Below are 70,529 nucleotides of genomic sequence, written 5' to 3'. Positions count from 1 at the left end.
GGAGGAGGGGGAGAAGGATGAGGAGGAGAAGGAGGAAACGGAGGAGGACAAGGTGAAGAAGAAGGAGGAAGAGAAGAAGGAAGAGAAGCTGGAGAATGAAAAGGAGGCGAAAGAGAAGGAGAAGGAGGACAAAGAGGACAAGAAGGAGGAAAAGGAGAAGGAGAACACAGAGGAGGAAAAGGAGGAGGAGTAGGAGGAGGAAAAGAAGGAGAAGAAGCTGGAGAAGGAGGAGGAGAAGAAGAAGAGGAAGGAAAGATAAGTCAATATTAGAAGGACAGGAGGGGCTGGAGAGCTGCCCTAAGGCTCAGAGCTCTTGCACAAGGATTCACATTCCCTTCCCAACACCCCTGCTTCAACCAAAACTCCCCTGAACCCCAGTTCCAGAGGACCCAACGCCCTCTGCCATCTCCACGGTCCCCAGGTGAGCACAGGGCGCGCACACACAGGAGCCTAGGAAGTTCACATCCATTAAAACCAAACGTCTGAGAAAGGAGAAGGAAAAAGGGACCAGAGCAGCTCCTTGGGCTGGAGCACGCCATAAATCCCAGCCCCCAGGGAGGAGGGAGAGGTGGGGGGACAGAAGGACAGAGGTCTCTCTCCTGGGGCTGTGAGGTCTCTGCGGGAAATCCCATTTGCAGGAAGCTCTGTTTGGAGTTTATTCGTGGGGGCAGTTTCCACGGGTCCGCGTGCAGTTCCCACGGAGGCCAGCAAGGGGCAGCAGAGGCTTAGGCCAGTTTCACAGATCTGCGTGCAGTTCCCAGCGGCGGCCAGCAGAGGGCAGCAGAGCCTATGGCGATTTCCATGGATCTGTGTTGCAGTTCCCGGCGACAGCCAGCAGGGGGAGCAGAGCCTTGGGAATGGCGCTGTGGATGCTCAGCTCCAGGCTGCTTCCTGCATCTGAACCTGTGTCCTTTGCAAGGACACCCAGGGGCTCCTAAGGGCTGTTCTGTCCTCCTGGCCCTTCTCCTGCTTTAACCAAAACCCACTCCATCCTCATCCCCCTTTCCTATCCCTTCTCCATCCCTCCCCAATCCTCCCCTGCCGATATTTTGCCTCATGTGCAAAGGTAGGAATCGAACCAGATGAGCTCCTTTCTCTTGGTTCTTTGTGTGATCAGGGAGCTGATCCCCCTCCCCGAGGCTGATTCCCCTCCTCCCCCCAGGGAGAGCCCCCTTCAGCCATGACCACCAGGAGCCTGACCCTGACCTGAGCTGAGCTGCCTCGCCCGGGAGAGACCTCAGAGAACACAGACTTTGCTTCATGCTCGCTGCTGCCTTCGCTCTGGAGTTCTGGCACTGCAGGGCGGACTGTGGGCTCCGGCCTGGGCCACTCCCCGCCCATGCCACCGAGCCTCCTCTCCTTGGGTGGCTTTGGAATCCCTGCTGCCTCCTCCTTGTCCTCCTCGTCCTCCTCGTCCTCCTCCTCCTTCTCCTCTTCCTCCTCCTCCTCCTCCTCCCCAGCACCTCCAAGGCAGGTATGTGTCCCCATAGCTGGCTGAGGTGGCTTTGGCAACATTTACTGATGTAATAGGATGATGGGGGGGGGAATGGGACAAGGAAGGAGAAGAGGGAGGGAGGACTGAGATCAGGAGGGACTTGGGACAGGGGAGGAGAAGAGGGAGGGAAGGAGGGCTGGATGGGGAGGGACCTGGGACAAGGGAGGAGAAGAGGAAGGGAGGGCTGGATGGGGAGGGACCTGGGACAAGGGAGGAGAAGAGGAAGGGAGGGCTGGATGGGGAGGGACATGGCACAAGGGAGGAGAAGAGGGAGGGAGGGGGGATCAGGAAGGACATGGGACAAGGGAGGAGAAGAGGGAGGGAGGGCTGGATCAGGAGGGAATTGGGACAAGGGAGGAGAAGAGGGAGGGAGGGCTGGATGTTGAGGGACATGGCACAAGGGAGGAGAAGAGGGAGGGAGGGCTAGATGGGGAGGGACATGGCACAAGGGAGGAGAAGAGGGAGGGAGGGCTGGATGGGGAGGGACATGGCACAAGGGAGGAGAAGAGAGAGGGAGGGCTGGATGGGGAGGGACATGGCACAAGGGAGGAGAAGAGGGAGGGAGGGCTGAATCAGGAGGGACATGGGCCAAGGGAGGAGAAGAGGGAGGGAGGGCTGAATGGAGAGGGACATGGCACAAGGGAGGAGAAGAGGGAGGGAGGGCTGGATGGGGAGGGACCTGGGACAGGTAGGAGAAGAGGGAGGGAGGGCTGTATGGGGAGGGACATCGGCCAAGGGAGGAGAAGAGGGAGGGAGGGCTGGATCAGGAGGGACATGGGACAGGGGAGGAGAAGAGGGAGGGAGGGCTGGATGGGGAGGGACATGGGAGAAGGAAGGAGAAGAGGGAGGGAGGGCTGGATGGGGAGGGACATGGGACAGGGGAGGGATGATGTGGGGGGACCCCAGTTCTCCTAGAAAGGCCATAGCAGTGAATCATAGCTGTGGGGACAATTCTGGAATTCTAATTTCTTTAAACACACACACACACACACACACACAAATAGTAGGGCCCAGGGGCACATGCCTGTGACCCCTGCACTCTGGGAGGAAGATGCAGAGGCAGGAGGATCTCTGTGAGTTCGAGGCCAGCCTGGTACAACTCGAGTCCAGGACAGCCGAAGCCACACGGAGACACCCTGTCTCAAAAACAGAAAACGAAACCACAAAAACGTGACGATGTTTTCTGTTTTAACCCCAGGTGTGAGGTGGAGGCCTGTCCACAACAGCTGACTGTGATTTGCCTCCTGCTCCAGAAGGGGCGTGGTGCGGCCAGCTGCACAGAGCTTCTGCCATCCTGGGATTGGGGATTCTGGGAACTTCTCGGGGGCGTGTGAATGCATGGACTGAGGTTGCTGCTCCTTCAGGGGTTGGTTGGTGGCAGTTTGTAGTCAAAGAAGGAAGAAATTAAATTTAGAGATCTCTCCCTCTCTCTCCCTCCTTTTCTATCTCCACCTCTCTCTTCCTCTCTCCACCCTCACTATCTCCCTCTCTCCTTCTCTCTCCCTGTCTCTCTCTTTCTCTCTCTCTCTTCCTCTCTCTCTCTTCCTCTCTGACTCTCTCTTCCTCTCTCCCTCTCTCTTCCTCCTCTCTCTTCTTCTCTCCCTCTCTCTTTCTCTCTCCCTCTCTCTTTCTCTCTCCCTGTCTCTCTCTTCCTCTCTCTCTTTCCTCTCTTCCTCTCTCTTCCTCTCTCTCTTCCTCTCTGACTCTCTTCCTCTCTGACTCTCTCTTCCTCCTCTCTCTTCCTCTCTCCCTCTCTCTTTCTCTCTCCCTCTCTCTTTCTCTCTCCCTGTCTCTCTCTTCCTCTCTCTCTTTCCTCTCTTCCTCTCTCCCTCTCTCTTCCTCCTCTCTCTACCTATCTTCCTCGCTCCGTCTCTTTTCCTCTCTCCCTCCTTCTTCCTCTCTCCCTCTTTCTTCCTCTCTCTCTTTCCCTCTGTCTCCCTCTCCCTCCCTCTCCCTCTGTGTGTGTGTGTGTGTGTGTGTGTGTGTGTGTGTGTGTGTGTGTGTGTATGTTTAGGAGTACATGTCTGTGTGGCTGAACCATCTTCCCTGGCAGGTCTGATGCTGCTCTGTGGGTCGTTGCTTTCAAGGTAACAGCTGTTTCTTGGGGCCAACGGTGAGGATGTGTGACCCGTCCTCCCCTTCTGTTTGACCCTGGTCTTTATTTTATGTTTAACCCCGTAAACATACTAAACGTTCTTCCTTCCTCACACACACTCAGGGAATGTGGACAAGAGCAGCTACAGATGACCCCTGCCCTGTGTCCACACAGGCAGGAGGCAGCTGCCTCTTCCCCAATCGGTTCAGACTGGACGGACAAACCAACCCAGAGATGTCCGTCCTCGGCCTAGGAAACCATGAACCTGGACATTGACCCTGGGGCCTACAGTGGGGATGGGCTGTGCAGAGACATTTTCTCTGAGACTCAGCGGGTCTCAGGTCGATTCCCACGAAGGAGAAGGCCCAGCGTTCACGTGCCCCCCGCTTCTAGGGTCTTTCTCTGTCCCTGCTGAACTGGGGGCTGCTTGTGGGTTCCCACACAGGCCACCATGATGGACCCAGAAGACGTTATGGGGTCAGGGGAGACACTGTCCAGGACCAGATTTCGTTCGTGAGAAAATGAGCAGGTGATTCTCAAAAGGAGAGAAAGGCAAGTTTGAATTTATTAATGGCAACTGGAAGGATGGTTTGGTGAGTTGGAAGAGTCTCTGTTCCTGCGGAGAGCAAAGGTTCGGTTCCCAGGACCTATGCTGAAGCTCACAAGTGTCTGACTTTAGTTCTGGGGGATATGGCCTCTCCTTCTCCTTCTCCTCCTCCTCCTCCTCCTCCTCCTCCTCCTCCTCCTCCTCCTCCTCCTCTCCTCCTTCTCTCCTCCTCGTCTCCTCCTCTTGAACTCTTCCTACTCCTTCTTCTCCTCCTCCTCTCCTCCTCCTCTTCCTTCTCCTCTTCCCCTCCTCCTCCTTCTCCTCCTCCTCCTCTGTCTCCTCCTCCTCTTCCGCCTCCTCTTCCTCCTCCTCTCCTCCTCCTCCTTCTCCTCCTTCCCCTCCTCTCCTCCTCCTCCACATTTTCCTCCTCCTCTCCTCCTCCTCCTCCTTCTCCTCCTCCACCCCTCCTCCTTTTCTAATTCTTCTCCTCCTCGTCCTCCTCCTGCTTAACCTCCTTCTCCTCCTTCTCCTCCTCTTCCTCCGTCATTTTAGATTTCTTTTATTTATCATGTATACAATGTCCTGACTGCACATGCGCCTGCACACCAGAAGAGGGCGCCAGATCTCACTATAGATGGTTGTGAGCCGCCATGTGGTTGCTGGGAACTGAACTCAGCATCTTTAGAAAGCACAGCCAGTGCTCTGAACCTCTGAGCCACCTCTCCAGCCAGGCCCCCTTCTTCTGACACGCACACATGCAGGACCTCACACACGTGACATAAGCAGCTGGGTGGTGGAGGCACAAGCCTTTCATCCCAGCACTCAGAAGACAGAGGCAGGCGGACCTCTGAGTGTGACGCCAGCCTGGTCTCCATAGTGAGTTCCAACACAGCCAGGGCCACACAGAGAAACCCTGTCTTGAAACACCAACCAACCATAACAAACAAATAAATTAAATAAGTATTTAGAAACCATGAAAAAATACTCAGCCTCGCCAGCTCTCAGAGCAGTGAAAATGAACCATGTTGAGATTATATCTCACTTCATCGATCACTGAGGAAAGAGATGAGGAGAGCTGGAGAGGTTGCTCAGAGGGTACAGAATCTGAGTTCTGATGCCCCAAACTCACACGAAAGCCAAGGGCAATAGAGTGTGTGTGAGATCCTGCTGCTCCAGTGTAGTTTGCGGTGGACACAGAAGAATGCCCAGGAGCTCTCGGGCCAACTAGCCTGGTGTGGGCCACAGCAGACAACAGAGAGAACCGTGAACAAAAGGCAGAAGGCAGAGAGCAGCAGCCGAGGCTCTCCTCTCCCTCCTTCAAATGCATCTACACACATACACGTGAAAGCATGGGTCTACACATCATACACAGGAAAAGGAGGAGTAGAAGGAGGAGGAGCAGGAGAAGAAGGAGGAGAAGGAGAAGGAAGAGGAGGAAAAGGATGAGGAGAAGGACGAAGAGACAGAGGAGGACAAGGTGAAGGAGGAGGAGGAAGAGAAGAAGGAGAAGAAGCAGGAGTAGGAAAAGAAGGAGAAAGAGGAAGACAGGGAGGACAAGCAGGAGGAAGAGGAGGAGAAGGAGGAAGTAGAAGGAGAACACAAAGGAGGAAAAGAAGGAGGAAGAGGAAAAGAAGGAAAAAAGATGGAGAAAAAAAGAGGAGAAGGAAAGGAGATGGTGAAGGAGAAGGAAAAGGAGGAAAAAGACAAGGAGGAGAAGGAGGAAAAGGAGAAGGAGAACACAGGAGGAAAAGGAGGAGGAGGAGAAGGAAGAAAAGGAGAAGAAGCAGGAGAAGTAGGAGGAGGAGAAGAAAGGAGAGAAGAAGGAGGAGGAAGGAAAGATAAGGATGATATTAGGAGAGGAGGGGCTGGAGAGCCGCCCTGAGGCTCAGAGCTCTTGCACAAAGATTCACATTCCCTTCCCAACACCCCTGCTTCAACCAAAACTCCCCTGAACCCCAGTTCCAGAGGACCCAGGGCCCTCTGCCCTCCCCAGGGTCCCCGGGTGAGCACAGGGCGCGCACACACAGGAGCCTAGGAAGCTCACGTCCATTAAAACCAAACGTCTGAGAAAGGAGAAGGAAATAGATACCAGAGCAGCTCCTTGGGCTGGAGCACGCCATAAATCCCAGCCCCCAGGGAGGAGGGAGAGGTGGGGGGACAGAAGGACAGAGGTCTCTCCTGGGGCTGTGAGGTCTCTGCGGGAAATCCCATTTGCAGGAAGCTCTGTTTGGAGTTTATTCGTGGGGGCAGTTTCCACGGGTCCGCGTGCAGTTCCTACGGGGGCCAGCAAGGGGCAGCAGAGGCTTAGGCCGGTTTCACAGATCTGCGTGCAATTCCCAGGGCGGCCAGCAGAGGGCAGCAAAGCTATGGCGGTTTCCATGGATCTGTGTTGCAGTTCCCCGCGGCAGCCAGCAGGGGGAGCAGAGCCTTGGGAATGACGCTGTGGATGCTCAGCTCCAGGCTGCTTCCTGCATCTGAACCTGTGTCCTTTGCAAGGACACCCAGGGGCTCCTAAGGGCTGTTCTGTCCTCCTGGCCCTTCTCCTGCTTTAACCAAAACCCACTCCATCCTCCTCCCCCTTTCCTATCCCTTCTCCATCCCTCCCCAATCCTCCCCTGCCGATATTTTGCCTCATGTGCAAAGGCAGGAATCGAACCAGCTGAGCTCCTTTCTCTTGGTTCTTTGTGTGATCAGGGAGCTGATCCCCCGCCCCGAGGCTGATTCCCCTTCTCCCCCAGGGAGAGCCCCCTTCAGCCATGACCACCAGGAGCCTGACCCTGACCTGAGCTGAGCTGCCTCGCCCAGGAGAGACCTCAGAGAACACAGACTTTGCTTCCTGCTCGCTGCTGCCTTCGCTCTGGTGTTCTGGGACTGCAGGGTGGACTGTGAGCGCGGGCCTAGGCCACTCCCCGCCCATCCCACCCAGCCTCCTCTCCTTGGGGGCTTTGGAATCCCTGCTCCCTCCTCCTTGTCCTCCTCGTCCTCCTCCTCCTTCTCCTCTTCCTCCTCCTCCTCCCCAGCACCCCCAAGGCAGGCCTGTGTCCCCATCACTGGCCGATGTGGCTTTGGCAAAATTTTGTGATGTAATAGGATGATGGGGGGGACATGGGACAAGGGAGGAGAATAGGGAGGGAGGGCTGGATGGGGAGGGACCTGGGACAAGGGAGGAGAAGAGGGAGGGAGGGCTGATGGGGAGGGACATGGGCCAAGGGAGGAGAAGAGGGAGGGAGGGCTGGATGGGGAGGGACATGGGCCAAGGGAGGAGAAGAGGGAGGGAGGGCTGGATGGGGAGGGACATGGGACAGGGGAGAAGAAGAGGGAGGGAGGGCTGGATGGGGAGGGACCTGGGACAAGGAGGAGAAGAGGGAGGGAGGGCTGGATGCGGAGGGACATGGGACAGGGAGGAGAAGAGGGAGGGAGGGCTGGATGGGGAGGGACATGGGACAAGGGAGGAGAAGAGGGAGGGAGGGCTGGATGGGGAGGGACATGGGACAGGGGAGGATTAGAGGGAGGGAGGGCAGGATCGGGAGGGGCTGAGGGAGGGAGCTACAGCCGGGAGACAAAGCGAATAAATAGTAATAGATTGAAAAAACTCTAAAAGAAAACAGAGAAAAGAAATAGATGATGGACACAGAGGTAGATGCACAGATGTAGCTAAGACTGTATGTGTAGATGCATAGATTCGCGATTAAAACTAAGGTTAGAAAAGAAGCTTGTGGGAGAGCGAGCAGAGCTCAGGCAGGGTTCCCAGGGGAGAGGAGAGAAATCTAGAAGGTGGGCGTCCTCCGTGGACCCCATCCCTGGCCCTAATTGCAAAGCTTTTGTCCCAGATCTGTCCTCCAAGGGACCTTGAGGCCACGTTTGTGAGCTCAGGAGCCCTGGACGTGGGCGCTCTGAAACCCTCCAGAAGAGAAGCCAGCGAGTGGGGAGCCTGGAGGAAGGGGGAGGGAACTGTCCCCATGGGGCAGGGGGGAGGTGGGGACCTGTCTGTCCAGGCCTCCCCAGAGCAGGGTTTGACTCTGGAGATGGTCAAAGCCTGTTCCGGCAGCTCTGGTCCCGGATGAAGGCCCCAGCTGCCCGGGGCGGACAGGGATGTGACTTCTGAAATGTCACAGGCGAGAGAGGGGACTGGGTTGGTTTGGGGAGGGAGGGAATCTCAGCCCAGGAAGATCAGGACCGGAAGTTACAGGGAAGCCAAACTCCTGTGCTTACTCTAGATCAATTCACTAGACAGCAATCAGGGGGAGACCCTGAGGGAGGTTTCTTCATTATAGCTTTTGACATGGGAGGACTTTTCTGTAACCTGATTTTTTTGGTTTTGGTTTGATTTGTTTTGTTTTGTTTGACACAGGGTTGCCCTGGGTAGCCCTGGCTGTCCCGGGCTCGCTCTGTAGACCAGGCTGGCCTTGAACTCACGGAGATCCACCTGCCTCCGCCTCCCGAGGGCTGGGATGGCAGCCTGGGCCCGCACCCCCCAGCTGACCTGGCCTTTGAGGGGCCCAGAGCCATCTCTAAGCTCAGGCTCCTCCTGATGCATCCTGATGGCGGCCTGGGCCCATCAGGGACACTGGAGATGGGGTCGCTCCTGCTCTCTCTCTCTGTCTGTCCTCCCTGTGGCCATCGAGGCTCTTCATTGGTCGGTTTTAATTGCTCCTGACCTCCGGCCTCCTGCCCTGAGCGGCTGCTGGCTTCTTCAGCTTCCCCTTTGCGGACAGACGGGCCTGGCTGGACAGGCTGGACCAGGGCCTGCTGGGCCCTTCTCACACATCCTCCTCCTGCATCCCCAGAGGGAGCCAGGCCACCCGCTCTGCCCATCTCTTCCCCTTTAGGGATGGGCCTGGCTGGACAGGCTGGACCAGGGCCTGCTGGGCCCTTCTCACACATCCTCCTCCTGCATCCCCAGAGGGAGCCAGGCCACCCGCTCTGCCCATGTGCAGATCCCTCCCTAGCACAGCTCTGTCTTGGCTTTTCTGTTTCTCTGTTTTCTGGCTCCCAGCAATGCCCCGGAAGGATGTGTGTGTGTCCTCCCTCCCCTGCTCTTCTCCCAGGGTCACCTTGTTCCCAAGCAGGTGAAAAGCAGCTGCAATTTACAAGACTCCAGCGTGAAGTCCCAGGAGGGAGAGAAAAAAGATGGAAAATCTCGTTTTGTTTCCTAATGTCTCTCTTTCACTGTTCCTGTTCTTGGCATCCTTCCTCCAGGGGGACAGATTTGTTCCCTCCAGTGCGAGCTGAATAAGGGACTGTGGGAGCTCTCCACCTTGATTCCAGGAGGAGGAGGAGGAGGAGGAGGAGGAGGAGGAGAAGAGGAGGAGGAGGACAGGAGGAGCCTCCTGAGTGCTGGCACTCGGTAGATTTGTTACTTTTCTTCCTCGCTGCTTTTCCATTCAGTCCAGGACTCCAGCTGGGTCTTGACAGTTCCCTTAAGGGAATCTAGAGGCTCTGGAATCTAGGGCTGCAGATAGGACCCAGGGCCTCACTGGAGCCGCCATTCTAGCACCAGGATACGGGGACATATGTGCTCAGGATGACATGGTGTCCTGTGAGCTCAGGAATGTACAGGATGGGAGACCGCTGTCCTACTGCCTCACCTCGTCCCAGGGGAGTCATTGGGGGCTGATGTCCTGTGTGGTTCCTGTTCTCTGCTCTGGTTCCGGGTGGGGACACAGCCCAGCCGGGGTCACTGTTTTACCAATCTTTGCCTTCGGGGAGTGATGGGGGACCCCAGGTCCCCTAGAAAGGCCAGAGCAGTGAATCCTAGCTGTGGGGACAATTCTGGAATTCTAATTTGTTAAAACACACACACACACACACGCACACACAAATAGTAGGGCCCAGTGGCGCACGCCTGTGATCCCACACTCTGGGAGGCAGACACAGAGGCAGGAAGATCTCCGTGAGTTCGAGGCCAGCCTGTTCTGCAACAGGAGTCCAGGACAGCCAGGGCCACATGGAGAAACCCTGTATCAAAAACAAAACCAAAACCACAAAACTGTGAGGGTGTTTTCTGTTTTAACCCCAGGTGTGAGGTGGAGGCCTGTCCACAACAGCTGATTGTGATTTGCCTCCTGCTCCAGAAGGGGCGTGGTGCGGCCAGCTGCACAGAGTTTCTGCCATCCTGGGATTGGGGATTCTGGGCGCTTCTCAGGAGGCGGGTGAATGCATGGACTGAGGTTGCTGCTCCTTCAGGGGTTGGTTGGTGGCAGTTTGTAGTCAAAGAAGGAAAAAGAAAGAAGAAATTAGATTTAGAGATCTCTCCCTCTCTCTCCCTCCTTTTTTGTCTCCATCTCTCTCTTCCTCTCTCCACCCTCACTATCTCCCTCTCTCCTTCTCTCTCCCTGTCTCTCTCTCTCTCTTCCTCTCTCCCTCTCTCATCCTCTCTTCCTCTCTCTTCCTCTCTCTCTTCCTCTCTCCCTCTCTCTTCCTCTCTCCCTCTCTCTTCCTCCTCTCTCTTCCTCTCTCCCTCTCTCTTCCTCTCTCCCTCTCTCTTTCTCTCTCCCTGTCTCTCTCTTCCTCTCTCTTTCCTCTCTTCCTCTCTCCCTCTCTCTTCCTCCTCTCTCTTCCTCTCTTCCTCTCTCCATCTCTTTTCCTCTCTCCCTCCTTCTTCCTCTCTCCCTCTTTCTTCCTCTCTCTCTTTCCCTCTGTCTCCCTCTCCCTCCCTCTCCCTCTGTGTGTGTGTGTGTGTGTGTGTGTGTGTGTGTGTGTGTGTTTAGGAGTACATGTCTGTGTGGCTGAACCATCTTCCCTGGCAGGTCTGATGCTGCTCTGTGGGTCGTTGCTTTCAAGGTAACAGCTGTTTCTTGGGGCCAACGGTGAGGATGTGTGACCCGTCCTCCCCTTCTGTTTGACCCTGGTCTTTATTTTATTTTTAACCCCGTAAACATACTAAACGTTCTTCCTTCCTCACACACACTCAGGGAACGTGGACAAGAACAGCTACAGATGACCCCTGCCCTGTGTCCACACAGGCGGGAGGCGACTGCCTCTTCCCCAATCGGTTCAGACTGGACGGACAAACTGACCCAGAGATGTCCGTCCACAGCCTAGGAAACCATGACCCTGGACATCGACCCTGCGGCCTACAGGGGGGATGGGCTGTGCAGAAACATCTCTTCTGAGACTCAGCGAGTCTCAGGACGATTCCCACGAAGGAGAAGACCCAGCATTCACATCCCCCTGCTTCTAGGGTCTTTCTCTGTCCCTGCTGAACTCGGGGCTGCTTGTGGGTTTCCACACAGGTCACCATGATGGACCCAGAAGACGTTATGGGGTCAGGGGAGACACTATCCAGGACCAGATTTCGTTCGTGAGAAAATGAGCAGGTGATTCTCAAAAGGAGAGAAAGGCAAGTTTGAATTTATTAATGGCAACTGGAAGGATGCTTTGGTGAGTTGGAAGAGTCTCTGTTCCTGCGGAGGGCAAAGGTTCGGTTCCCAGGACCCACACTGAAGGTCACAAGAGTCTGACTTTAGTTCTGGGAGATCTGGCCTCTCCTCCTCCTCCTCCTCCTCCTCCTCCTCCTCCTCCTCCTTTTCCTACCCTCCTCCTCCTTCTCTCCTCCTCCTGCTCTCCTCCTCCTTCTTCTCCTCCTTCTCCTCCTCCTCCTCCTCTCCTCTTTCTCATCCTCCTCCTATCTCTTTCCTCCTCCTCCTCCTCTCATCCTCCTCCTCTCCTTCTTCTCCTTCACCTCCTCTCATCCTCCTCCTCTCCTTCTCCTCTTTCTCCTCCTCTTCCTCCTCCTTCTCCTTCTCCTCCTCTTCCTTTCCTCCTCCTCTTTCTCCTTCTCCTCCTCCTCTCCTCCTCCTCATCCTCCTCCTCTCTTTCTCCTCCTCCTCTTTCTGGTCCTCCTCTTCCTCTCCTTGTTCTCCTCCTCCCCTCCACTTCCTTCTCCTCCTCCTCCTCCTCTCCTTCTCCTTCTCCTATCCTTCTCCTCTCCTCCTCCTCTGCTCTTCCTCCTTCTTCTTCTCCTTTTCCTCCTCTTTCTCCTCTTCTCCTCTTCCTCCTCCTCCTCCTCCTATCCTTCTCCTTCTCCTTCTCCTCCTCCTCCTCCTTCTTTTTAGATTTCTTTTATTACTATGTATACAACGTTCTGACTGCATGTGCACCTGCACACCAGAAGAGGGTGCCAGATCTCACTATAGAAGGTTGTGAGCCACCATGTGGTTGCTGGGAACTGAACTCAGGACCTTTAGAAAGCACAGCCAGTGCTCTGAGCCTCTGAGCCACCTCTCCATCCCGGCCCCCTTCTTCTGATGTGCACACACACAGGACCTCACACATGTGACATAAGCAGCTGGGTGGTGGAGGCACATGCCTCCCTCAAATGCATCAACACACATACATGTGAAAGCATGTGTCCACACATCATACACATGAAAAGGAGGAGGAGGAAAAAGAAGAGAGAAAAAAATAATGAAGATGGTGGTCGTGATGATAATGAAGAGGAGAAGTAGAGGAGAAGAGCAGGAGAAAGAGGAGGTGGAAAAAAAGGAGAAAGAAGGAGGAGAAGGAGAAGGAAGGGAAGGAGGAGAAAAGGAGGAGAAGGAGAAGGAAGACAAGGAGGAGAAGGAGGAAGAGAAAAAAGGAGAGAGAAAAACCAATAATGATGATGGTGGTGGTGGTGGTGGTGGTGATAAGGAGGACAAAGAGAAGAGGAGGAGAAGGAGAAGGAAAAAAGGAGTAGAAAGAGGATGAGGAGGATAATGAGGACAAAGAAGAGAGAAAATGATAATAATGGTGATGATGATGATAAAGAGGAGGAGAAGGATAAGAAAGAAGGAGGAGAATGGGGCAACAGAAAGAAGGAGAAGGAGGAGGTGGAGAAGGAGAAGGAGGAGGAGGAGAAGGAGAAGGAGGAAGAAGAGGAGGAGGAGAAGGAAAAGGAGGAAGAGGAGAAGGAGAAAGAAGAGAAGTAGAAGGAGTAGGAGAAGGAGGAGGAGGAGGAAAAGGAGGAGGTGGTGGAGAAAGAAAAGGAGGAGAAGGAATAGGAGGAAGAGGAGAAGGAGGAGGAGAAGCAGAAGGAGAAGGAGAACAAGAACGAGGAGAAGTAGGTAAAGAAAAAGGAGGAGGAAGAGGATAATTAGAAGGATTGGGGGGCTGGAGCAGCCTTGAGGCTCAGAGCTCTTGCACAAAGATTCACATTCCCTTCCCAAAACCCCTGCATCAACAAAAAAACCCTGAACCCCAGTTCCAGTGGACCCAGCGCCCTCTGCCCTCTCCACGGTCCCCGGGTGAGCACAGGGCGCACACACACAGGAGCCTAGGAAGCTCACATCCATTAAAACCAAACGTCTGAGAAAGGAGAAGGAAATAGATACCAGAGCAGCTCCTTGGGCTGGAGCACACGATAAATCCCAGCCCCCAGGGAGGAGGGAGAGGTGGGGGGACAGAAGGACAGAGGTCTCTCCTGGGGCTGTGAGGTCTCTGCGGGAAATCCCATTTGCAGGAAGCTCTGTTTGGAGTTTATTCTTGGGGGCAGTTTCCACGGGTCCGCGTGCAGTTCCCACGGAGGCCAGCAAAGGGGCAGCAGAGGCTAAGGCCGGTTTCACAGATCTGCGTGCAGTTCCCAGCGGCGGCCAGCAGAGGGCAGCAGAGCCTATGGCGGTTTCCATGGATCTGCCTTGCAGTTCCCCGTGGTGGACAGCAGGGGGTAGCAGAGCCTTAGGAATGGTGCTGTGGATGCTCAGCTCCAGGCTGCTTCCTGCATCTGAACCTGTGTCCTTTGCAAGGACACCCAGGGGCTCCTAAGGGCTGTTCTGTCCTCCTGGCCCTTCTCCTGCTTTAACCAAAACCCGCTCCATCCTCCTCCCCCTTTCCTATCCCTTCTCCATCCCTCCCCAATTCTCCCCTGCCGATATTTTGCCTCATGTGCAAAGGCAGGAATCGAACCAGCTGAGCTCCTTTCTCTTGGTTCTTTGTGTGATCAGGGAGCTGATCCCCCGCCCCCAGGCTGATTCCCCTCCTCCCCCCAGGGAGAGCCCCCTTCAGCCATGACCACCAGGAGCCTGACCCTGACATGAGCTGAGCTGCCTTGCCCGGGAGAGACCTCAGAGAACACAGACTTTGCTTCCTGCTAGCTGCTGCCTTCACTCTGGAGTTCTGGGGCTGCAGGGCGGACTGTGGGCGCAGGCCTGGGCCACTCCCCGCCCATCCCACCCAGCCTCCTATCCTTGGGGGCTTTGGAATCCCTGCTCCCTCCTCCTTGTCCTCCTCGTCCTCCTCCTCCTTCTCCTCTTCCTCCTCCTCCTCCCCAGCACCCCCAAGGCAGGCCTGTGTCCCCATCACTGGCCGAGGTGGCTTTGGCAAAATTTTGTGATGTAATAGGATGATGGGGGGGACATGGGACAAGGGAGGAGAAGAGAGAGGGAGGGCTGGATGGGGAGGGACCTGGGACAAGGGAGGAGAAGAGGGAGGGAGGGAGGGCTGGATGGGGAGGGACATGGGACAGGGGAGGAGAAGAGGGAGGGAGGGCTGGATGGGGAGGGACCTGGGACAAGGGAGGAGAAGAGGGAGGGAGGGCTGAATGGGGAGGGACATGGGACAAGGGAGGAGAAGAGGGAGGGAGGGATGGATTGGGAGGGGCTGAGGGACAGAGCTACAGCTGGGATACAGTGAATAAATAATAAATTTTAAAAACTCTAAAAGAAAACAGAGAAATAAATAGATGATGGACACAGAGGTAGATGCACAGATGTAGCTAAGACTGTATGTATAGATGCATAGATTCGCGATTAAAACTAAGGTTAGAAAAGAAGCTTGTGGGAGAGCGAGCAGAGCTCAGGCAGGGTTCCCAGGGGAGAGGAGAGAAATCTAGAAGGTGGGCGACCTCCGTGGACCCCAACCCTGGCCCTAATTGCAAAGCTTTTGTCCCAGATCTGTCCTCCAAGGGACCTTGAGGCCACGTCTGGGAGCTCAGGAGCCCTGGACGTGGGCGCTCTGAAACCCTCCAGAAGAGAAGCCAGTGAGTGGGGAGCCTGGAGGAAGGGGAGGGGACTGTCCCCATGGGGCAGGGGGAGGTGGAGACCTGTCTGTCCAGGCCTCCCCAGAGCAGGGTTTGACTCTGGAGATGGTCAAAGCCTGTTCCGGCAGCTCTGGTCCCGGATGAAGGCCCCAGCTGCCCAGGGCGGACAGGGATGTGACTTCTGAGATGTCACAGGCGAGAAAGGGGACTGGGTTGGTTTGGGGAGGGAGGGAATCTCAGCCCAGGAAGATCAGGACCGGAAGTTACAGGGAAGCCAAACTCCTGTGCTGACTCTAGATCAATTCACTAGACAGCAATCAGGGGGACACCCTGAGGGAGGTTTCTTCATTATGGCTTTTGACATGGGAGGACTTTTCTGTAACCTGATTTTTTTGGCTTAGTTTTGATTTGTTTTGTTTTGTTTGACACAGGGTTGCCCTGGGTAGCCCTGGCTGTCCCGGGCTCGCTCTGTAGACCAGGCTGGCCTTGAACTCACGGAGATCCGCCTGCCTCCGCCTCCCGAGGGCTGGGATGGCATCCTGGGCCCCCACCCCCCAGCTGACCTGGCCTTTGAGGGGCCCAGAGCCATCTCTAAGCTCAGGCTCCTCCTGATGCGTCCTGATGGCAGCCTGGGCCCATCAGGGACACTGGAGATGAGGTCGCTCCTGCTCTCTCTCTGTCTGTCCTCCCTGTGGTCATCGAGGCTCTTCCTTGGTCGGTTTTAATTGCTCCTGACCTCCGTCCTCCTGGCCTGAGCGGCTGTTGGCTTCTTCAGCTTCCCCTTTTCGGACAGACGGGCCTGGCTGGACAGGCTGGACCAGGGCCTGCTGGGCCCTTCTCACACATCCTCCTCCTGCATCCCCAGAGGGAGCCAGGCCACCCGCTCTGCCCATCTCTTCCCCTCTGTGGACGGGCCTGGCTGGACAGGCTGGACCAGGGCCTGCTGGGCCCTTCTCACACATCCTCCTCCTGCATCCCCAGAGGGAGCCAGGCCACCCGCTCTGCCCATCTCTTCCCCTTTAGGGATGGGCCTGGCTGGACAGGCTGGACCGGGGCCTGCTGGGCCCTTCTCACACATCCTCCTCCTGCATCCCCAGAGGGAGCCAGGCCACCCGCTCTGCCCATGTGGAGATCCCTCCCTAGCACAGCTCTGTCTTGGGTTTTCTGTTTCTCTGTTTTCTGGCTCCCAGCAATGCCCCGGAAGGATGTGTGTGTGTCCTCCCTCCCCTGCTCTTCTCCCAGGGTCGCCTCCTTCCTAAGCAGGTGAAAAGCAGCTGCGGTTTACAAGACTCCAGCGGGAAGTCACAGGAGGGAGAGAAAAAGATGGAAAATCTCGTTTTGTTTCCTAATGTCTCTCTTTCACTGTTCCTGTTCTTGGCATCCTTCCTCCCGGGGGACAGATTTGTTCCCTCCAGTGCGAGCTGAATAAAGGGCTATGGGAGCTCTCCACCTTGATTCCATGAGGAGGAGGAGAAGGAGGAGGAAGAGGAGGAGGAGGAGGACAGGAGGAGCCTCCTGAGTGCTGGCGCTCAGTATATTTGTTACTTTTCTTCCTCGCTGCTTTTCCATTCAGTCCAGGACTCCAGCTGGGTCCTGACAGTTCCCTTAAGGGAATCTAGAGGCTTCGGAATCTAGAGCTGCAGATAGAACCCAGGGCCTCACGGGAGCCCCAGTCCAGCACCAGGATACGGGGACATATGTGCTCAGGACTACATGGCGTCCTGTGAGCTCACAGATGTACATGAAGTGAGGCCGCTGTCCTACTGCCTCACCTCGCCCCAGGGGAGTCATTGGGGGCTGATGTCCTGTGTGGTTCCTGTTCTCTGCTCTGGTCCCGGGTGGGAACACAGCCCAGCTGGGGTCACTGTTTTACCAATCTTTGCCTTCGGGGAGGGATGGGGGGACCCCAGGTCCCCTAGAAAGGCCAAAGCAGTGAATCCTAGCTGTGGGGACAATTCTGGAATTCTAATTTCTTTAAACACAAATAGTAGAGCACAGTGGCCCACGCCTGTGATCCCAGCACTCTGGGAGGCAGACGCAGAGGCAGGAGGATCTCTGTGAGTTCGAGGCCAGCCTGGTCTACAATGCAAGTCCAGGACAGCCGGAGCCACATGGAGAAACCCTGTCTCAAAAACAAAAGCAAAACCACAAAACTGTGAGGGTGTTTTCTGTTTTAACCCCAGGTGTGAGGTGGTGTCTGTCCACAACAGCTGACTGTGATTTGCCTCCTGCTCCAGAAGGGGTGTGGTGCGGCCAGCTGCACAGAGTTGCTGCCATCCTGGGATTGAGGATTCTGGGAGCTTCTCAGGGGGCGTGTGAATGCGTGGACTGAGGTTCCTGCTCCTCCAGGGGGTAGTTGGTGGCAGTTTATAGTCAAAGAAGGAAGAAATTAGATTTAGAGATCTCTCCCTCTCTCTCCCTCCTTTTCTGTCTCCATCTCTCTCTTCCTCTCTCCACCCTCACTATCTCCCTCTCTCCTTCTCTCTCCCTGTCTCTCTCTTTCTCTCTCTCTCTTCCTCTCTCCCTCTCTCTTCCTCTCTCTCTCTTCCTCTCTGACTCTCTCTTCCTCTCTCCCTCTCTCTTCCTCCTCTCTCTTCCTCTCTCCCTGTCTCTTCCTCCTCTCTCTTCCTCTCTTCCTCTCTCCATCTCTTTTCCTCTCTCCCTCCTTCTTCCTCTCTCCTTCTTTCTTCCTCTCTCTCTTTCCCTCTGTCTCCCTCTCCTTCCCTCTTCCTCTGTGTGTGTGTGTATGTTTAGGAGTACATGTCTGTGTGGCTGAACCATCTTCCCTGGCAGGTCTGATGCTGCTCTGTGGGTCGTTGCTTTCAAGGTAACAGCTGTTTCTTGGGGCCAACGGTGAGGATGGGTGACCCGTCCTCCCCTTCTGTTTGACCCTGGTCTTTATTTTATTTTTAACCCCATAAACATACTAAACGTTCTTCCTTCCTCACACACACTCAGGGAACGTGGACAAGAGCAGCTACAGATGACCCCTGCCCTGTGTCCACACAGGCAGGAGGCGGCTGCCTCTTCCCCAATCGGTTCAGACTGGACGGACAAACCGACCCAGAGATGTCTGTCCACGGCCTAGGAAACCATGACCCTGGACATTGACCCTGGGGCCTACAGGGGGGATGGGCTGTGCAGAGACATTTTCTCTGAGACTCAGCGAGTCTCAGGACGATTCCCACAAAGGAGAAGGCCCAGTGTTCACGTCCCCCCCCGCTTCTAGGGTCTTTCTCTGTCCCTGCTGAACTGGGGGCTGCTTGTGGGTTCCCACACAGGCCACCATGATGGACCCAGAAGACGTTATGGGGTCAGGGGAGACACTGTCCAGGACCAGATTTCGTTCGTGAGAAAATGAGCAGGTGATTCTCAAAAGGAGAGAAAGGCAAGTTTGAATTTATTAATGGCAACTGGAAGGATGCTTTGGTGAGTTGGAAGAGTCTCTGTTCCTGCGGAGGGCAAAGGTTCGGTTCCCAGGACCCACACTGAAGGTCACAAGAGTCTGACTTTAGTTCTGGGAGATCTGGCCTCTCCTCCCCTCCTCTTTCTCCTCCTCCTCCCCTCCTCTTCTTCCTCCTCCCCTCCTTTTCCTCCTCCTCCTCTTTCTCCTCCTCCTCCTTTTCCTCCTCCTCTCCTCCTCTTTCTCCTCCACCTCCTCTCCTCCTCCTCCATTTTTTCCTCTTCCTCCTCTCCTCCTCTTTCTTCTCTTCCTCCTCCTCCTCTTCTCCTTCTCCTCCTCTTCCTCCTCCTGCTTCTCCTAATTCTTCTCCTTCTCTTCTCCTCCTCTGCCTCCTTCTCCTCCTTCTTTTTAGATTTATTTACTATGTATACAAGGTTTTGACTGCACATGCGACTACACGCCACAAGAGGGCGCCAGATCTCACTATAGATGGTTGTGAGCCGCCATGTGGTTGCTGGGAACTGAACTCAGCATCTTTAGAAAGCACAGCCAGTGCTCTGAACCTCTGAGCCACCTCTCCAGCCAGGCCCCCTTCTTCTGACACACACACACGCAGGACCTCACACTCGTGACATAAGCAGCTGGGTGGTGGAGGCACACGCCTTTCATCCCGGCACTCAAAAGAGAGAGCCAGGCGGACCTCTGAGTGTAGGCCAGCCTGGTCTCCAGAGTGAGTTCCAGCACAGCCAGGGCCACACAGAGAAACCCTGTCTTGAAACACCAACCAACCATAACAAACAAATAAATAAAATAAGTATTTAGAAACCATGAAAAAATACCCAGCCTCGCCAGCTCGCAGAGCAGTGAAAATGAACCATGTTGAGATTATATCTCACTTTATCGGTCCCTGAGGAAAGAGATGAGGAGGGCTGGAGAGGTCGCTCAGAGGGTAAAGAATCTGAGTTCCAATGCCCCAAACTCATGGGAAAGCCAAGGGCGATAGAGTGTGTGTGATCCCGGGGCTTCCATGGAGATTGCGCTGGAGACAAAAGAATGCCCAGGAGCTCCCGGGCCTGCTAGCCTGGTGTGGGCCACAGCAGACACCAGAGAGAGCCGTGTCCCAAGAGGCAGAAGGGAGGGAAGAGCAGGCGAGGAGGTCCCCTCCCTCCCTCAAATGCATCAGCATGCATACATGTGAAAGCATGGGGCCACACATCATACACACGAAAGGAGGAGGAGAAGGAGGAGGAGAAGAAGGAAGAGAAGGAGAAGGAAGAGGAGGAAAACGATGAGAAGGAGAAGGAATGGAGGAAAAGGATGAGAAGGAGAAGCACGAGGAGAAGGAGGAGACAGAGGAGGACAAGGTGAAGGAGAAGGAGGAAGAGAAGAAGGAGAAGAAGCAGGAGAAGGGAAAGAAGGAGAAAGAGGAGGACAGGGAGGAAAAGGAGGAGGAAGAGGAAAAGAAGGAAAAAGATGGAGAAGTAAAAGAGGAGAAGAACGAGGAGAATGGGAGGGGAAGGAAAAGAAGGAGGAGAAGGAGGAGAAAAAGGAAAAGGAGGAGGAGGAGAAGGATGAGGAGGAGGAGGAAACGGAGGAGGACAAGGTGAAGAAGAAGGAGGAAGAGAAGAAGGAAAAGAAGCTGGAGAATGAAAAGGAGGAGAAAGAGAAGGAGAAGGAGGACAAAGAGGAGAAGAAGGAGGAAAAGGAGAAGGAGAACACAGAGGAGGAAAAGGAGGAGGAGTAGGAGGAGGAAAAGAAGGAGAAGAAGCTGGAGAAGGAGGAGGAGAAGAAGAAGAGGAAGGAAAGATAAGTCAATATTAGAAGGACAGGAGGGGCTGGAGAGCCGCCCTAAGGCTCAGAGCTCTTGCACAAGGATTCACATTCCCTTCCCAACACCCCTGCATCAACCAAAACTCCCCTGAACCCCAGTTCCAGAGGACCCAGCGCCCTCTGCCCTCTCCACGGTCCCCGGGTGAGCACAGGGTGCACACACACAGGAGCCTAGGAAGCTCACGTCCATTAAAACCAAACGTCTGAGAAAGGAGAAGGAAAAAGGGACCAGAGCAGCTCCTTGGGCTGGAGCACGCCATAAATCCCAGCCCCCAGGGAGGAGGGAGAGGTGGGGGGACAGAAGGACAGAGGTCTCTCTCCTGGGGCTGTGAGGTCTCTGCGGGAAATCCCATTTGCAGGAAGCTCTGTTTGGAGTTTATTGGTGGGGGCAGTTTCCACGGGTCCGCGTGCAGTTCCCAGGGCGGCCAGCAGGGGGCAGCAGAGGCTTAGGCCGGTTTCACAGATCTGCGTGCAGTTCCCAGGAGGGCCAGCAGGGGGCAAAAGAGGCTTAGGCTGTTTTCACAGATCTGTGTGCAGTTCCCATAGGCGGCCAGCAGGGGGAGCAGAGCCTTGGGAATGGCGCTGGGGATGCTCAGCTCCAGGCTGCTTCCTGCATTCGAACCTGTGTCCTTTGCAAGGACACCCAGGGGCTCCTAAGGGCTGTTCTGTCCTCCTGGCCCTTCTCCTGCTTTAACCAAAACCCGCTCCATCCTCCTCCCCCTTTTCTATCCCTTCTCCATCCCTCCCCAATTCTCCTCATGTGCAAAGGTAGGAATCGAACCAGCTGAGCTCCTTTCTCTTGGTTCTTTGTGTGATCAGGGAGCTGGTCCCCGCCCCCAGGCTGATTCCCCTCCTCCCCCCAGGGAGAGCCCCCTTCAGTGATGACCACCAGGAGCCTGACCCTGGCCTGAGCTGAGCTGCCTCGCCCGGGAGAGACCTCAGAGAACACAGACTTTGCTTCCTGCTCGCTGCTGCCTTCGCTCTGGTGTTCTGGGGCTGCAGGGAGGACTGTGGGCGGGGGCCTGGGCCACTCCCCGCCCATCCCACCCAGCCTCCTCTCCTTGGGTGGCTTTGGAATCCCTGCTCCCTCCTCCTCCTCCTTCTCCTCCTCCTCTTGCTCCTTCTTCCTTCTCCTCCTCCTCCTTCTCCTCCTCCTCCTCCTCCTCCTCCTCCTCCTCTTCGTACTCAGTACCCCGATGGCAGGCCTGTGTCCCCATCGCTGGCCAAGGTGGCTTTGGCTCCTTGTAGTGATACGATGATGGGGGAGGAGGGACATGGGACAAGGGAGGAGGTGAGAGAGGGAGGGCTGGATGGGGAGGGACATGGGCCAAAGGAGGAGAAGAGGAAGGGAGGCCTGGATGGGGAGGGACCTGGGACAAAAGAGGAGAAGAGGGAGGGAGGGCTGGATGGGGAGGGTCCTGGGACAAGGGAAGAGAAGAGGGAGGGAGGGAGGGCTGGATGGGGAGGGACATGGGACAGGGGAGGAGAAGAGGGAGGGAGGGCTGGAAGGGGAGGGACATGGGAGAAGGAAGGAGAAGAGGGAGGGAGGGCTGGATGGGGAGGGACATGGGACAGGGGAGGAGAAGAGGGAGGAAGGGCTGGATCGGGAGGGACCTGTGACAAGGGAGGAGAAGAGGGAGTCAGGGCTGGATGGGGAGGGACATGGGACAGGGGAGGAGAAGAGGGAGGAAGGGCTGGATGGGGAGGGACATGGGACAGGGGAGGAGAAGAGGGAGGGAGGGCTGGATCGGGAGGGGCTGAGGGAGGGAGCTACAGCCGGGAGACAACGCGAATAAATAGTAATAGATTGAAAAAACTCTAAAAGAAAACAGAGAAAGAAATAGATGATGGACACAGAGGTAGATGCACAGATGTAGCTAAGACTGTATGTGTAGATGCATAGATTCGCGATTAAAACTAAGGTTAGAAAAGAAGCTTGTGGGAGAGCGAGCAGAGCTCAGGCAGGGTTCCCAGGGGAGAGGAGAGAAATCTAGAAGGTGGGCGTCCTCCGTGGACCCCATCCCTGGCCCTAATTGCAAAGCTTTTGTCCCAGATCTGTCCTCCAAGGGACCTTGAGGCCACGTTTGTGAGCTCAGGAGCCCTGGACGTGGGCGCTCTGAAACCCTCCAGAAGAGAAGCCAGCGAGTGGGGAGCCTGGAGGAAGGGGGAGGGAACTGTCCCCATGGGGCAGGGGGGAGGTGGGGACCTGTCTGTCCAGGCCTCCCCAGAGCAGGGTTTGACTCTGGAGATGGTCAAAGCCTGTTCCGGCAGCTCTGGTCCAGGATGAAGGCCCCAGCTGCCCGGGGCGGACAGGGATGTGACTTCTGAGATGTCACAGGCGAGAGAGGGGACTGGGTTGCTTTGGGGAGGGAGGGAATCTCAGCCCAGGAAGATCAGGACCGGAAGTTACAGGGAAGCCAAACTCCTGTGCTGACTCTAGATCAATTCACTAGACAGCAATCAGGGGGAGACCCTGAGGGAGGTTTCTTCATTATGGCTTTTGACATGGGAGGACTTTTCTGTAACCTGATTTTTTTGGCTTAGGTTTGATTTGTTTTGTTTTGTTTGACACAGGGTTGACCTGGGTAGCCCTGGCTGTCCCGGGCTCGCCCTGTAGACGAGGCTGGCCTTGAACTCACAGAGATCCGCCTGCCTCCGTCTCCCGAGGGCTGGGATGGCAGCCTGGGCCCCCACCCCCCCAGCTGACCTGGCCTTTGAGGGGCCCAGAGCCATCTCTAAGCTCAGGCTCCTCCTGATGCGTCCTGATGGCGGCCTGGGCCCATCAGGGACACTGGAGATGGGGTCGCTCCTGCTCTCTCTCTGTCTGTCCTCCCTGTGGCCATCGAGGCTCTTCATTGGCCCGTTTTAATTGCTCCTGACCTCCGTCCTCCTGCCCTGAGCGGCTGTTGGCTTCTTCAGCTTCCCCTTTGCAGACAGACGGGCCTGGCTGGACAGGCTGGACCAGGGCCTGCTGGGCCCTTCTCACACATCCTCCTTCTGCATCCCCAGAGGGAGCCAGGCCACCCGCTCTGCCCATCTCTTCCCCTTTAGGGATGGGCCTGGCTGGACAGGCTGGACCGGGGCCTGCTGGGCCCTTCTCACACATCCTCCTCCTGCATCCCCAGAGGGAGCCAGGCCACCCGCTCTGCCCATCTCTTCCCCTTTAGGGATGGGCCTGGCTGGACAGGCTGGACCAGGGCCTGCTGGGCCCTTCTCACACATCCTCCTCCTGCATCCCCAGAGGGAGCCAGGCCACCCGCTCTGCCCATGTGGAGATCCCTCCCTAGCACAGCTCTGTCTTGGGTTTTCTGTTTCTCTGTTTTCTGGCTCCCAGCAATGCCCCGGAAGGATGTGTGTTTGTCCTCCCTCCCCTGCGCTTCTCCCAGGGTCGCCTCCTTCCTAAGCAGGTGAAAAGCAGCTGCGGTTTACAAGACTCCAGCGTGAAGCCCCAGGAGGGAGAGAAAAAAGGAAAATCTCGTTTTGTTTCCTAATGTCTCTCTTTTACTGTTCCTGTTCTTGGCATCCTTCCTCCCGGGGGACAGATTTGTTCCCTCCAGTGCGAGCTGAATTAGGGGCTGTGGGAGAAAGAGGAGGAGGAGGGGGAGGAGGAGGAGGAGGAGGAGGAGGAGGAGGAGGAGGAAAAGGAGGAGAAGGAGGAGGAGGAAAAGGAGGAGAAGGAGGAGGAGGGAGGAGGGGGAGTGGGGAGGAGGAGAAGGAGGAGGAGAAGAAGGGGAGGAGAAGGAGGAGAAGGAGGAGGAGAAGGAGGAGGAGGAGGAGGGGGAGGGGGAGGGGAGGAGGGGGATGGGGAGGGGAGGGGAGGAGGGGGATGGGGAGGGGATTGGGGAGGGGGAGGGGAGGAGGGGGAGGAGCAGCCTCCCGAGTGCTGGCAGACAGCAGGATCAGCTCCTGGAGCACTCGCCCAGGCCCGGTGATCCACAAATGCCTGCCGATCTGCAAATGCAAATCCCGGAAAGCCAGCCTGGCCCGGGGACCGCCAGGACCGTCCCCTCGGGGACAGGCCGCCACCCGCCCTCCTGTCGCTCAGCGCTCGCTGGCCAATCAGGACGTCGGGGCGCCCTGCAGCCAGCGCGGGAGGAGGAGGGATCTTCCGGGCTCCGGGGTCCTGTCGGGGTGCCGTGCCCTGAGCTCCGCCGCTGGCTCCCGGGAGCGGAGTCCGGCCGGGCGACATGGTGAGTGTGGCAGGGGCTGGGCCTCCCCGGGCCGGGTGGGGACTGGAGGGGGGATGTCGCCCCTCAGGGCGTCCCCTGCTGGCCCAGCCCGTCCCTGGCTGGGACTTCACTGTGCATTTGCACGGAGCTGCCAGGGGAGCTCTCATCCCCCTGCCTCAGCGGGTGTCGTCTGGGAGGCTCCTGCGGGCCCAGGCCCCCGCCCTGGAGGCTTCCCCCTCCTGCCCTCCGCCCCGAGAGCGACTTCTCCATCCGCTCGCCCCTTCCTGTCCTTCCTGAGCCCTGGCTGGCCCGGCTCCCCCTCCATCCCGCTCCTCTCTCTGCCTCAGACCGACCCCAGCCATCAGCTCCCATCTCCTGGCTCCTCCTCAGCCTCTGCCTCAGTTGGTCTTCACCCACAATCTCTCTCTCTCTCTCTCTCTCTCTCTCTCTCTCTCTCTGTGTGTGTGTGTGTGTGTGTGTGTGTCTACTCTCTCTCTCTCTCTCTCTCTGCAACCCTGATCTCTCTTTCTCTCTCTCTCTGCAACACAGATCTGTGTGTGTGTCTACTCTCTCTCTCTCTCTCTCTCTCTGCAACCTTGATCTCTTTCTCTTTCTCTCTCTGCAACACAGATCTGTGTGTGTGTCTACTCTCTCTCTCTCTCTCTCTCTCTGCAACCTTGATCTCTTTCTCTTTCTCTCTCTGCAACACAGATCTCTGTGTGTGTGTGTGTGTGTGTCTACTCTCTCTCTCTCTGCAACCCTGATCTCTCTTTCTCTCTTTCTCTGCAACACAGATATCTCTGTGTGTGTGTGTACTCTCTCTCTTTCTCTCTCTCTCTCTGCAACCCTGATCTCTCTTTCTCTCTCTCTGTGTGTGTGTCTACTCTCTCTCTCTCTCTGCAACCCTGATCTCTCTTTCTCTCTCTCTCTCTGCAACACAGATCTCTCTCTCTCTCTCTGTGTATGTCTACTCTCTCTCTGCAACCCTGATCTCTCTTTCTCTCTCTCTCTGCAACACAGATATCTCTGTGTGTGTCAACTCTCTCTCTCTCTGCAACCCTGATCTCTCTTTCTCTCTCTCTCTGCAACACAGATCTCTCTCTCTCTCTTTCTCTGTGTGTGTGTGTGTCTACTCTCTCTCTCTCTCTGCAACCCTGATCTCTCTCTCTCTCTCTCTCCTTTCTCTTCCTCTTCCTCTCTCCACGTTGCCCCTTAGGGGCCTTCCCTTTCCCCTCTCTTCTCTTGAGAGCTGGGCGCATCCTGTGCTGTCACCTCCTCTCCTCCTCCTGTCACCTCCTCTCTCGCTCGCTTTCACACGTGGCTGCTTCCTCCCAGGAACCAGCTCGGCCTCCACTGTCCGGAGGCAAAGCCGGGCACCTCCGCGCCTGGACCTCGGCCTTCCTCTCCCTGACGCTTGCTCTACCCCAGGCTGGCCTTGAACTCGGATCTGCCTGTCTCCCGGGTTGAAGGATGTCCGTGTCCTGGAGAGGTCTTTGGGAGTGCTCCCTTGCCAGGGCGGCCGTGCTGGGCGGCCTGGGCTGGGGCCTCCTGTGAGTTCTGGCCTGGGCGGGTCCCATGGAGGGGTGAGACCCGTTCGGGGGTCATTTTGTGGGGGCGGGAAACGGCACCCCCAAACCAAGCCGTGAGGTAAAAGGGGGAGCGGAGGCTGGGAAGGATTTGCCCACGTTCAGGAGCTGGAAGGTCAGACCCGGGAGCATTTGGCTAAGGGAGGACCGGGCCTCTGAGATGCTGCAGTCGGAGGAGGAGGAGGAGGGGAGGAGGAAGAGAAGGAGGAGGAGGGAGAGAAAGAAAGGAAGAGAAGAAGGAGGAGGAGGAGGGGGAGGAGGAAGAGAAGGAGGAGGAGGGGGAGAAAGAAAGGGAGGAGAAGAAGGAGGAGGAAGAGGGGGGAGGAAGAGAAGGAGGAGGAGGGGAAGAAGGAGGAGGAGGAGAAAGAAAGGGAGGAGAAGAAGGAGGAGGAAGAGGAAGAAGAAAAGGCAGAGGAGAAGGAGGAGGAAGAGAAGGCAGAGGAGGAGGAGAAGAAGGAAGAGGGGGAGGAGGAAAAGGAGGAGAAGGAAGAGGGGAGGAAGAGAAGGAGGAGAAGAAGGAAGAGGGGGAGGAGGAGGAGAAGGAGGAGAAAGAGGAGGAGGAGGAGAAGGAGGAGAAGAAGGAAGAGGGGGAGGAGGAGAAGAAGGAGAAGAAGGAAAAGGAGGAGGAGAAGAAGGAAGAGAAGGAGGAGGATAAGGAGGAGGAGGAGGAAGGAGGGAGAGAAGGAAGAGGAGGAGGAGGAGAGGGAAGAGGAGGAGGAGAAGGAGGAAAAGGAGGAGGAGAAGGAAGAAGAGGCGAAGGAGGAGAAGTAGGAGGAGAAGGAAGAAGAGAAGGAAGAGGAGGAGGAAGGAGAAAGAAGGAGGAGGAAGAGAAGGCAGAGGAGGAGGAGGAGGAGGATTAGGAGGAGGAGCAGGAAAGGGTCTTTTCAGGCCCCTAGCTGCAGGCTCAGCCCTGTCCCTGAGCTGGCATCGAGGGCTGGCGAGCTGTGGTCTCCTCACAGCTAGGGTCAGGGAGCGTGCTGGCCTGTCGCTGTAAGATCCCACACAGTCGCCGTGTGTATCCTGGGACCTGACCCCTGCAGAAGCTTTTCCGTTTCCCGAGGTCCCGCTTATTCATTGTCGCCCTCAGAGCCTGGGCGGTCGGTGTTCTTCTGCTCAGGAAGTTGGCTCCCGTGCCAGGAGCTCAAGGCTCTTCCCCACTTCTTCTTCTTCTACCGGGTTAATGTGTCTGGTTTGATGCTGAGGTCCTTGACCCCCTTGGACCCTGGTTCTGTGCAGGGTGATGACTATGGATCTATTTGCATGTTCCTCCACGGAGACATCCAGTTGGACCAGCGTTTGTGGAAGACTCTGTCTTTCTTCCATTGAGTGGTTTTGGCTTCTTTGTCAAAAAATCAAGTATCCGGAGTTGTGTGGGTTTATTTCTGGGTCTTCTGTTGGGTTCCATTGATCCTCCACCCTGTTTCTGTGCCAGGACCATGCGGTCTCTGTTACTGTTGCTCTAGTCCAGCTTGAGAGCAGGGATGGAGACACGATCCTCCAGGCGATCTGTTGTGGCACAGGATGCTCCGCTGTGTAAATGTTCCGAGTTTCCTTCATCCATCCGTTCTCCAGCTGAGGGACATCCGGGTCGTTCCCGGGTCCTGGCTGGTGTGGATAAAGCTGCTGTGAACATAGCCCAGTCATGTGTGCTCCTGGGGCGGGATGGGTCACCTTTGGGACGTCTGCCCAGGCGGGGGGAAGCTGGGTCTCGGGGTCAGTCTATGGCCGGGTTCGGTGACTTCCGTCGTGGCTGTAGCAGCTTGCACAGCCAGCAGCCCTGGAGGCCTGTTGCCCTGCCTCCACCTCCTGGCCAGCCTAGCTGCCACCTCTGTTACTGTCCTCAGCCCTCCTGACGTGTGCAAGACGGGATCAAAAGGTAGTTTTAATCCGCCATCTTGATGGCCAAGGCTGGTGAGCATTTCTTTATATATTTTTTAATTTTTATTTTTATTAATTACACTTTAGTCGCTTTGTATTCCCCCCCCATGAACTCCCTCCTCCTCCCCTCCCAGTCCCTCCCTCCTTCCCCCTTCTTCACACATGCCCCTCCCCAAGTCCACTGGTAAGGGAGGTCCCCTCTGCTTCCTTCTGATCTTAGTCTATCAGGTCTCTTCAGGAGTGGCTGCATTGTCCTCTTCTGTGGCCTGGTAAGGTGCTCCCCCTCAGGGGGAGGTGATCAAAGAGCAGGCCAGTCAGTTCATGTCAGAGACAGTCCCTGTCCCCATTACTATGGGACCCACTTGGACACTGAGCTGCCATGGGCTACGTCTGTGCAGGGGTTCTAGGTTATCTCCATGCCTGGTCCTTGGTTGGAGTGTGAGTCTCAGGGAAGACCCCTGTGTTCAATTTTGGATCTGTTGCTCTCCTCGTGGAGCTCCTGTCCTCTCCAGGGCTTTCCATCTCCCCCTTCTTTCATCTGATTCCCTGCAGGTAAATGGCGGGAACCGGAAAAGATCATCCTGAGCGAGGAACAGAAAGACACACGGGGTACATACTCCCTCATGAGCGGATGTTAGACACATAATACAGGATAAACCGACTAAAATCTACAAACTAAAGGAAGCTAATGGGGAAGGAGGACTCTGGCTAAGGTGCTCAGTCCCCACTCAGAAAGGCAAAGAGGATGGACATCAGGAGAGGGAGAAGACAGGGGACAGGACGGGACCGGCCACAGAGGGCCTCTGAAAGGCTCTACCCTGCAGGGTGTCAGAGCATCGGTGAGCATCTCTTCACGAGCTCCCCGGCCATTTAAGATTCCTCTGTGGAGAATTCTCACCCCATTGGCTAACTGGCTCTTCTGTTTTGTGGAACATCCAGCTTCTGGAGGGCTTTGTTCGTGTTGGGCCTCTGTCAGATGCGGGTTTGCTGAGAGGCTTTTTCCCGTCCCTTGGACTGACCCTTTGGCCCGTTGATTGGGTTTTCGCCTCCCAGCATCCTGTCGGCTTGGTGAGGTCCAGTTGTGGGTGGCGTCTGGACCATCACTTGTCTCCCGGGCCAGCACTCAGCGCTGTTCTCCTCTCTCTCTGCTATCAGGTCCAGGCGTCTGCTTTCAGCCTGAGGTCTCTGACCCACTTGGACCTGAGCTTCGGTGCCGAGTGAGGCATTTGGATCCGTTTGTACTCGTCTACAGGCAGAGACCTGTAGACAGTCCAGCCAGCTCGGCTTGTTCAAAGTGCTGCCTTTTGTGTGTTTGTTTCCAGTTGTGCATCTCTGCATCCTCTGTCCAACATCTAAAGTCCATTTGTGGTTGGAATGATACCCAGGTCTTCGGTTCGATTCCATCGATCCTCGTGTCTGTCTCCATGCCAATATCTGCAGTTGTTTTATGGTTCCGGCTTGTTTTAGCTCTCCTGGGTTTTGTTTGGCTCCACAGGGAGCTGGGAATTGCCCTTTGAAGGCCTGTAAAATCTTCTTCAGGAATTTTGATAGAGGACATGAGGAATCTGTCGGTGGCTTTTGGCAGGGTGGACATTTTTACTGCCTCAATCTTACCTTTCTGTGAGCATGAGGGACCCGTCAATCTTCTGACATCTTCAGTCTCCTTGTCAATAGGTGTTGGAGGCTGCGGGGAGAGGAGGTCGGGGAGATGTGATCTCAGGGATCCGCAGGAGGCAGGGGCAGGGGCCAGGGAAAGCCGCCTCTGTTGCTCTAGTCTGGTGCCAGGGCCGGTGATGAAGAGTGGGTGTGAGGGAACAGGTCCGTGGACAGCCCAGCTGGTCTCAGGGAAGGCTGAACAGGGCCTGTCTGCCCAGCTGGGACACAGAGATGAGGCTGGAAAGGAAGTGCCCCTCTCCCAGTCCACTGATGGGAAGGACATTTCCCCTTCCCTCCTCCCCTCCCCTCCTCCCCCAGCCTATCAGGTCTCATCAGGCCTGGCTGCATTGTCCTCCTCTGTGGCCTGGCAGGGCTGCTCCCCCCTCAGGGGAGGCGATCAAAGAGCCAGACACTGAGTTCATGTAGAGACAGTTCCTGTTCCCCTTACTGGGCGGCCACTTGGACACTGAGCTGCCATGGGCTATGTCTGTGCTGGGTTCTAGGTTATCTCCATGCGTGGTCCTTGGTTGACGCCTTGGTCTCCACAGGCCCCTGTGTGACCAGGTTTTCTTTGATAGAACTTACATTGGGATTTGACAGGATGTGGCAGTCATGAGATTGTGTTCAGCGTCAGGAAAGGATTGGGACATCTGCACAGCGTGTGACGGTTCGGGTCATCGGGCTTAGACTGAGCGCATGTTCGTCGTGGGATGACCATGAGCCCATGGTGACCAGGGTCAGAGTGTTGCTGGTTGGATCAAAAAGCTCCCACGCGGGAGGATGACTCTGAACCCTCGTCTCTCCTTGGTGGAGCTGGGGGAAGCTTTGGTAGGAGGAACCTGTCTGGATTCCTTCCTGGGGGATGGGATTTGAGCATCTGTGGACTCGACCCATCTCCTGTCCTTTCTGTCCGCCCTGGGGTCGTTCATCCTCCGTCCCCTGACTCCAGGCCGTCACCGTCATAGACTCCAGCACCACATGCCAGAAGCTGGACCAGAAGCAATCGCTGCCTAGCGCTGACCTGTTGGGCTAGCCTGGAGTCTTCACATGTTCGATTCTGTTCTCTGCGCCTTTGGACCCAAAGACAAGGCGTCTCGGGGTAGCCCCGGCTACCCTGAAAACTGGAGTTCAGGCAGGCCTGGACCTCTGAGGCCCAGCTCGCTCTGGCTGCAGAGGGCCGGGATCAAGTGTGGCCCAGCATGCCTGGCCTCTGCTGTTTCTGTGTATTGGCTTTGGGGCCTGGCACGTGGATTTCTGTAAAACATGTCAAGCACATGCTCTTGACCTGATCTTCATCCTCGTCCAACTCCTGAGTTCTGAGGCTTGGCAGAGGGTGTATTCTGCTGCTCGGGACGTCCTGTGTCCGTGACGTTGATACTGAGAGGTCTGAGTGGTCAGATGGCAGGTGTGACATTCTCCCGACCCGTTGTGTGTGTTGTGAGTATTTTTGCCTGTGCACCTCGTGGGTGCGTGGCCTTCACAGCAGCCAGAACTCCTGAGCTTGGAGTAGTGGATGGTCGTGAGCCTCCATGTCAGCGCTGACCACGGAGCCCAGTTATTGGCCAGAGCAGAGAGAGCTCCTCCCTGCTGCTCCTCTCCTGCCTCCTGTCGCTCATTCACCATCCATGGTTCCACCCGCTGGTGCTCTCATCCGCCCATGAGGACGGCGAGTCCCGAACTCTTCGTAAACACCTCTGGGCTCTGTCTGTCTGTCTGGTCCCTCTGAGTAATGGTTTGCAGGAGGCACAGGGTGGTGACACACACCTCTGGGCCACTGAAACTCATGGCGTAGACCAGGCTGGCCTCCAGCCCAGTGAGCTACCCCTTGCCTCTGCCTCCTGGTGATAGGACTAAAGGCAGGAGCCAGAACCCCTGGCTCCTCCCTCATTCTTGGTCGTTAATGATTGTCCCTACGATTTCTCCCATGTGCGTGCAGTCCTGTTCATCTCTCTGCTCCTCTCTCTCTCTCTCTCTGTCTCTCTCTAATCTGTTGATTGTCATCTCTCTCACAAGGCCGTGTCGTCTTCCAAGGGTGCAGAGATGACACAGGCGAACCTCCCCATCCAGGTTCCTCCTGAAATGACTCAGTGATCACGGTAGCACTCCTGTGTCAGGAGAGAAGTCGGGGGAGCACCGCAATCATAGTGATAGATATTGGCAGTGAAGTATACATTTACGGCCTTTTCACCCTCGTGCTTTCTGTCACACACGTGTTTTAGGACGGAATGACCTATGACGACCTGCACGTGAGCTTCACGCGAAGAGTGGGCCAAAGGTTGGCTGAAGAGAGGAGCTTGAACTGGCCTAACGTCTAATAGTATATCATGGGTTTTCTCGTACCTGTTTCAGGCTACTGTGGGAGAGAACATGAGATCGAAGACCACCGCCAGCGTTCCAGAAGACACGGGAGGTAAGGTTTCACCTGCAAGCTGCTTCAGCTTTGCCTCGGAAGACATCGTAGTTCGTCCTGGAAATGTCAGGAAAAGCAACAGTGTTGAGGAAGAGAAAGGAAGGAAGGAAGGAAGAAAGGAAGGAAGGAAGGAAGGAAGGAAGGAAGGAAGGAAGGAAGGAAAGAAAGAAGGGAGGAAGGGAGGGAGGGAGGGAAGGAAGGATGGAAGGAAGGAAGTAAGGAAGGAGGGAAGGAAAGAAGGAGGGAAGGAAAGAAGGAGGGAAGGAAGGAAAGAAGGAAGGAGAGAGGGAGGGAAGGAAGGAAGGTGGGAAGGAAGGAAGGAGGGAGGGAAGGAAAGAAGGAAGGAAGGAGGGAAGGAAGGAGGGAAGAAAGGAAGGAAGGAGGAAGGAAGGAAGGAAGGAAGGAAGGAAGGAAGGAAGGAAAGAAGGAAGGAGGAAGGAAGGAAGGAGGGAAAGAAGGAGGGAAGGAAGGAAGGAGGGAAAGAAGGAGAGAAAGAAGGAAGGAGGAAAGGAAGGAAGGCTGTAAGGCTGTAAACCGATCGGCACGTCTACACAAAGCAGGGGACTGCTGATGAGCTCAGCCAACATCACGAATTAGTCTTTCCACCTCGGCCACCAAATCACAGGTCGGACAAATCTCCACCAACCCTAGGCATGTGTGACAATGCTTACTGTTTGTCCAAGAGCAGAAAAAGTTGTGAGCGGAAGGAGCATGGCAAAGCTGACGTTTTCCGTTTCTCTTTAACGATGTGAAAAACCTCATATATTTATATTTTTAATATATATTAATTAAATATTAAATATATTAAACATATTAAAATATATTAATATATAAAATTTAAATATATATTTAAAAATTAAATACATTAAAATATATTAATATATATTAAAAAAAATGTCCTACGTGAACCACGTCATTAATGCTCTTAACGTCACCGCTATCTTCAAAGGCGCAAGACGACCACAGCGAAAGAAAAAACCGTGAATGTCAACCAAGTGATAAAACCTTCACGGGGCCGGAGTGCTGGCTCAGCAGTTAAGAGCACCGTCTGCTCTTCCTGGAGGACCCGGGTTCAATTCCCAGCCCCCACAAGGCAGCTCCCAACTGTCTGTAACAGATCTTTACCCTAATGCACGGGGGAAAAAAAGCTTTCAGATTGGACCAAATTGTAAATGGACCAAATGCTGGTAAAGAGATCCATCAGTACGATGAGTTTGGTTAAGCTTTTACAAGTGTCAATTGTCTTTGCAGGCGTGGGAGAACAGCACCTGCTGGAGAGAAGCCGTACGTGTGTAATTGTAATGACAAAGCCTTTGCGTTCCACGGCCGTCTGCAGATGCACGAGAGGACGCACACGGGGGAGAAGCCCTACCGGTGTCACCAGTGTGGCAAGGCCTTTGCACGCCCCGGAGAGACCCTACAAACTGATCCAAGCAGGAATGAGAAGAGGGATATGAAAACAGACTCCGGAGAGAGCTGAGGAATCGGCACGTCATACCACAAACATGGGAGGATCTGAAGGAGATGGATGCTTTTCTTGATGGAGACCACTCACCCGTAGCTACGTCGAGAACGGGTTAACAGTTTATAGACCCACAGCCCCTAAGGATGGAGAAGTCGTCATCAGAAAAGTCATCAAAAGAGCCCTGGGCCAGATGGTTTCAGCGCAGAATTCTACCAGACCTTCAAAGAAGAGCTAACGCCAATACTCCTCAAACTAGTCCACGAACCAGAAACAGAAGGAATGCTGCCGAGCTCATTCTACCGGGCCACAGTCACCCCGATACCTAAACCACACCGAGCCCCAACGCAGAGAGGGAATTTCAGGCCAATCTCCCTTGTGAACATTTATGCAAAAATACTCCATTGAGTTTGCAAGCCGAATCTAGGAAGACATCAAGAATATCATCCACCGTGAGTCAATTAGGCTTCAGCGCAGGCATGCAGGGCTGGTTCAACAGAGGAAGATCCATCCACATAATCCACCATATAGACAACTGAAAGGAAAACAGACACACACACACACACACACACACACACACGATCATCTCCCTAGATGCTGAAAGGCCTTTGACCAAATCCAACAACCTTCGTGTTTTAAAGTCCTGGAGAGATCGGGGATAAAAAGAACATACCTGAACGCACAATAAAGGCGATATCCAGCAAGCCAAGAGCCAACATTACGTGGAGAGAGACTTAAGCCAACCGCACTGAAATCGGGGTCAAGACAAGGCTGCCCTCTCTCACCACGTCTCTTCAATACAGTACTTGAAGCGCTAGCGAAAGCAATAAGACAGGAAAAGAGGAGCAATTAAAGAAAGAGCAGTGGAGATACAAGTTGGAATGGAAGAAGTCAAAGTATCGGTGTTCGCCGATGATCTGACAGTATACACGAGCGACCCCTTGAGAGCCCACCAGGGACCTCGTACCTTCAGCAAAGTGTCTGGATACAAAATTAACTCAAAAAAAAAAAAAAAAGTCAGTAGCCTCCTGTATAGAGCGACAAAAGGGCTGAGAAAGAAATCAGGGAGACGACGCCCTTCACCACAGCCACAGGGGACGTCAAGTATCTCTGTGCGTCTCAAACCAAGCAAGTGAAAGACCCGTGTGACAAGAACTTCCAGCCTTTAAAGAGAGAAATTGAAGACATAAGAAGATGGAAAGATCCCCCGTGCGAAAAGCCATCCACAGAGGTGAGGTGGTTCCCATCCAAATGCCAACGCACCGTTTTACACACCCGGAAAGAGCAACCACGAACTTCCTTTGGAAAAAGAAAGAGACCCAGGGTAGCCGAAACGGTTCCACACAATAAACTGGCATAGGAACAGGCCGGTGGATCGGCGGAACCGAACTGAAGACCCAGAAATAAACCCACACCTGATTATCATCGACAAAGAAACCAAATACAAGGCAGAAAAGACAGCATCTTCAGCAAACGGTGCTGGGCCTGACTGGATGTCTGCATGCAGAAAGATGCAAATAGATCCGTATTGATCACCCGTAAAGTCCAAGTGGATCAAGGACAGACTGGGAAAGGGTCCTCGCCAACCCTGTATCTGACAGAGGACTCATATCCAGCATATATAAAGAACTCAAGAAGTTAAACAGCAAGAAATCAAGTAATCCCGTTAAAACATGGGGCACGGAGCTTAAGCAGAGAATTCGCAACAGAGGACTATGGGATGGCAGAGAAGCGCTTGAAGAAATGCTCATCCTCATTAGCCATCAGGGAGATGCAAATCAAAACGACCCTGAGGTTTCACCTTACACCCATGAGAATGGCCAAGATGAAAAACTCAAGCGACAGCACATGCTGGAGAGGTTGTGGAGAAAGGGGAACCCGCCTCCACTGCTGGTGGGAATGGAAACTGGTACAACCACTCTGGAAATCAATCTGGCGCTTCCTCAGACAGCTAGGAATAGCATTTCCTCGAGATCCGGCCATACCCCTCCTAGGCATAGATCCAAAAGAGGCTCAAGTACACAACAAGGACGTTTGTTCAACCATGTTCGTAGCAGCTTTATTGGTAATAGCCAGAAGCTGGAAACAACCCAGATGTCCCTCAACGGAGGAATGGATACAGAAATTGTGGTACATCTACACAATGGAATATTACTCAGCCATGAAAAACGAGGAAATCCTGAAATCCTCGGGCAGACGGTGGGACCTGGGAAAGATCATCCTGAGTGAGGTGTCCTGGGAGCAGAAAGACACACAAAGACGTACTCACTCATATTAGAACTATGATGCAGGATAAACACGCTACAATCCACAGACCCCGAAGAAGCCGAGTAGCAAGGAAGGCCCAGGGGAGGGAACTGGGCAGGAGATGGGGTGGGGAGGAAACCGATGGGGGGAGAACAGGGTCGGAGGTGAGAGGGAGGGGGCAAGAAGGGGAACCGGGGAGGGGGGAATTCTCTTTGTCAAGCTGGAGGCCTGTGATGGGAAAACATGGAGCACGCAGTGGCCATCTCCTAGCCAGGCAGGCAGGGCTAGTGGACGGATATTTAATGTGAGTCCCCTGACGAGTGGGGAGGAGGGGCTTCCCCTTTTTTGGGGGGGAGAGAAAAGGAGAGAGGAAGGGGTGGGGGTGGGGGTGGGAGGAAAAGAGGGAGGAAGTTGGTGAGGACGGGGGAGGAATTTACAGATGGAAAAAATTCATTTTTTTTTCTTTTCTTTTTTCTTTTATTATTTTATTGTTATTATTATTATTATTATTATTATTATTTTACTTTATTATTTTTTTATTTTATGTTATTTTATTTCGGAAGGAGTTCACTTTAATAAACCCTTGGTTTTATTGGCTTGGTTGGATTGCTCGCCTCTGCGTATTGTTTCCCTTCTCTCTAACCCTGTTGGGACTTCCAGGACAAGCTGCCGAGGTGCCCTTTGAACCCAAGAGGACCTGGCCCCCGGGGATCTGCCAGTGTCCCGTGGTCCCTGCGTCCACCGCCCTCTCCCCTGGTCTGCCCAGCCTCTGTAGAAGCCAGATGTTTTGGTTCCCAGGTTCTGCCTGTCTCCCTCTCCATCCTTTCTCTCTCTCCCTCCCTTCCTCTCTCTCCCTCTTTCTCTCTCCCCCTCTCTCTCTCCCTTTCTCTCCCTCTCCATCCCTCTCTCACCCTCTCTCTCTCCATCCCTCTCTCTCCCTCTCCATCCCCTTTCTCTCTCTCCCTCTCCATCCCCTTTCTCTCTCCGCATCTCCATCTCTCTTCCTCTCCATCCCCTTTCTCTCCCTCTCCACCCCCTTTCTCTCTCTCCCTATCCATCCCCTTTCTCTCTCCCTCTCCATCCCCTTTCTCTCTCTCCCTCTCCATCCCCTTTCTCTCTCCCCCTCTCCATCCCTCTCTCTCCCTCTTCATCCCCTTTCTCTCTCTCCCTCTCCATCCCCTTTCTCTCTCTCTCCATCCCTCTCTCTCCCTCTCCATCCCTTCTCTCTCCCCCTCTCCATCCCTCTCTCTCTCCCTCTCCATCCCCTTTCTCTCCCTCTCCATCCCCTTTCTCTCTCTCTCCCTCTCCATCCCTCTCTCCTTCCCTCTCCATCCCTCTCTCTCTCCCTCTCTCCATCCCTTTCTCTCTCCCTCTCCATCCCCTTATTTCTCTCTCTCCCTCTCTCCCCCTCTCCATCCCTCTCTCTATCCCTCTCTCTCCCTCTCCATCCCTCTCTCTCTCTCTCTCTCTCTCTGCTTTTCCTCTCTCTCTCTCTCTCTCTCTCTGTGTACTTTCTCTCTTCCCCCCCCCACTTTTAGGTCTTCTCCTGAATGGCAGCTTTCCTGGCCCCATTCCTTGGGCCTCATGGGCCCACAGAGAGCCGCACCCCCCCCCAATAAACCCACATTTAAATACTTGAGCTCACAGCACCGGGGAACGGGACGAGAACCATCACCTTGTAGCTTCCTCACGGGTTGAGATTAGGGTCGAGATTAGGCGCGTCCAGTGAATGTGTTGACATGCTTTTAACATTTGTTAATAATTTGCGCTTTTTTCCCCTCCCCTTTGTTTCCTCTCTTTAAAAAATTTCACGGAATGGTCCCCAAAAAATGTGACTCCGGCTAATCTGGAACCTAGTACATACATACACACACACACACACACACACACACACACACACACATACACATATATATATATATAAGATCCGCCCATCTTGGCTCCAGAAGGCCCCTGGGCGTGTCACGGCTAGATAATTCGGTGCTTTCACGTGGATGATTGAGGATGAGGGGCTGAGCCTGGCTGGTTAGGGTAGCCAGGACACAGATTCCAACCTAACAGAGGAAGGCTCCCTCTCTCTGTCCCTCTCTTTCCTCTCTCTCCCTTTTCCTCTTTCTCCCTTTCTCTACCTCTCTCTTCCTCTCCCCCTCTCTCACTCTCTTCCCTTTTCTCTTCCTCTCTCTCCCTTTCCCTCCCCATCTTCCCTCTTTTTCTCTCCCTTGCTTCTTTCTTCCTCTCTCCCTCCCTCTCTCCTCCTCTCTCTCTCCCCCTCTCCCTTTTTCTCTCTCTCCCTCTCCCTTTCTCTCCCCCTCTTCCTTTTTCTCTCCCTCTCTTCTCTCTCCCTCTCCCTTCCTCTCTCCTTCCCTCCCTCTCCCTGTCCCTTTCTCTCTCCATCTCTCTTCCTCTTTCTCTCTCTCCTTCCTCTCCCTTTCTCTCCCTCCCTCTCCTTCCCTCCCTCTCTCCGTTTCTTTCTCTCTCCCTCTGTCTTCTCTCTTCCTCTCCCCCTCTTCCTCCTTTTTCTCTCCCTCTCTCTCCCTTCCTCTCTCCTTCCCTCCCTCTCTCCCTGTCCCTTTCTCTCTCCCTCTCTCCACCCTCTTTTTCTCTCTCCCTCTCCCTTCCTCTCTCCTTCCCTCCCTCTCTCCCTCTCTCCCTTTCTCTCTCCCCCTCTCCCTTTTTCTCTCTCTCCCTCTCTCTTCCTCTCTCTCTCTCTCCCTCTCCCTCTGGAGCCCCTCGTGGCTTCAACTTCCCTCTCTTGCAACTCTGGGCGATATTCTTTCTCCTTTACCATCGGGTCAAAGGCCTTATCCTACAGAGAGCGGAACCCGGGCTCCCAGAGATCGGCAGTTTTGCCATACAGTCGTGTTCAACTGCTCCTCTTACCCCATCGTTCTAATAAATGTGCTTGAAGCCACTTCATCCAGGCATTATACCAGTAAAGATGGACTCGGGAGGTTTTAGCCGCGTATTGGCAAGTACCTGCACATTCGTAAAGGGAAGACTTTGGAAGGAAGGAATGTGGGGAGGGATAGAGGGAGGACGAGGAAAGGGGGAGACAGTGTAATAGATCTTAATGAACATCTATAAAAATAAGCCTTAAATAAGAGGCGGCTAGAGAGAGGGCAGAGCAGTCCCAAGACCTGGGTGCTGGGGCAGAAGACCTAGGATCCATTCTGGCTAACCCTCTCTGGTGACTTTATTCCCAAGGGATCCGACATCCCCTTTGGCCTCCTCGGGTTCTGCACACGGACACACGGGGTCAGAACATCCATGTACATAGATTAGAAATCAAGCCCGAAAGAGTGGAGCCCTCTAGTCTGACGTCACGGCCTTGGCTGGTTGAAATGAAATCCTTCTGGTCCTATATCGACCCAGCCATGGCTTTCCCATGAGCTGGTCTACCCTGGGGCAAAGGCAGTCTTATTCTGGGGTTAGAGCAGCCCAGCCTAGCTGCTCCTCTAGGAACTGCAAGCACAGAGCTGACAGGTGACGCTTCCTCCATGTTTTCTCTGGTTGTGATCTCTGACCCTTGGTGAAGCTTGTGAATGTGTCTCTTATTTTTAAAGATTTATTGATTGTGTGTGAGTGCTCTAGCTCTCCAGAGAGAGAGGGAGAGAGAGAGAGGGAGAGAGAAAGGAAGAGAGGGGGAGAGGGATGGAAGGAGAGAAGGAGAATGAGAGAGGGAGGGAGGAAGAGAGAAGGATGGAGGGAGGGAGAGGAGAGAGGAAGAGAGAAGGAGGGAGAAAAGGGAGAGAGAGGGAGGCAGAGAGAGAAAAGGAGAGACAGAGAGGGGGACAGAGAGGGGGAGAGGGAGGAAGGAAAGAGGAAAAAGGAGGGAGACAAAGGGGGGAGAGAGGGAGGGAGGGAGAGGAGAGAGGAAGAGAGAAGGAGGGAGAGAAAAGGAGAAAGAGGGAGGTGGAGAGAGAAAGGGAGAGACAGAGGAAAGAGAAGGACAGAGGGAGGGAGAGGGATTAAGGGAAAGAGAGAGGGAGACAAGGAGGGGGAGAGAGGGAGGAAGGAAGAGGAAGAGAGAGGGAGGGAGGTAGAGGAAAGAGGAAGAGAGAAGGAGGGAGAGAAAAGGAGGGAGGTGGAGAGAGAAAGGGAGAGACAGAGGGAGGGAGAGGGAGGAAGGGAAAGAGAGGGAGAGGAGGGAGACAAGGAGAGAGAGGGGAAGGGAGGGAGAAGAAGAGAGAGAAAAGGAGAGAGCGGGTGGCAGAGAGAAAGGGAGAGAGAGAGGGACAGAGGGAGAGAGGGAGGAAGGGAAAGAGGAAAAGGGAGGGAGAGAGAGAGGGAGGGATATAAATGTCTCTTTAGAATATATTTCCACCAGGCAGGCAGGTTACAAGGATGACCGAGTGGGGACTGAGGAGATTTAAGGCCCAATTGGAGACCACCACGTATGGTCCTCTAGGGTGCTGTCACTAAGAGTCCCACGTAGTTAGCAAGAAAAGGACAGAGTGGAAAACCTGGAGGGGCTGAGCCAGCCCAGCTGAGTGCATATGGAGGATGCTGGAAGAGGAGGCTGGTCCCCAGGTAAACCCCAAGCCTTGCTCTCTCGACCTCTTACCATCCAGAGCTCCCACTGAGACCACCCTCCGGCCACCCACTCGTGACTCCGGGAAGGGTTACGAGCGAGCGTCTGCTCCTAGGAATGAACCCGCCCGTTCCAAATGAAGCGTGGCAATGCATCGCTCTCGTCTGCAAACGGGATTCATTATCTGAACCATCCCTAGGTGACGTTCACAACGGGAACGGACGTGATATTTGACTGATCGAGCATCGGTGAGATTGGCAAAGCGGGATATATCGGTGAGGTTGGCAAAGCAGGATATATCTTTGGTACACAACAATGGCCGCCTGACTTTGACCACCGCAGACTTGGCCAAAGCGGCCAACCCCCCATAGATATGGCCCTTTAAGGAGATACCTCACCACAAAAACTGTCTCCCCGTTTCCACGCATCTGTCATGGCTTGTAAATCCAAAACCACCTTGACACACACAGACACACACACATCACAAAAAAAAAAATTTTTTTTAATAAATATCATTGTTATTACATCGTCTAGCATCTCTCTCTATCTCCCGGAGAAGTCAAGTTGAGGCGCCAAAAGCATAACTAGTGGACACTTAGAGAACCGTGTGACGTCAAGGAACACACACACAGCCATAGCGCGCCGAGCTATCTTGCTAGATAATAAGAATTTGATTGCTTATACTACGAAGTCACATTGTCGAAGGCCTGGATTGTCGACATCTGCTTTGAGACACGGCTACGGCCTTCCACCAGCAGACCCTGCCAGAGGGTCCGGCTGACCCCAGCTCCGGATGTTCCAAGAGTGTCAAGAGGGTCGCGACTCGGTTTCGCTAGCTACGCCCTTGGGTGCACTCTGCTCGCACGAATCTGGCCCCTATGGGGGCTGCCCTTTGCAAGACCCTCGCCTGCCTCCCCTAGAACTAATCACCGTCTTGAAAAGTTGAGCCGATGACCCTCCTCCTGCCCAGCCGAAGCGTTTTCCTGCCCCCCCACCCCCGTCTTCTGCACTCACTCGGCTTCCCCACACGAGAGCAGGTTGGGGTCACAGTCCCAACCGTGGCCCTGATCGATCTGCTGGGAAAGGGCGTTCTAGAAAGCCATTGGTATCGGGTAGAGACTGGTGGTATCCCTTTAGGCCGAAACAGCGCCTCTACCACGTGGATAAAAACAAGAAGACTGCATCTGCCATCTTGGATACATTCCCAGGGTCTCCCCTCTCCGTGGTTTCCTTCCGTGGCTTGGTGGATCATCATGATACACAAGGGCCTTACCATGCTGGTTACATTCAAGGGGCGTCTCTCTCTCCCTCTCTCTCTCTCTCTCTCCACCGTGTCTTCTCTCATGTGTCTGACGACTGGGTCACGGGGTCCTCATCCCACGAGTTATACCCAAGGGGCCTTTCCCCGGCGTGGATCCTTTTGTGGCACAGGAGGCTCCCGTGGCCTACGAAGGCTTTGTGGCACTGGTCACACCCGTAGGGTCTCTCTCTCTCCCGAGTGTGTCCTGCGCTTGGGCCAGAACAGCGCCTCTACCAGATGGATGAAAACGAGAAGACTGTGTTTCTGCCATCTTGGATACATTCCCAGGGTCTCCCCTCCGGCGTGGTTTCCTTCCGTGGCTTGGTGGATGCGCAAGGGCCTTACCACGCTGGTTACATTCACAATGTCTTCTCTCCACCGCGTCTTCTCTTATCTTACCATACTGGTTAAACTCAAGGGGCATCTCTCTCTCTCTCTCTCTCTCTCTCTCTCTCTCTCTCTCTTTCTCCACTTATGTGTCTGATGACTGGGTCACGGGGTCCTCATCCCACGAGTTACACCCCAGGGGCCTTTCCCCGGCGTGGATCCTTTTGTGGCACAGGAGGCTCCCGTGGCCCACGAAGGCTTTGTCGCACTGGTCACACCTGTAGGGCCTCTCTCCCGAGTGCGTCCTGCTGTGCAGGAGGAGGCTGCCCTGCCTGGCGAAGGCCTTGTCGCAGAGGTCACACTGGTAGGGCTTCTCCCCGGTGTGGATCCTCCTGTGGATCCGGAGGCTGCCCAGCCGGGCAAAGCCCCTGCCGCAGTAGTGGCACCCGTAGGGCCTCTCCCCGGTGTGGGTCCTCTTGTGCCTGCGGAAGCTGCTGTGGCAGGCGAAGGCTCTCCCGCACTCGCCGCACCGGTAGGGCCGCTCCCCGGTGTGGGTCCTCTGGTGGATCAGGAGGTGACGCTGGTACACGAAGGCCTTGCCACAGTGCTGGCACCCGTAGGGCCTCTCCCCGGTGTGCGTCCTCTTGTGCCTCTGCAGGCTGCTGTTGCACGTGAAGAGTTTCCCGCACTGGTCGCACCGGTAGGGCCTGGCCCCGTCGTGGGTCCTCCTGTGACTCCGGAGGTGGCTCCGGAAGGCGAAGGCCTTGCCACACTCGCTGCACATGTAGGGCCTCTCCCCGGTGTGCGTCTTCTGGTGCATCTGGAGGATGCTGTGGTACAGGAAGGTCTTCCCGCACTGGGAACACTCGTAGGGCTTCTCTCCGGCGTGGGCCTTCTCGTGCCTCCGGAGGCTGCTGGCGCACGCGTAGGCCTTTTCGCACTCCTTGCACTTGTAGGGCTTCTCCCCTCGGCGTGTCCAGCGTCTCCGGGTCCGGGTTCGAGGCCGTTGGTGGCTCCGGGCTTCCTCGAGCCAGTGATGTTCGTGGGGTTCCTCTCCGGGGCTGCGTGCTCTTTCGAGGCGCCTGAAAGAGAAGGGGTACCCGGGTAAGCGCTACCACTTTCCTTCTGTTGGTGAGTTTTTGTGTTTTTTTAAATAACTTATTGAATTTTATTTTACGTGCATTGGCACCAAGGTGTCAGGTCCCCGGAACTGGAGTTTCCGACAGCTGTGAGCTGCCATGTGGGTGCTGGGAGTTGAACCTGGGTCCTTTGGAAGAGCAGACAGTGCTCTTAACCCCTGGGCCATCTCTCCAGCCCCTTGGTGGGCTTCTTTACGTGCGTGAACTGATTCTGTAAAACTCCTCTGACCGCAGGGAGGAACTGGACCTTGGGGTTTGAGGTTCTCCTTTCATCACGGACGCTTCGAGCCACCGAGGATGGTAACCGTGACGGTGAGAGAGTCTGTGACCTGATTCACTTGCAACATCTTTTTTTTCCCCCCTATCTCGGGTTTGTCACGTACTTGAAGAGAAAGGGAGAAGCTCGGCTCTACCACCCTCGCCACACTGGTAAATTTTCCCATGTCATGGTACGATTCTAGAACGAACCAGGACCCAAGGGAAGCATCCCCACACGCCCGGTACCCGCAGGGATTTGTCTGCGGGGCGATTCTTGTGGAGGTGCTCCCGACGAGGTGGAAAAACCGATTGATGACCTTAGTGCGAGTCTTTGGCAAGGGCATAGGCTTTCTGAATGGGACACGACCCTACCACCAACCCGTTATTGATAACCGATGACTGCACGGGGGTGTGCGCTGATGGTGTCATGCTTTCTGTCGGACGCATGTCGGGGATGGTCCGGAAAGGAGTTACCCAGAGGAGCAGGCGTGGCGAGGTCGGATTAGAATCCAGGGTCCTATTGGCGGGCCACTGGATTTCCCTCCACCTTCTAATGAATCATCTGATCACGGATGGTGGAGCGACCCTGAGCCTGTGTCGCCTTCGGGAAGTCTGCCCCAAGTGGGGACTGCTGAGTGGCTTCTAACCGTCCCGGGAGAGAGGAGGGGATGTCCTAACTCGAGAGATGTTGGACGTCTCACTATCACCTATTAAGTGACGGATGCTTTCTGCCACAGCCATTGAGGCACGAGGCAAAACGGATTGGTGTAACCTGGCTAGGATTCAAACGTGGTGATGTCGGTCAAGGCATTGCTCCCTCCTCCTCATTCTTAGAGGCGTGCCCTGAAGCCAAGAACCGGGATGTATGAAAACTTCTGCCGAGGGATCTCCGGACCAGCTTGCACGTGAAATTTACCTCACGTGTCTTCTAGGACGTGGGCAGCGGTATTCAATCACATCCTCTTCCCAGTTGTAGCCTGAAAGACGCATGAGGAAACGCTTGTTATGTCATTGGACGTTGGGCAAAATTTAAGGTACTGTCTGCAGGGAACCCTTGAAACACGCCTGATTTATTCAGACGTTAATCCTTGATCTCAACTGAAATAACAGAACATCGTCATCATCATCATCATCATCCTCCATCATCATCATTCATCATCATCATCCATCATCATCACCATCATCACCATCCATCATCATCCTCCATCATCATCATTCATCACCATCCATCATCATCATCATCCTCCATCATCATCATCATCATCCACATCATCATCCATCATCATCATCATCCATCATCATCATCATCACCATCATCATCACCATCATCATCCATCATCATCATCATCCACATCATCATCCATCATCATCCTCCATCATCATAATCATCCACATCATCATCATCATCATCATCACCACCATCATCATCATCATACTCCATCATCATCATCCTCCATCATCATCATCATCCTTCATCATCATCCTTCATCATCATCATCATCATCATCATCAACGGTTGAACCTTTGCTTTTTAAAAGTGAACAAAAACTCACGGTCTTACCTACAACAACCAGGTTGCTGTAGGTCTCCACCATCACATCTTTGTAGAGACTCTTCTGGGAAGGATCCAGCAGGGCCCACTCTTCCCGCGTGAAGCTCACGTGCAGGTCGTCATAGGTCATTCCGCTCTGAAACATCCCAAACACGTGTGTAACAGAAAGCATGAGAGTGCTCCCCCGACTTCTCTCCTGACACAGGAGTGCTACCGTGATCACTGAGTCATTTCAGGAGGAACCTGGATGGGGAGGTTCGCCTGTGTCATCTCTGCACCCTTGGAAGACGACACGGCCTTGCGAGAGAGATGACAACCAACAGAGAGAGAGAGAGAGAGAGAGAGAGAGAGAGAGAGAGAGAGAGGAGCAGAGAAGTGAACAGGGCTGCACACACATCAGAGAAATCATATGGACAATCATTAACGACCAAGAATGAGGGAGGAGCCAGGGGTTCTGGCTCCTGCCCTTAGTCCTATCACCAGGAGGCAGAGGCAAGGGGTAGCTCACTGGGCTGGAGGCCAGCCTGGTCTACGCCATGAGTTTCAGTGGCCCAGAGGTGCGTGTCACCACCCTGTGCCTCCTGCAAACCGTCAGTCAGAGGGACCAGACAGACAGACAGAGCCCAGAGGTGTTTACGAAGAGTTCGGGACTCGCCGTCCTCATGGGCGGATGAGAGCACCAGCGGGTGGAACCGTGGATGGTGAATGAGCGACAGGAGGCAGGAGAGGAGCAGCAGGGAGGAGCTCTCTCTGCTCTGGCCAATAACTGGGCTCCGTGGTCGGCCCTGACATGGAGGCTCACGACCATCCACTACTCCAAGCTCAGGAGTTCTGGCTGCTGTGGAGGCCACGCACCCACGAGGTGCACAGGCAAAAATACTCACAACACACACAACGGGTCGGGAGAATGTCACACCTGCCATCTGACCACTCAGACCTCTCAGTATCAACGTCACGGACACAGGACGTCCCGAGCAGCACAATTCACCCTCTGCCAAGCCTCAGAACTCAGGAGTTGGACGAGGATGAAGATCAGGTCAAGAGCATGTGCTTGACATGTTTTACAGAAACCCACGTGCCAGGCCCCAAAGCCAATACACAGAAACAGCAGAGGCCAGGCATGCTGGGCCACACTTGATCCCGGCCCTCTGCAGCCAGAGCGAGCTGGGCCTCAGAGGTCCAGGCTTGTCCGAACTCCAGTTTTCAGGGTAGCCGGGGCTACCCCGAGTCGCCTTGTCTTTGGGTCCAAAGGCGCAGAGAACAGAATCGAACGTGTGAAGACTCCAGGCTAGCCCAACAGGTCAGCGCTAGGCAGCGATTGCTTCTGGTCCAGCTTCTGGCATGTGGTGCTGGAGTCTATGACGGTGACGGCCTGGAGTCAGGGGACAGAGGATGAACGACCCCAGGGTGGACGGAAAGGACAGGAGATGGGTCGAGTCCACGGATGCTCAAATCCCATCCCCCAGGAAGGAATCCAGACAGGTTCCTCCTACCAAAGCTTCCCCCAGCTCCACCAAGGAGAGACGAGGGTTCGGAGTCATCCTCCCGCGTGGGAGCTTTTGATCCAACCAGCAACACTCTGACCCTGGTCACCATGGGCTCATGGTCATCCCACGACGAACATGCGCTCAGTCTAAGCCCGATGACCCGAACCGTCACACGCTGTGCAGATGTCCCAATCCTTTCCTGACGCTGGACCACAATCTCAGGACCGCCACGTCCTGTCAAATCCCAACACACGAGGGCACAGAATGCCCCGTCCCGTTCTACCAGGGAGGACTCTGCGCACAGGGAGGGCAGGTTGGACCAAGGCGAGGAACCCGGCAGGGCCGTCCCCAAATCCTGCAGCTCTGTCTCAGAGGACAGAGGTTCCACAGGGCTGGGCTGGGACTTGCCAGGCATCTCTGGGTTTGGTTACTTCCCTCCCCTCCTCCCAGGCAGCTCCCCACCCCAGGGCTCTCGTAGCTGAGCATCTCAGCCTCTCGTGGCCTCCAGACGCATCTCAGCCTTCATCCTCACAGCCTCATGCTGATGCGCGCTCACAGCCGACTCTGCCAGACACACATGGCTGGACCAGGGCTGGCCCGAAGCCACGGGGGGGGGGGAAGAATCTACATCCTTCAACATTGCATCTTTCCTGCTTCCAGAACGGGCACATCCCGGGGGACCCTGCCAGGCCTGGGCACACTTGGACCAGGTTCCATGGAAGGTCCCCATGGACACCCGGGGCCTAAGAGCCAGCTCGCCCGCTCCTTCCATGGGCTGAAGAGCTTAGCAGGGGGGAGCACTGCCCTCTGGGCCCCTTCCCAGGCTTTGGATGCAGAGCCAGGGCCTTCTCTCTGCTGGAGACCAGCCTCCCTCCCCGAGGACTCGTGCCTCGGTGTCAGCACGCGACAGCCACCCCCACCCACCCAGCGCCATCGTCCCCCACAGCCACAGGCTCTGCATTTATGTCTGACCCACCTTTGGCCCTTTTTTCCCCCCTCCATCCTGAACCCCAGCATCCAACGGATTCAATATCCCACGTGAGAAATCAGCCCTTTGCTGTTACATTCTGCTCAATTTAAATTTTACTCAAGTCCTCATTGGGTGGACAGAGCAAGGAAGACTTTTGGCTCAAAATCCACACCCGTGACCTCTAGCTAAATTTTTATTTTTGTGCTGGGTGTTTTCCACAAAAATCCTATGGCCTTGGCTTCTGCCGTCTGCATCACTCTCGCCTCTCCGGTCATCTGGGACCTACAAGAACATCCGAGTAAGCTTCACGCATGGATTTCCATGACTTCCTCCATCTGAGGTCCTGGCGTCTCTACATTCCTCCAAAAGCACCAAAATGAATTTTTTCAAACTATTTTCGTTCTGCCTCTGCTGTGGTTGACTCCTCGAACCGAGAGCCTCCCGGCTGACAAATGGCTTTACTTGGTTTGTTGGTTCAGATCACAGTCCCTCATTTTTTTTTTTTTTTTGGATGGAAACGAAAGCTTCCCAAGCAGAGCAACAGAGCCAAAAACAAAAAACAAAAAACAAAAACAAAAACAAAAACCCTGGGCCCAGAGAGGCCTGAGGAGACGGATGAGACAGTCAAGGACCACGCATGGAGATAACCTAGAACCCAGCACAGACGTAACCCATGGCAGCTCGGTGTCCACGTGGCTCCCCAGTAAGGGGAACAGGAACTGTCTCTACATGAACTCAGTGTCTGGCTCTTTGATCGCCTCCCCCTGAGGGGGAGCAGCCCTGCCAGGCCACAGAGGAGGACAATGCAGCCAGGCCTGATGAGACCTGATAGGCCGGGGGAGGAGGGAAGGGGAGGAGGGAAGGGGAAATGTCCTTCCCATCAGTGGACTGGGAGAGGGGCACTTCCTTTCCAGCCTCATCTCTTTGTCCCAGCTGGGCAGACAGGCCCTGCTCAGCCTTCCCTGAGACCAGCTGGGCTGTCCACGGACCTGTTCCCTCACACCCACTCTTCATCACCGGCCCTGGCACCAGACTAGAGCAACAGAGGCGGCTTTCCCTGGCCCCTGCCCCTGCCTCCTGCGGATCCCTGAGATCACATCTCCCCGACCTCCTCTCCCCCCAGCCTCCAACACCTATTGACAAGGAGACTGAAGATGTCAGAAGATTGACGGGTCCCTCTGTGCTCACGGATTGGTAAGATTGAGGCAGTAAAAATGTCCACCCTGCCAAAAGCCACCGACAGATTCCTCATGTCCTCTATCAAAATTCCTGAAGAAGATTTTACAGGCCTTCAAAGGGCAATTCCCAGCTCCCTGTGGAGTCAAACAAAACCCAGGAGAGCTAAAACAAGCCGGAACCATAAAACAACTGCAGATATTGGCATGGAGACAGACACGAGGATCGATGGAATCGAACCGAAGACCTGGGTATCATTCCAACCACAAATGGACTTTAGATGTTGGACAGAGGATGCAGAGATGCACAACTGGAAACAAACACACAAAAGGCAGCACTTTGAACAAGCCGAGCTGGCTGGACTGTCTACAGGTCTCTGCCTGTAGACGAGTACAAACGGATCCAAATGCCTCACTCGGCACCGAAGCTCAGGTCCAAGTGGGTCAGAGACCTCAGGCTGAAAGCAGACGCCTGGACCTGATAGCAGAGAGAGAGGAGAACAGCGCTGAGTGCTGGCCCGGGAGACAAGTGATGGTCCAGACGCCACCCACAACTGGACCTCACCAAGCCGACAGGATGCTGGGAGGCGAAAACCCAATCAACGGGCCAAAGAGTCAGTCCAAGGGACGGGAAAAAGCCTCTCAGCAAACCCGCATCTGACAGAGGCCCAACACGAACAAAGCCCTCCAGAAGCTGGATGTTCCACAAAACAGAAGAGCCAGTTAGCCAATGGGGTGAGAATTCTCCACAGAGGAATCTTAAATGGCCGAGGAGCTCGTGAAGAGATGCTCACCGATGCTCTGACACCCTGCAGGGTAGAGCCTTTCAGAGGCCCTCTGTGGCCGGCTCCCGTCCTGTCCCCTGTCTTCTCCCTCTCCTGATGTCCATCCTCTTTGCCTTTCTGAGTGGGGACTGAGCACCTGAGCCAGAGTCCTCCTTCCCCATTAGCTTCCTTAAGTTGGCAGATTTTAGGCGGTTTATCCTGTATTATGTGTCTAACATCCGCTCATGAGGGAGTATGTACCCCGTGTGTCTTTCTGTTCCTCGCTCAGGATGATCTTTTCCGGTTCCCGCCATTTACCTGCAGGGAATCAGACGAAAGAAGGGGGAGATGGAAAGCCCTGGAGAGGACAGGAGCTCCACGAGGAGAGCAACAGATCCAAAATTGAACACAGGGGTCTTCCCTGAGACTCACACTCCAACCAAGGACCAGGCATGGAGATAACCTAGAACCCCTGCGCAGACGTAGCCCATGGCAGCTCAGTGTCCAAGTGGGTCCCATAGTAATGGGGACAGGGACTGTCTCTGACATGAACTGACTGGCCTGCTCTTTGATCACCTCCCCTGAGGGGGAGCACCTTACCAGGCCACAGAAGAGGACAATGCAGCCACTCCTGAAGAGACCTGATAGACTAAGATCAGAAGGAAGGAGAGGAGGATCTTCCCTATCAGTGGACTTGGGGAGGAGCATGTGTGAAGAAGGGGGAAGGAGGGAGGGACTGGGAGGGGAGGAGGAGGGAGTTCATGGGGGGGAATACAAAGCGACTAAAGTGTAATTAATAAAAATAAAAATTAAAAAAATATATAAAGAAATGCTCACCAGCCTTGGCCATCAAGATGGCGGATCAAAACTACCTTTTGATCCCGTCTTGCACACGTCAGGAGGGCTGAGGACAGTAACAGAGGTGGCAGCTAGGCTGGCCAGGAGGTGGAGGCAGGGCAACAGGCCTCCAGGGCTGCTGGCTGTGCAAGCTGCTACAGCCACGACGGAAGTCACCGAACCCGGCCATAGACTGACCCCGAGACCCAGCTTCCCCCCGCCTGGGCAGACGTCCCAAAGGTGACCCATCCCGCCCCAGGAGCACACATGACTGGGCTATGTTCACAGCAGCTTTATCCACACCAGCCAGGACCCGGGAACGACCCGGATGTCCCTCAGCTGGAGAACGGATGGATGAAGGAAACGCGGAACATTTACACAGCGGAGCATCCTGTGCCACAACAGATCGCCTGGAGGATCGTGTCTCCATCCCTGACCTCAAGCTGGACTAGAGCAACAGTAACAGAGACCGCATGGTCCTGGCACAGAAACAGGATGGAGGATCAATGGAACCCAACAGAAGACCCAGAAATAAACCCACACAACTCCGGATACTTGATTTTTTGACAAAGAAGCCAAAACCACTCAATGGAAGAAAGACCGAGTCTTCCACAAACGCTGGTCCAACTGGATGTCTACGTGGAGGAACATGCAAATAGATCCATAGTCATCACCCTGCACAGAACCAGGGTCCAAGGGGGTCAAGGACCTCAGCATCAAACCAGACACATTAACCCGGTAGAAGAAGAAGAAGTGGGGAAGAGCCTTGAGCTCCTGGCACGGGAGCCAACTTCCTGAGCAGAAGAACACCGACCGCCCAGGCTCTGAGGGCGACAATGAATAAGCGGGACCTCGGGAAACGGAAAAGCTTCTGCAGGGGTCAGGTCCCAGGATACACACGGCGACTGTGTGGGATCTTACAGCGACTGGCCAGCACGCTCCCTGACCCTAGCTGTGAGGAGACCACAGCTCGCCAGCCCTCGATGCCAGCTCAGGGACAGGGCTGAGCCTGCAGCTAGGGGCCTGGAAAGACCCTTTCCTGCTCCTCCTCCTCCTGCTCCTCCTCTGCCTTCTCCTCCTCCTCCTCCTCCTAATCCTCCTTCTCCTCCTCTTCTTCCTTCTCTTCCTACTTCTCCTCCTTCGCCTCTTCTTCCTTCTCCTCCTCCTCCCTCTCCTCCTCCTCCTCCTCTTCCTTCTCTCCCTCCTTCCTCCTCCTCCTCCCCCTTATCCTCCTCCTCCTTTTCCTTCTTCTCCTCTTCCCCCTTCTCCTCCTCCCCTGCTCCTTCTCCTTCTTCCTCCTCTTTCTCCTCCTCCCCCTCTTCCTTCTTCCCCTCCTTCTCCTCCTTTTCCTCCTCCCCCTCTTCCGTCTTCTCCTCCTCCTCCTCTGCCTTCTATTCCTTCTCCTTCCTCCTTCTCCTCTGCCTTCTTCTCCTCCTCTTCCTCCTCCTCCCCCTCCTCCTTCTTCTCCTCCTTTTCTTTCTCCTCCTCCTCCTCTTCCTCCTTCTCTTCTTCCCTTCCTCCTCCTCCTCCTTCTCTTCCCCCTTTCCTCCTCTTCCTACTCCCCCTCCTCCTCCTTCTCTTCCTCCTCCCCCTCCTCCTCCTCCTTCTTCTCCTCCCTTTCTTTCTCCCCCTCCTCCTCCTTCTCTTCCTCCTCCCCCTCCTCCTCCTCCTCCGACTGCAGCATCTCAGAGGCCCGGTCCTCCCTGAGCCAAATGCTCCCGGGTCTGACCTTCCAGCTCCTGAACGTGGGCAAATCCTTCCCAGCCTCCGCTCCCCCTTTTACCTCACAGCTTGGTTTGGGGGTGCCGTTTCCCGCCCCCACAAAATGACCCCCGAACGGGTCTCACCCCTCCATGGGACCCGCCCAGGCCAGAACTCACAGGAGGCCCCAGCCCAGGCCGCCCAGCACGGCCGCCCTGGCAAGGGAGCACTCCCAAAGACCTCTCCAGGACACGGACATCCGTCAACCCGGGAGACAGGCAGATCCGAGTTCAAGGCCAGCCTGGGGTAGAGCAAGCGTCAGGGAGAGGAAGGCCGAGGTCCAGGCGCGGAGGTGCCCGGCTTTGCCTCCGGACAGTGGAGGCCGAGCTGGTTCCTGGGAGGAAGCAGCCATGTGTGAAAGCGAGCGAGAGAGGAGGTGACAGGAGGAGGAGAGGAGGTGACAGCACAGGATGCGCCCAGCTCTCAAGAGAAGAGAGGGGAAAGGGAAGGCCCCTAAGGGGCAACGTGGAGAGAGGAAGAGGAAGAGAAAGGAGAGAGAGAGAGAGAGAGAGAGATCTGTGTTGCAGAGAGAGCGAGAGAAAGAGAGATCAGGGTTGCAGAGAGAGAGAGAGTAGACACACACACACACACACAGAGAGAGATATCTGTGTTGCAGAGAGAGAGAGAAAGAGAGACCAGGGTTGCAGAGACAGAGAGAGAGTAGACACACACACACAAACACACACACACAGAGATATCTGTGTTGCAGAGAGAGAAAGAGAAAGAGATCAGGGTTGCAGAGAGAGAGAGAGAGAGAGAGAGAGTAGACACACACACACACAGATCTGTGTTGCAGAGAAAGAGAGAAAGAGAGATCAGGGTTGCAGAGAGAGAGAGAGAGAGAGTAGACACACACACACACACAGAGAGAGAGAGAGAGAGAGAGAGAGAGAGAGAGAGAGAGAGAGAGATTGTGGGTGAAGACCAACTGAGGCAGAGGCTGAGGAGGAGCCAGGAGTTGGGAGCTGATGGCTGGGGTCGGTCTGAGGCAGAGAGAGGAGCGGGATGGAGGGGGAGCCGGGCCAGCCAGGGCTCAGGAAGGACAGGAAGGGGCGAGCGGATGGAGAAGTCGCTCTCGGGGCGGAGGGCAGGAGGGGGAAGCCTCCAGGGCGGGGGCCTGGGCCCGCAGGAGCCTCCCAGACGACACCCGCTGAGGCAGGGGGATGAGAGCTCCCCTGGCAGCTCCGTGCAAATGCACAGTGAAGTCCCAGCCAGGGACGGGCTGGGCCAGCAGGGGACGCCCTGAGGGGCGGCATCCCCCTCCAGTCCCCACCCGGCCCGGGGAGGCCCAGCCCCTGCCACACTCACCATGTCGCCCGGCCGGACTCCGCTCCCGGGAGCCAGCGGCGGAGCTCAGGGCACGGCACCCCGACAGGACCCCGGAGCCCGGAAGATCCCTCCTCCTCCCGCGCTGGCTGCAGGGCGCCCCGACGTCCTGATTGGCCAGCGAGCGCTGAGCGACAGGAGGGCGGGTGGCGGCCTGTCCCCGAGGGGACGGTCCTGGCGGTCCCCGGGCCAGGCTGGCCTTCCGGGATTTGCATTTGCAGATCGGCAGGCATTTGTGGGTCACCGGGCCTGGGCGAGTGCTCCAGGAGCTGATCCTGCTGTCTGCCAGCACTCGGGAGGCTGCTCCTCCCCCTCCTCCCCTCCCCCTCCCCCTCCTCCCGTCCCCCTCCCCATCCCCCTCCTCCTCCTCCCCTCCCCCTCCCCTCCTCCTCCTCCTTCTCCTCCTTCTCCTCCTTCTCCTCCTCTCCCTCCTCACCCTCATCCCCCCTCTTCTTTCTCCTCCTCTTCCTCCTCCTCCTCCTCCTCCCCCTCCCCCTCCTCCTCCTCTTTCTCCCACAGCCCCTAATTCAGCTCTCACTGGAGGGAACAAATCTGTCCCCTCGGAGGAAGGATGCCAAGAACAGGAACAGTAAAAGAGAGACTTTAGGAAACAAAACGAGATTTTCCTTCTTTTTTCCCCCTCTGGGGCTTCACGCTGGAGTCTTGTAAATTGCAGCTGCTTTTCACCTGCTTGGGAACAAGGCGACCCTGGGAGAAGAGCAGGGGAGGGAGGACACACACACATCCTTCCGGGGCATTGCTGGGAGCCAGAAAACAGAGAAACAGAAAACCCAAGACAGAGCTGTGCTAGGGAGGGATCTGCACATGGGCAGAGCGGGTGGCCTGGCTCCCTCTGGGGATGCAGGAGGAGGATGTGTGAGAAGGGCCCAGCAGGCCCTGGTCCAGCCTGTCCAGCCAGGCCTGTCCACAGAGGGGAAGAGATGGGCAGAGCGGGTGGCCTGGCTCCCTCTGGGGATGCAGGAGGAGGATGTGTGAGAAGGGCCCAGCAGGCCCTGGTCCAGCCTGTCCAGCCAGGCCCGTCTGTCTGCAAAGGGGAAGAGATGGGCAGAGCGGGTGGCCTGGCTCCCTCTGGGGATGCAGGAGGAGGATGTGTGAGAAGGGCCCAGCAGGCCCTGGTCCAGCCTGTCCAGCCAGGCCCGTCCACAGAGGGGAAGAGATGGGCAGAGCGGGTGGCCTGGCTCCCTCTGGGGATGCAGGAGGAGGATGTGTGAGAAGGGCCCAGCAGGCCCTGGTCCAGCCTGTCCAGCCAGGCCCGTCCCTAAAGGGGAAGAGATGGGCAGAGCGGGTGGCCTGGCTCCCTCTGGGGATGCAGGAGGAGGATGTGTGAGAAGGGCCCAGCAGGCCCTGGTCCAGCCTGTCCAGCCAGGCCCGTCTGTCCGCAAAGGGGAAGCTGAAGAAGCCAACAGCCGCTCAGGGCAGGAGGCCGGAGGTCAGGAGCAATTAAAACCGACCAACGAAGAGCCTCCATGGCCACAGGGAGGACAGACAGAGAGAGAGCAGGAGCGACCCCATCTCCAGTGTCCCTGATGGGCCCAGGCCGCCATCAGGACGCATCAGGAGGAGCCTGAGCTTAGAGATGGCTCTGGGCCCCTCAAAGGCCAGGTCAGCTGGGGGGTGGGGGCCCAGGCTGCCATCCCAGCCCTCGGGAGGCGGAGGCAGGCGGATCTCCGTGAGTTCAAGGCCAGCCTGGTCTACAGAGCGAGCCCGGGACAGCCAGGGCTACCCAGGGCTACCCGGAGTCAAAGGAAACAAAACCAAACAAGAGCAGAAAATGCAGATGAAGGAAGAGTCCTCCCACGGTCCTCCCCCTGATTGTACTCCTATTAATTGGCCCAGAGTAAGGACCAGTATTTTGGCTTTGCTGTGATTTCTCTTCTTGATCTATTATCCTTGATCGCTCGGTCTGGGGAGAGGAGAAACGGCCAGGCAGGACCGTTATTGATCCCCTAAAGCTGCTGCCGTGGCAACCATTGCATTGGTCCCACCGCCCAGGCCGCTGGAATCCGCTTTCCTGGGTCCTCCCGCCATTGCTAGGGCTGGTAGCCTGCCTCTGGGCCGCTTAGCAACCAGTGACGTCACCAGCGGTAGCCGCAGCCCATTGGCCGGGCAGCCCAGGCTGCTGGAATCCTATTCCTCTGGGCCGCTTAGCGACCAGTGACGTCATCAGCGATACCCGCTGCCCATTGGTCGCGCCGCCCAGGCTGCTGGAATCCTCTTCCCTGGGGTGTCCCGCCATCTCTATGGCTGTTATCCAGCCTCTGGGCCGCCTGGCAACCAGTGACGTCATCAGCTTTACCCGCTGCCCATTGGTCACGCCGCCCAGGCTGCTGGAATCCTATGCCTCTAGTTTGCTTAGCAACCAGTGACGTCATCAGCGGTACCCATTGTCCATTGGTCACGCCGCCTAGGCCGCTGGAATCCTCTTTCCTGGGTCCTCCCGCCATCTCTATGGCTGTTATCCTGCCTCTGGGCCGCCTAGCAGCCAGTGACGTCATCAGCGGTACCCGTTGTCCATTGGTCCCACCGCCCAGGCCGCTGGAACCCTCTTTCCTGGGTCCTCCCGCCATTGCTAGGGCTGTTATCCTGCCTCTGGGCCGCCTGGCAACCAGTGACGTCATCAGCGGTACCCGCCTCCCATTGGCCCCACCGCCCAGGCTGCTGGAATTCTATTCCCTGGGTCTCCTGCCATTGCTATGACAGTTATGCTGCCTCTGGGCCGCCTGGCAACCAGTGACGTCATTAGCTGTACCCGCTGCTCATTGGTCACTCCGCCCAGACCGCTGGAATCCTCTCCCCTGGGTCAATTTCCATCTCTATTGCTGTTATGCTGCCTCTAGGTGGCGTAGCAACCAGTGACGTCATCAGCTGTACCCGCAGCCCATTGGTCGCGCCGCCCAGGCCGGTGGAATCCGCTTTCCTGGGTCCTCCGGCCATTGCTAAGGTTGTTATCCTGCCTCTGGGCCGCCTGGCAACCAGTGACATCATCAGCTGTACCCGCTGCCCATTGGTCACGACGCCCGGGCTGCTGGAATCCTTAGGGCAGCCATCTTGTAAAATGGCTGCCCCCACAGGCAGGACAGCCATCTTGTAAAATGGCTGACACCCCCATTCTGGATGGCCATTTTGTAAAATGGCTGACCCCCTGCACACAAGACGTCCATTTTGTAAAATGGCAGCCTTCACAGGCAGGACGGCCATCCTGTAAAATGGCTGACACCCCCATGCTGGATGGCCATCTTGTAAAATGGCTGCCCCCTGCACGTTGGACGGCCATCTTGTAAAATGGCTGACAACCCCCACGCAGGACGGCCATTTTGTAAAATGGCTGATCCCCTGCACGCAGGACGGCCATTTTGTAAAATGGCTGCCCCCTGCATGTAGAACGGCCATTTTGCAAAATGGCTGACACCCCCACAGGCAGGACGGCCATTTTGTAAAATGGCTGCCACACGACCTACATCCTCTCTCCTCCGAATGGTGTCTTCAGGACCGACTTTATCTCCTCCCTCGGGGCAGATCAGACCTTAAGGGCAGAGAGGTTCAGCCGGAGGGACAGAAGGTCGGGAGGGAGGCCGCGCCCCCTGCAGAGGAGCGGCGGGGGAGGGGAGGTGGCCCTGAAGCTGTGGAGACAAATGTGGACGGTGGCCGAGGGCGACAAAGGGTGGCAAAGGGGGGGGCACGGCGTTAGGGTTTGTTTCTCCTGAGATTGGTGCAAAGGCAGATGGGAGCATGGAGAGGGCGCGCCTCGGGTTACCCGGGAAACGTCCCCTTGTAGGCTGGCTTCATACGCTACCTGACAACTTAAATAAACTGAAATGATTCTAAAGAAGGAGAAGAAGAAGAAGGAGAAGAAGAAGAAGGGGAAGAAGAAGAAGAAGGAAGAAGAAAGGGAAGAAGAAGAAGAAGGAAGAAAAAGAAGAAAGAAGAGGAAAAAGAAAAAGAGGAAGAAGAGGAAGAAGAAAAAGCGGAAGAAGAAGGAAGAAGAAGAGAAGAAAGAAGAAGAGGAAGGAGAAGAAGGAATAAGAGGAGGAAGAAGAAAGAAGCAGAAGAGGAAGAAGAAAAAAGCAGAAGAGGAAGAAGAGGAAGAAGAAGGAAGAAAGAGAAGAGGAAGAAGAAGAGGAAGAAGAAAGAAGAGGAAGAAGAAAGAAGAAGGAAGAAGAAAAAGAAGAAGAAGTAGAAGAGAAGAAGAAAAGAAGAGGAGAAAAAAGAAGAAGGAAGAAGAGGAAAAAGAAGGAAGAAGAAAGAAGAAGAGGAAGAAGAGGAAGAAGAAGAAGAAGTAGAAGAGAAGAAGAAGAAAAGAAGAAGAAGAGGAGGAAAGAAGAACAGGAAGAAGAAGAGGAAGAAGAGGAGGAAGAAGAGGAAGTAGAAGAAGAAGAAAAGAAGAAGAGGAAGAAGAGAAGAAGAAATAAAGAAGAAGAGGAGGAGGAAAGAAGAACAAGAAGAAGAAGAGGAAGAAGAGGAAGTAGAAGAGAAGAGGAAGTAGAAGAGAAGAAGAAGAAAAGAAGAGGAAGAAGAGAAGAAAAGAAGAAGAAGAAAAGAAGAGGAAGAAGAAGAAAAGAAGAGGAAGAAGAAAGAAGAAGAAGAGGAAGTAGAAGAGAAGAAGAAAAAGAAGAGGAAGAGGAAGAAGAAGAGGAAGAGGAAGAAGTAGAAGAGAAGAAGAAGAAGAAGAGGAGGAAGAGGAAGAGGAAGAAGAACAGCCACGTGAACCGCTCGGACCCCCGTCTCAGTCAGGTTGGTTTACTGAATGGTCCTTGACCTCTGCATCCCGAGACTGGTCGGACCGGGGACACCGAGAGCAGGGGGAGAAGTTCAAGCTTGCCCACTTCCTTTCACCGTAGACACACCATGGGTGCCGGACGCCAAGATGGCTGCGGGTTGGCCTCAAAGAGCAGGCTGCGTACAGCGGCGTGACCGGCGGCTCTGAGAGGGTCCCGAGCCCCCCAGATCGAGCCTGCGACAGCCAAGGCTACGCAGAGGACAACCCGATCTCAAGCAAAGGAAAGGAAAAAGGAAAGAAAAAAGGAAAGGAAAAAGGAAAGAAAAAAGGAAAGGAAAGGAAAGGAAAGGAAAGGAAAGGAAAAAGGAAAGGAAAGGAAAAGAAAAAGGAAAGGGGACAGCAAAGGCTACACAGAGGACAACCCTATCTCAAGAAAAGGAAAGAGAAAGGAAGGGAAGGGAAGAAAAGAAAAGAAGGAAAGGAAAGGAAAAGGGAAAGGAAAAGGGAAAAAGAAAAGAAAAAGGAAAGGAAAAAGGAAAGAAAAAAGGAAAGGAAAGGAAAGGAAAGGAAAGGAAAAAGGAAAGGAGACAGCAAAGGCTACACAGAGGACAACCCTATCTCAAGAAAAAGAAAGAGAAAGGAAGGGAAGGAAAGAAAAGAAAAGAAGGAAAGGAAAGGAAAAGGGAAAGGAAAAGGGAAAAAGAAAAGAAAAAAAGGAAAGGAAAAAGGAAAGAAAAAAGGAAAGGAAAGGAAAGGAAAGGAAAGGAAAGGAAAGGAAAGGAAAAAGGAAAGGAAAGGAAAAAGGAAAGGAAAGGAAAGGAAAGGAAAGGAAAGGAAAGGAAAGGAAAGGAAAGGAAAGGAAAGGAAAGGAAAGGAAAGGAAAGGAAAAAGGAAAGGGGACAGCAAAGGCTACACAGAGGACAACCCTATCTCAAGAAAAAGAAAGAGAAAGGAAGGGAAGGAAGAAAAGAAAAGAAGGAAAGGAAAGGAAAGGAAAAGGGAAAGGAAAAGGGAAAAAGGAAAGAAAAAAGGAAAGGAAAAAGGAAAGAAAAAAGGAAAGGAAAGGAAAGGAAAGGAAAAAGGAAAGGGGACAGCAAAGGCTACACAGAGGACAACCCTATCTCAAGAAAAAGAAAGAGAAAGGAAGGGAAGGGAAGAAAAGAAAAGAAGGAAAGGAAAGGAAAGGAAAGGAAAAGGGAAAGGAAAAGGGAAAAAGAAAAGAAAAAAAGGAAAGGAAAAAGGAAAGAAAAAAGGAAAGGAAAGGAAAGGAAAAAGGAAAGGGGACAGCAAAGGCTACACAGAGGACAACCCTATCTCAAGAAAAGGAAAGAGAAAGGAAGGGAAGGAAGAAAAGGAAAGGAAAGGAAAAAGGAAAGGAAAGGAAAGAAAAGGAAAGGAAAAAGGAAAGAGGACAGCAAAGGCTACACAGAGGACAACCCTATCTCAAGAAAAGGAAAGAGAAAGGAAGGGAAGGGAAGAAAAGGAAAGAAAAGGAAAAAGGAAAGGAAAAGGGAAAGGAAAAGGGAAAAAAGGAAAGGAAAAAGGAAAGGAAAGGAAAGGAAAGGAAAAAGGAAAGGGGACAGCAAAGGCTACACAGAGGACAACCCTATCTCAAGAAAAGGAAAGAGAAAGGAAGGGAAGGGAAGAAAAGAAAAGAAGGAAAGGAAAGGAAAAGGGAAAGGAAAAGGGAAAAAGAAAAGAAAAAAGGAAAGGAAAAAGGAAAGAAAAAAGGAAAGGAAAGGAAAGGAAAAAGGAAAGGGGACAGCAAAGGCTACACAGAGGACAACCCTATCTCAAGAAAAAGAAAGAGAAAGGAAGGGAAGGGAAGAAAAGAAAAGAAGGAAAGGAAAGGAAAGGAAAAGGGAAAGGAAAAGGGAAAAAGGAAAGAAAAAAGGAAAGGAAAAAGGAAAGAAAAAAGGAAAGGAAAGGAAAGGAAAGGAAAGGAAAAAGGAAAGGGGACAGCAAAGGCTACACAGAGGACAACCCTATCTCAAGAAAAAGAAAGAGAAAGGAAGGGAAGGAAAGAAAAGAAAAGAAGGAAAGGAAAGGAAAGGAAAAGGGAAAGGAAAAGGGAAAAAGAAAAGAAAAAAGGAAAGGAAAAAGGAAAGAAAAAAGGAAAGGAAAGGAAAGGAAAAAGGAAAGGAAAGGAAAGGAAAAAGGAAAGGGGACAGCAAAGGCTACACAGAGGACAACCCTATCTCAAGAAAAGGAAAGAGAAAGGAAGGGAAGGGAAGAAAAGGAAAGGAAAGGAAAAAGGAAAGGAAAGGAAAGAAAAGGAAAGGAAAAAGGAAAGAGGACAGCAAAGGCTACACAGAGGACAACCCTATCTCAAGAAAAGGAAAGAGAAAGGAAGGGAAGGGAAGAAAAGGAAAGAAAAGGAAAAAGGAAAGGAAAAGGGAAAGGAAAAGGGAAAAAAGGAAAGGAAAAAGGAAAGGAAAGGAAAGGAAAGGAAAGGAAAAAGGAAAGGGGACAGCAAAGGCTACACAGAGGACAACCCTATCTCAAGAAAAGGAAAGAGAAAGGAAGGGAAGGGAAGAAAAGAAAAGAAGGAAAGGAAAGGAAAAGGGAAAGGAAAAGGGAAAAAGAAAAGAAAAAAGGAAAGGAAAAAGGAAAGAAAAAAGGAAAGGAAAGGAAAGGAAAAAGGAAAGGGGACAGCAAAGGCTACACAGAGGACAACCCTATCTCAAGAAAAGGAAAGAGAAAGGAAGGGAAGGGAAGAAGAGAAAAGAAGGAAAGGAAAGGAAAAGGGAAAGGAAAAGGGAAAAAGGAAAGAAAAAAGGAAAGGAAAAAGGAAAGGAAAGGAAAGGAAAAAGGAAAGGAAAGGAAAAAGGAAAGGGGACAGCAAAGGCTACACAGAGGACAACCCTATCTCAAGAAAAGGAAAGAGAAAGGAAGGGAAGGGAAGAAAAGGAAAGGAAAGGAAAAAAGAAAGGAAAGGAAAGGAAAGGAAAGGAAAGGAAAGGAAAGGAAAGGAAAGGAAAGGAAAGGAAAGGAAAAAGGAAAGGGGACAGCAAAGGCTACACAGAAGACAACCCTATCTCAAGAAAAGGAAAGAGAAAGGAAGGGAAGGGAAGAAAAGAAAAGAAGGAAAGGAAAGGAAAAGGGAAAGGAAAAGGGAAAAAGGAAAGAAAAAAGGAAAGGAAAAAGGAAAGAAAAAAGGAAAGGAAAGGAAAGGAAAAAGGAAAGGAAAGGAAAGGAAAAAGGAAAGGGGACAGCAAAGGCTACACAGAGGACAACCCTATCTCAAGAAAAGGAAAGAGAAAGGAAGGGAAGGGAAGAAAAGAAAAGAAGGAAAGGAAAGGAAAAGGGAAAGGAAAAGGGGAAAAGGAAAGGAAAAAGGAAAGGAAAAAGGAAAGAAAAAAGGAAAGGAAAAAGGAAAGGAAAGGAAAGGAAAAAGGAAAGGGGACAGCAAAGGCTACACAGAGGACAACCCTATCTCAAGAAAAGGAAAGAGAAAGGAAGGGAAGGGAAGAAAAGAAAAGAAGGAAAGGAAAGGAAAAGGGAAAGGAAAAGGGGAAAAGGAAAGAAAAAATGAAAGGAAAAAGGAAAGAAAAAAGGAAAGGAAAGGAAAGGAAAAAGGAAAGGGGACAGCAAAGGCTACACAGAGGACAACCCTATCTCAAGAAAAGGAAAGAGAAAGGAAGGGAAGGGAAGAAAAGAAAAGAAGGAAAGGAAAGGAAAAGGGAAAGGAAAAGGGGAAAAGGAAAGAAAAAAGGAAAGGAAAAAGGAAAGAAAAAAGGAAAGGAAAGGAAAAAGGAAAGGAAAGGAAAGGAAAAAGGAAAGGAAAGGAAAGGAAAAAGGAAAGAAAAAAGGAAAGGAAAGGAAAGGAAAGGAAAGGAAAGGAAAAAGGAAAAAGGAAAGGAAAAAGGAAAGAAAAAAGGAAAGGAAAGGAAAGGAAAGGAAAAAGGAAAGGGGACAGCAAAGGCTACACAGAGGACAACCCTATCTCAAGAAAAGGAAAGAGAAAGGAAGGGAAGGAAAGAAAAGAAAAGAAGGAAAGGAAAGGAAAAAGGAAAGGAAAAGGGAAAAAGAAAAGAAAAAAGGAAAGGAAAAAGGAAAGGAAAAAGGAAAGGAAAGGAAAGGAAAAAGGAAAGGGGACAGCAAAGGCTACACAGAGGACAACCCTATCTCAAGAAAAGGAAAGAGAAAGGAAGGGAAGGGAAGAAAAGAAAAGAAGGAAAGGAAAGGAAAGGAAAAGGGAAAGGAAAAGGGAAAAAGGAAAGAAAAAAGGAAAGGAAAAAGGAAAGAAAAAAAGGAAAGGAAAGGAAAGGAAAAAGGAAAGGAAAGGAAAGGAAAAAGGAAAGGAAAGGAAAGGAAAAAGGAAAGGGGACAGCAAAGGCTACACAGAGGACAACCCTATCTCAAGAAAAGGAAAGAGAAAGGAAGGGAAGGGAAGAAAAGGAAAGGAAGGGAAGGGAAGGGAAGGGAAAGGAAGGGAAGGGAAGGGAAGGGAAGGGAAGGGAAGGGAAGGAAAGGAAAGGAAAGGAAAGGAAAAGGGAAAGGAAAAGGGAAAGGAAAAGGGAAAGGAAAAGGGAAAAAAGGAAAGGAAAAAGGAAAGAAAAAAGGAAAGGAAAAAGGAAAAGGGAGAGGAAAAAAGGACAGGAAAGGAAAAAAGAAAGAAAAAAGAAAGAAAAAGAAACACAATACTGTACAATACAAAACAATACTATACTATACAACACGATACAATGCAATACAATACTACACAACGCAACACGATCCTATGCAACGCAAAGCTCTACAGGACAATAAGATACTACACAACGCAATACAATACTACACAACGCAACACGATACTATGCAACGCAAAGCTCTACAGGACAATAAGATACTACACAACGCAATACAATACTGTATGATCTAACACAATAAATACAGTATAATACTGTACTATACAATACAATACTACACAACGCAACACGATACTATGCAATGCAATGCTCTACAGGACAATAAGATACTACACAATGCAATACAATACTGTGTGATCTAACACAATAAATACAGTATAATACTGTACTACACAATACAATACTACACAAGGCAACACGATCCTATGCAATGTAATGCAATGCTCTACAGGACAATAAGATACTACACAAAACAATACAATACTGTATGATCTAACACAATAAATACAGTATAATACTGTACTACACAATACAATACTACACAAGGCAACACGATCTTATGCAATGCAATGCTCTACAGGACAATAAGATACTACACAATGCAATACAATACTACACAACACAATAACACACAATACAATACTATACAATAGGATACAATACAATATAATAATAGTACACAATACAGTGCTAAACTACACATTAAAATAAATACCGTCCTATACAATACTACACAATACAATACTACACAATACAGAACTATACAGCACTATACAGTACTATATAGTAGAATGTTATACAATACAATGAAATACTGTATAATACTATAAAGTCCTATACAATAAAATACTATACAGCAGTATACAATAAAATACTATACAATACTATACAGCAGGATACAATAAAATACTATACAATACTATACAGTACTATGCAATAAAATACTATACAATACTATACAGTACTATGCAATAAAATACTATACAATACTATACAGCACTATGCAATAAAATACTATACAATACTATACAGCAGTATACAATAAAATACTATACAATACTATACAGCACTATACAATAAAATACTATACAATACTATACAGTACTATACAATAAAATACTATACAATACTATACAGCACTATACAATAAAATACTATACAATACTATACAGCAGTATACAATAAAATACTATACAATACTATACAGCAGTATACAATAAAATACTATACAATACTATACAGCACTATGCAATAAAATACTATACAATACTATACAGCAGTATACAATAAAATACTATACAATACTATACAGCAGTATACAATAAAATACTATACAATACTATACAGTACTATGCAATAAAATACTATACAATACTATACAGCACTATGCAATAAAATACTATACAATACTATACAGCACTATGCAATAAAATACTATACAATACTATACAGCAGTATACAATAAAATACTATACAATACTATACAGCAGTATACAATAAAATACTATACAATACTATACAGCAGTATACAATAAAATACTATACAATACTATACAGTACTATGCAATAAAATACTATACAATACTATACAGCAGTATACAATAAAATACTATACAATACTATACAGTACTATGCAATAAAATACTATACAATACTATACAGCAGTATGCAATAAAATACTATACAATACTATACAGCAGTATACAATAAAATACTATACAATACTATACAGCACTATGCAATAAAATACTATACAATACTATACAGCACTATGCAATAAAATACTATACAATACTATACAGTACTATGCAATAAAATACTATACAATACTATACAGTACTATGCAATAAAATACTATACAATACTATACAGTACTATGCAATAAAATACTATACAATACTATACAGCACTATGCAATAAAATACTATACAATACTATACAGTACTATGCAATAAAATGCTATACAATACTATACAGCAGTCAACACTACACTACACTATACATTCACTGCATAGACAGTCAACACTACACTATACATTCACTGCATAGACAGTCAACACTACACTATACATTCACTGCATAGACAGTCAACACTACACTATACATTCACTGCATAGACAGTCAACACTACACTATACATTCACTGCATAGACAGTCAACACTACACTATACATTCACTGCATAGACAGTCAACACTACACTATACATTCACTGCATAGACAGTCAACACTACACTATACATTCACTGCATAGACAGTCAACACTACACTATACATTCACTGCATAGACAGTCAACACTACACTATACATTCACTGCATAGACAGTCAACACTACACTATACATTCACTGCATAGACAGTCAACACTACACTATACATTCACTGCATAGACAGTCAACACTACACTACACTATACATTCACTGCATAGACAGTCAACACTACACTACACTATACATTCACTGCATAGACAGTCAACACTACACTATACATTCACTGCATAGACAGTCAACACTACACTATACATTCACTGCATAGACAGTCAACACTACACTATACATTCACTGCATAGACAGTCAACACTACACTATACATTCACTGCATAGACAGTCAACACTACACTATACATTCACTGCATAGACAGTCAACACTACACTATACATTCACTGCATAGACAGTCAACACTACACTATACATTCACTGCATAGACAGTCAACACTACACTATACATTCACTGCATAGACAGTCAACACTACACTATACATTCACTGCATAGACAGTCAACACTACACTATACATTCACTGCATAGACAGTCAACACTACACTATACATTCACTGCATAGACAGTCAACACTACACTATACATTCACTGCATAGACAGTCAACACTACACTATACATTCACTGCATAGACAGTCAACACTACACTATACATTCACTGCATAGACAGTCAACACTACACTATACATTCACTGCATAGACAGTCAACACTACACTATACATTCACTGCATAGACAGTCAACACTACACTATACATTCACTGCATAGACAGTCAACACTACACTATACATTCACTGCATAGACAGTCAACACTACACTATACATTCACTGCATAGACAGTCAACACTACACTATACATTCACTGCATAGACAGTCAACACTACACTATACATTCACTGCATAGACAGTCAACACTACACTACACTATACATTCACTGCATAGACAGTCAACACTACACTATACATTCACTGCATAGACAGTCAACACTACACTATACATTCACTGCATAGACAGTCAACACTACACTATACATTCACTGCATAGACAGTCAACACTACACTATACATTCACTGCATAGACAGTCAACACTACACTACACTATACATTCACTGCATAGACAGTCAACACTACACTATACATTCACTGCATAGACAGTCAACACTACACTATACATTCACTGCATAGACAGTCAACACTACACTATACATTCACTGCATAGACAGTCAACACTACACTACACTATACATTCACTGCATAGACAGTCAACATACACTACACTATACATTCACTGCATAGACAGTCAACACTACACTATACATTCACTGCATAGACAGTCAACACTACACTGTACATTCACTGCATAGACAGTCAACACTACACTATACATTCACTGCATAGACAGTCAACACTACACTACACTATACATTCACTGCATAGACAGTCAACACTACACTATACATTCACTGCATAGACAGTCAACACTACACTACACTATACATTCACTGCATAGACAGTCAACACTACACTATACATTCACTGCATAGACAGTCAACACTACACTACACTATACATTCACTGCATAGACAGTCAACACTACACTATACATTCACTGCATAGACAGTCAACACTACACTACACTATACATTCACTGCATAGACAGTCAACACTACACTACACTATACATTCACTGCATAGACAGTCAACACTACACTATACATTCACTGCATAGACAGTCAACACTACACTATACATTCACTGCATAGACAGTCAACACTATACTACACTATACATTCACTGCATAGACAGTCAACACTATACTACACTATACATTCACTGCATAGACAGTCAACACTACACTATACATTCACTGCATAGACAGTCAACACTACACTACACTGTACATTCACTGCATAGACAGTCAACACTACACTACACTATACATTCACTGCATAGACAGTCAACACTACACTATACATTCACTGCATAGACAGTCAACACTACACTATACATTCACTGCATAGACAGTCAACACTACACTATACATTCACTGCATAGACAGTCAACACTACACTATACATTCACTGCATAGACAGTCAACACTACACTATACATTCACTGCATAGACAGTCAACACTATACTACACTATACATTCACTGCATAGACAGTCAACACTACACTATACATTCACTGCATAGACAGTCAACACTACACTATACATTCACTGCATAGACAGTCAACACTACACTATACATTCACTGCATAGACAGTCAACACTACACTATACATTCACTGCATAGACAGTCAACACTACACTATACATTCACTGCATAGACAGTCAACACTACACTATACATTCACTGCATAGACAGTCAACAGTACACTATACATTCACTGCATAGACAGTCAACACTACACTATACATTCACTGCATAGACAGTCAACACTACACTATACATTCACTGCATAGACAGTCAACACGACACTATACATTCACTGCATAGACAGTCAACACTACACTGTACATTCACTGCATAGACAGTCAACACTACACTATACATTCACTGCATAGACAGTCAACACTACACTATACATTCACTGCATAGACAGTCAACACTACACTATACATTCACTGCATAGACAGTCAACACTACACTATACATTCACTGCATAGACAGTCAACACTACACTATACATTCACTGCATAGACAGTCAACACGACACTATACATTCACTGCATAGACAGTCAACACTACACTACACTATACATTCACTGCATAGACAGTCAACACTACACTATACATTCACTGCATAGACAGTCAACACTACACTATACATTCACTGCATAGACAGTCAACACGACACTATACATTCACTGCATAGACAGTCAACACTACACTACACTATACATTCACTGCATAGACAGTCAACACTACACTATACATTCACTGCATAGACAGTCAACACTACACTATACATTCACTGCATAGACAGTCAACACTACACTACACTATACATTCACTGCATACACAGTCAACACTACACTATACATTCACTGCATAGACAGTCAACACTACACTATACATTCACTGCATAGACAGTCAACACTACACTATACATTCACTGCATAGACAGTCAACACGACACTATACATTCACTGCATAGACAGTCAACACTACACTATACATTCACTGCATAGACAGTCAACACTACACTATAAATTCACTGCATAGACAGTCAACACTACACTACACTATACATTCACTGCATAGACAGTCAACACTACACTATACATTCACTGCATAGACAGTCAACACTACACTACACTATACATTCACTGCATAGACAGTCAACACTACACTATACATTCACTGCATAGACAGTCAACACTACACTATACATTCACTGCATAGACAGTCAACACTACACTATACATTCACTGCATAGACAGTCAACACTACACTATACATTCACTGCATAGACAGTCAACACTACACTATACATTCACTGCATAGACAGTCAACACTACACTACACTATACATTCACTGCATAGACAGTCAACACTACACTATACATTCACTGCATAGACAGTCAACACTACACTATACATTCACTGCACAGACAGTCAACACTACACTACACTATACATTCACTGCATAGACAGTCAACACTACACTACACTATACATTCACTGCATAGACAGTCAACACTACACTACACTATACATTCACTGCATAGACAGTCAACACTACACTATACATTCACTGCATAGACAGTCAACACTACACTACACTATACATTCACTGCATAGACAGTCAACACTACACTATACATTCACTGCATAGACAGTCAACACTACACTATACATTCACTGCATATACAGTCAACACTACACTATACATTCACTGCATAGACAGTCAACACTACACTATACATTCACTGCATAGACAGTCAACACTACACTATACATTCACTGCATAGACAGTCAACACTACACTACACTATACATTCACTGCATAGACAGTCAACACTACACTATACATTCACTGCATAGACAGTCAACACTACACTATACATTCACTGCACAGACAGTCAACACTACACTACACTATACATTCACTGCATAGACAGTCAACACTACACTACACTATACATTCACTGCACAGACAGTCAACACTACACTACACTATACATTCACTGCATAGACAGTCAACACTACACTATACATTCACTGCATAGACAGTCAACACTACACTACACTATACATTCACTGCATAGACAGTCAACACGACACTATACATTCACTGCATAGACAGTCAACACTACACTATACATTCACTGCATAGACAGTCAACACTACACTATACATTCACTGCATAGACAGTCAACACTACACTACTATACATTCACTGCATAGACAGTCAACACTACACTATACATTCACTGCATAGACAGTCAACACTACACTATACATTCACTGCATAGACAGTCAACACTACACTATACATTCACTGCATAGACAGTCAACACCTACACTATACATTCACTGCATAGACAGTCAACACTACACTACACTATACATTCACTGCATAGACAGTCAACACTACACTATACATTCACTGCATAGACAGTCAACACTACACTATACATTCACTGCATAGACAGTCAACACTACACTATACATTCACTGCATAGACAGTCAACACTACACTATACATTCACTGCATAGACAGTCAACACTACACTATACATTCACTGCATAGACAGTCAACACTACACTATACATTCACTGCATAGACAGTCAACACTACACTACACTATACATTCACTGCATAGACAGTCAACACTACACTATACATTCACTGCATAGACAGTCAACACTACACTATACATTCACTGCATAGACAGTCAACACTACACTATACATTCACTGCATAGACAGTCAACACTACACTATACATTCACTGCATAGACAGTCAACACTACACTATACATTCACTGCATAGACAGTCAACACTACACTATACATTCACTGCATAGACAGTCAACACTACACTATACATTCACTGCATAGACAGTCAACACTACACTACACTATACATTCACTGCATAGACAGTCAACACTACACTATACATTCACTGCATAGACAGTCAACACTACACTATACATTCACTGCACAGACAGTCAACACTACACTATACATTCACTGCATAGACAGTCAACACTACACTATACATTCACTGCATAGACAGTCAACACGACACTATACATTCACTGCATAGACAGTCAACACTACACTGTACATTCACTGCATAGACAGTCAACACGACACTACACTATACATTCACTGCATAGACAGTCAACACTACACTATACATTCACTGCCTAGACAGTCAACACTACACTATACATTCACTGCATAGACAGTCAACACTACACTATACATTCACTGCATAGACAGTCAACACTACACTATACATTCACTGCATAGACAGTCAACACGACACTATACATTCACTGCATAGACAGTCAACACTACACTGTACATTCACTGCATAGACAGTCAACACTACACTATACATTCACTGCAGAGACAGTCAACACTACACTATACATTCACTGCATAGACAGTCAACACTACACTATACATTCACTGCATAGACAGTCAACACTACACTACACTATACATTCACTGCATAGACAGTCAACACTACACTATA

General features: G+C 52.1%; 1 protein-coding gene and 1 long non-coding RNA gene across 5 annotated transcripts; one reads left to right on the top strand and one right to left on the bottom strand.

Annotated features, from left to right (window-relative positions):
* Positions 1-26,832: 26,832 nt before the first annotated feature.
* On the top strand, positions 26,833-36,332 carry LOC110543933 (uncharacterized). Its single transcript, XR_009588865.1, has 3 exons — positions 26,833-28,799; positions 31,966-32,026; positions 33,278-36,332. It is a non-coding gene; the product is annotated as an uncharacterized LOC110543933 (long non-coding RNA).
* A 4,421-nt stretch (positions 36,333-40,753) lies between these two features.
* Positions 40,754-53,483, bottom strand: LOC110543890 (zinc finger protein 431-like). 4 transcript variants are annotated; one of them, XM_060375889.1, is made up of 4 exons: positions 53,145-53,483; positions 44,852-45,139; positions 44,207-44,267; positions 40,754-42,975 (listed from the first exon to the last, which is right to left on the bottom strand). In XM_060375889.1, exons 2-4 carry the CDS (start codon positions 45,012-45,014, stop codon positions 42,039-42,041), a joined length of 1,161 nt encoding a protein of 386 aa, XP_060231872.1. In that variant the 5' UTR covers positions 45,015-45,139; positions 53,145-53,483; the 3' UTR covers positions 40,754-42,038. The 4 variants fall into 4 exon arrangements, with proteins under 4 accessions (XP_060231872.1, XP_060231873.1, XP_060231874.1 ...); XM_060375890.1 differs by having other exon boundaries at positions 44,852-45,085; XM_060375891.1 differs by having other exon boundaries at positions 44,852-44,978.
* Positions 53,484-70,529: the final 17,046 nt, after the last annotated feature.

This window comes from Meriones unguiculatus, assembly GCF_030254825.1.
Source record: "Meriones unguiculatus strain TT.TT164.6M chromosome 13 unlocalized genomic scaffold, Bangor_MerUng_6.1 Chr13_unordered_Contig_2907, whole genome shotgun sequence".
Classification (NCBI taxonomy): Eukaryota; Metazoa; Chordata; class Mammalia; order Rodentia; family Muridae; genus Meriones; species Meriones unguiculatus.
The sequence above is the reverse complement of the archived record's forward strand: the minus strand, read 5'-3'. Positions and strand labels throughout refer to the sequence as shown.

Bases quoted from the DNA above. Each gene is read 5' to 3' on its own strand.
- LOC110543890 (XM_060375889.1), bottom strand. From the start codon at position 45,014: ATGCTTTCTGTTACACACGTGTTTGGGATGTTTCAGAGCGGAATGACC. The intron at 44,268-44,851 runs GTAAGACCGTGA...TGCGTCTTTCAG, and splicing joins CAGCAACCTGGTTGTTGTAG to GCTACAACTGGGAAGAGGAT. The intron at 42,976-44,206 runs GTAAATTTCACG...CTTCTCTTTCAG, and splicing joins CGTCCTAGAAGACACGTGAG to GCGCCTCGAAAGAGCACGCA.